The sequence below is a fragment of the Spinacia oleracea genome, chromosome 3, assembly GCF_020520425.1.
Source record: "Spinacia oleracea cultivar Varoflay chromosome 3, BTI_SOV_V1, whole genome shotgun sequence".
Classification (NCBI taxonomy): domain Eukaryota; kingdom Viridiplantae; phylum Streptophyta; class Magnoliopsida; order Caryophyllales; family Amaranthaceae; genus Spinacia; species Spinacia oleracea.
Genome location: NC_079489.1, coordinates 54,627,389 through 54,699,477, shown reverse-complemented (window position 1 = coordinate 54,699,477; position 72,089 = coordinate 54,627,389). Strand labels below are relative to the sequence as shown.

Below are 72,089 nucleotides of genomic sequence, written 5' to 3'. Positions count from 1 at the left end.
TATTGAACTCACAACTTACTCTTGACTGAACCTACAAGGTCACACCAATGACACGTAACAGATCACCGAATTAAATGAATCGGAAATTCATTTAATAGCTTTTCGGATTTAAGTTGGAAACGTATTATACGATACGACCTTGCATCAGAATCGTATATCGTATCGCGAATATTCGTAAGCTAGGCGAAACGAATAAATCGTATCGTACGACGGTGATTCGTCGTATACGAAACGATAAATAATATATATCGGAAATATATTAAACGCGAATACGAAGAGCGGCCCACGAGCCGAGTGCACGAAGCACTCGAGGCCCATGGGCGCGCGCTAGGCGAGCAAGCAAGGGCCAAGGCAACACGGCAGCGCTGGCCCATGGCCGAGCGAAGCTGCGCGTGTGCGCGCGGGCCTATGCAGCGACACAGCCACAACAACAAGGCCCATGGCCAAGCGCGCTGTGCTTGTCTCACGCATGGCTTGCTAGCCGGCCTTGCCTCCGGGCTTGGTCGGTTAGTAAGGTTATGTAAATAACCTTATGACCTATTTTCCAACTTACTGCAATCACAATTCAGATTACTCAAAACCCTAGAGACACAGAGAACCCTAATTCTCTCTGTGCCTCCAAAGTGAGTTCTTCCCAAAAGGCAAAGTATCTTGATTAATTGTCTAAGCTACGATTATCAAGACGGATCTGATCGTGTCGGTGAACCAAGTAGAGGAACGACAATTGGAGTTCTTTGTTCGTGTTCGTTGACGGATTATTGTGGAAAACACGCTTCGAATGTAAGTATGCTTAATCTGTGCTTTATACATGTTTCCTGGCTTTGGGGATTGTTCCGCACATGTTATTATGTTTAACTGTATTCCCCAACAGTGGTATCATGAGCCTTATGTATTCAAAGCATGAATTAGCATGATTATTATTGTTTTTGCATTGTCGAAATTTTTAGAATTTTTGTTGATTTTTCGGAATTTTTTCGAATTATGGGATTAATTGCGAAATTGGCAGTTCCGAAATCAAAAATATTCGCTTTTTCGATTTTTAAAACCCTAATCTGATGGAAAACAATTTTCTAAGATCAACTCATGAGAATAGAATTGCGAAAACATGCCTCGAAGCATCAGTTTTTGGGCGTTTTTGTTAATTTTTTATTAAAAATTAAATGTGTCGGACAGTAATTCAATTAAAAGGTCGACCTAAACTACTCGGAATTGCTTGAAATTTTGACACAATGTTGCTGGGTACATTCTTGATCTATGGTAAAAATTCAGATTTTCCCGATAAGTATAAACCCTAATTTAGCCTTTCCCCAATTCGTAAAATTTACAACCCTAATTGAATTTTAATTAATTTTGGATTAATAATTCGGTTAATTGGGGAAGGGGATATAATTTCATGGGTCAGTGGCTAATTTTAAAAATTATTGGATTAAAATTTTGAATGGTTTCGTTAATTTTAATCGCACTTAAACCAAATTATTAATAATCTGAAATTTAATTGTTTATGAACGATATAAAGTTTCGGATTTTATTAATTAAAAGTTCAAACTTTAAAGTTGATTCGATCGTTCTTAAAAGTTTGAATATTGTTAGCCCTTGATTTATTAATTTTACGAAATTGGATTGTCGTTAAAGTTTATTAAATCGTTAAAAATCGTTGTTTTTCAAAAATCAAATTGTAACCTTTTTGAAAAATAAAATTAATGCAAGTTCGTGAATTAAATTTAATTTTAATTAAGTTGGTCCGTTTTACGAACCAAAAACACGAACATGGGCATGATGGAAGTATGGCTCGTCGAGCCATACGAGGCCATTGTGCTCGCCACGCCATGCGACACGGGCAGCAGCACAAGGCTGCGTGCCTCGTGCGCGCTAGGCAAGGAAGGGGCAGGCATGTTGCTTGTGGGGCTGCGACGAAGCAAGCACAAGGCTTGCGACGTCCAGCACACTCGACGCACAACACACACGCAGCGCAGGGGCAGCTAGGCTGCGGGTACGCGATGCGTGCGCGCGAGCGATGGCGTGCGAGCGATGGGGCGCGAGCGATGGGGCGGGGCACGCGGGCAGTGCTCGTGTGCTCCTGGGCCTCTCGCACGATGGGCGGGGGCGCGCGGGCAGTGCTCGTGTGCTCTTGGGCCTCTCGCACGACGGGCTGGGCGCAAGCCTAGGCCGTTTAATTGAACTTTTTTTTAATCGTTTAATTAGTTGGGCTTCGTATATTTGCATTAATTTGGGCTAACGGGATATTTAATTTAATATTTTATTTGCTTGGGCCGGGCCGCGAGTTTTAATTTAATATTTCATAATTAATTATCCGGAATAATTATTGGTTTGAGTGTGAGCCACTAAATGAATTTAAAATGAAATAATTATTTTAATTGTTTCGTAGGTCGCATTATTTTAATTAAATTCAATTTTAATTAGAATAAAGTCTAGGAAAAATTGATATTGACAGTCCCAACTATGGTCACTTCACTTTTAAAGGTCCCAACTTTTGATTATTCTAGAGTGGTCTCAACTTTAAGGTGTGTTTTCCCAGAATGGTCCTTTAGTTTATTAAATTGTTAATTAAGTTGATTTAAGCATATCATACTATTCTATTTACTTCATTTAATTAAAAAATATGGTTATTGCACGAGAGATATGAGTCTTAATTAAGTTATTTAGCACTTAATTTTAACTAAGGGACCATTTTTGGAAAGGACTCTCTATAGTTGGGACCACTATGAGATAATCAAAAGTTGAGACCTTTTAAAGTAAATCGGCCATAGTTGGGACTGATAATATCAATTTTTCCTAAAGTCTAAGGATTAATAATTTGGAAATTGATTAATCTTTTAGGACGCGTTTATGTGAACGTGAATTTTAATTAATTCACGTAAATACTTGCATATTTATATGGGCCATTCGTTTTAGCATACGAATGGGTGAATGCGTAGAATATATATTTTATGCAATGCAGGTACTCCAAGTGACTAGTATGGCCAAATTTAGGATAGTTAAATACGGTCTGCGCACCGTTCTATCTTTGAATGTAAAGTTTTAAATATGGTCTGCGTACCATGGAAATTTTGATGTAATTTATTATTTTCAAGTATTTCTAGTTTAGAACTTTAAGTTAGCATTTGAACGAAGATTCAAGACGATGCCAAGCTAACAAGGAGATGATGAAGATTGGATGCTTCAAGACAAGAAGTTTTGGGCCATACTAGATCACCAATTATTTATGCAATTTAATATATATATTATGCATGAATGTATGTATGCTTTACATGAACAGGTTGTTTCTTATGAATCGATTAGTTTTAAGTTCACTAAATAATCGAACCAATATAGAAACAACTAGGTCCAAGTAATATTGAGTTTTAAAAATTGCCTTCCAAATCAACACTTACAAAAATCTAGGGATCTAAGATAGTAGGTTTACGCTAAAGCGAGGTGCTATTTTAGTTGACTTAGGTGGTAAGGCGTCCTAAAGGAGCACGTTGATTGTGGTTACAACTCAAACAACAATGGCATTAAGTTGTGGCAATGGGATAAATTATGGCATTAATTTATTAACCAAGAGTAATTTGGAGATTACTAGCAATAGGTTTTGCTTACCTAAAATCTTAAACTACTTAAGACATGCTAAAGCTGCTTAAGGATTTAGGACTTTTGGGGTCTTGGAATCGTTTCATTCATTTCGGACCATGTTTTTGCTTTTTGCATGAATGAAATGTTTTAATAGCTTTAATGATTGCATGTTTTGCTTTTATTTCAAAGTTATTGAATTGTATGAATGGTTATTTATTGCAAATTCTTTTCGATTGTAGTAATCAAAATGGCCGCAATCAAAACACAACTCAAAGTAACTGAAATTCTGGAAGTAAAATTGAACCTATCAAACTTTCTTGATTGGGAGAGGAAGCTTCGGCAAGTCCTCAGGTGGAACAACATTGAATATGTAGTTGACCATCCCATCCCCAGCTATTACTCAAAGGATATGACTCCGGAAAAGCACTATACGTGGGCAAGCCACGTATCGCTAGTGATGGATCTTATTCTTGGCTCTATCCCCAATGATTGGAGTGCAAGGTTCGTTGCATACGAGCCATGGGCACTCCTAAGGAATCTTAGGGATATATGTCGTGGAAGATTCCAACATAGTGGTCAACATGTCGACCAAAATGTTTTTGAATTGGTAAATTCATTTGAGGATCTAAAGCTTAACGCTCCACTGGGTTGTTGCTTTGACGTCGAAAGACAAAAAGCAAGGGAAAGGGTCATTGATCTTGAAATGACAGAACGGACACCAATCATAACTCATACAAAGAAAATGGTTGGGCTTCTCAACCGACTTGAGTTACTTGGTGATCCATTCCCAGATTCTGCAGCTGCGGGAATACTTTTGAATTCTCTTCACCCTGGTTATAAGAAATTCAAACTACTCTATTTTTCCAAGAAAAGGGAGAATACTCTTAGTGAACTAATTTACTTGCTTCATCAGTACGAATTGGACTTTGTAAGTGATAAGCAAGCATCACTAAAAGTAAAGAGTAAGAAAATCAAGAAAAAGGTTCCGGGGAAGATCCAAAGCAAGGGTGCATCTCCATCTACTTCAGGAAGGCAAGTGGCGCCATCCAAGAAGAAGATGAAGAAGGATCGTTCTCCATCTACATCGCAATGCTTCAATTGTAATGAAATTGGTCATTACAAGCGAGATTGCCCCAAACTAAAGGAAGAGAAGAAGGACAAAAACGTTGCTTCTCCTTCAGGTATGTATGTTATACATTGTAATCTAGCTAATTCTACTTCTTGGGTATTAGATACTGGTTGTGGCTCACACTTATGTTCCAATCCACAGGGACTAAGGAGAAGTAGAAAGCTTGATAAAGGCGAGATGGATCTACGCGTGGGAAATGGAGCACGGATTGCTGCATTAGCCGTAGGATCTTATTTTATTTCTTTGCCTAGTGGGTTTGTTGTGGAACTAGAAAACTATTACTATGTTCCTAGTATCACCAGAAACATCATTTCCGTTTCAAGTTTGGATTCTAAAGGTTTTAGTTTTCAATTTAAAGACAATAGTTGTTCTTTTTCTTTGAATGGAATGTTTTATGGTTCAGCACAACAAGAAAACGGTCTTTACGTGCTAGATACGAGCAAACACATTTATAACATAAATACCAAAAAGGCTAAAACTGGTGATTCGAATCTCACATTTCTGTGGTATTGTCGATTAGGCCATATAAACATAAAGCGCATGGAATTACTTCAACGGAAAGGAATTCTAGAATCATTCGACTTAGAGAAGATTGATCAATGCGAATCTTGTTTACTTGGCAAAATGACAAAGCAACCTTTCTCAAAGGTGGGAGAAAGAGCAAGCGAACTACTAGGGCTAATACATACGGACGTATGTGGGCCTATGAGTACGAAAGCTAGAGGTGAGTTCAGCTATTTCATAACGTTTACGGACGACTTCAGTAGATATGGCTATATTTACTTAATGAAGCACAAGTCTGAATCGTTTGAGAAATTCCGAGAATTTCAAAATGAAGTAGAGAATCAACATGGCAAGAAAATCAAAGCTCTAAGATCGGATCGAGGAGGTGAATATCTTAGCCACGAGTTTGATGACCATCTAAAAGAATGCGGTATTCTTTCTGAATTGACTGCTTCGGGGACACCTCAATGGAATGGAGTGTCGGAACGGAGAAACAGGACCTTACTCGATATGGTCAGGTCAATGATGGGTCAGGCCGAACTTCCTTTACAGTTCTGGGGACATGCGTTGCAAACTACAACACTCACACTGAATCGTGCTCCGTCAAAAGCTGTTGAAAAGACTCCATACGAATTATGGACTGGGAAACTTCCAAAGTTGTCTTTTCTGAAGATTTGGGGTTGCGAAGCATATGTCAAGCGATTAATTTCGGACAAGCTACAACCTAAATCTGACAAATGTTTCTTCGTTGGGTATCCAAAGGAAACTATGGGGTATTACTTCTACAACAAGTCAGACAACAAGGTATTCGTTGCTCGTGACGGTGTCTTTTTGGAAAGAAATCATATTTCCAAATTGACAAGTGGGAGAATAATAGACCTCGAAGAGATTCGAGACGAACAACGAACTCAGAACTCTTTAGAAGCAGTTCAAGTTGATGAACCTCCAAGGTCTTTAGAAGAGCCAGTGGGAGTAGTTCCTCAAAACGTTGTTGCCCCTCGTAGGTCAAATAGAACTATTTTTCAGCCGGACAGATGGACAGGCGTCCTCTTGACTGAAAACATAGACGTTCTCATATTGGATAGTGATGAACCTTTGACTTACAAGCAAGCTATGACGAGCCCAAGCTCCACAAAATGGTTAGAGGCCATGCAATCTGAAATAGACTCCATATCTGAAAATCAAGTCTGGGATTTGGTTAATTTGCCGGATGGGTTCACACCTATCGGATGCAAATGGGTCTTCAAATTGAAGAAAGACAAAGATGGAATTTTATACATATACAAGGCTAGATTGGTAGCAAAAGGTTACAGGCAAGTTCACGGCGTTGACTACGATGAAACCTTTTCTCCAGTCGCGATGCTTAAGTCTATTCGGATAATCCTTGCGATTGCCGCTTTTCATGACTATGAAATATGGCAAATGGATGTCAAAACTGCCTTCTTGAACGGTGTTCTTGAAGAGACTGTGTTCATGACACAGCCGGAGGGTTTTGTCGATCAAAAGAACCAAGGAAAGGTATGCAAGCTTAAGAAGTCCATCTACGGACTAAAGCAGGCATCAAGGAGTTGGAATAAACGATTTGATGAAGCAGTCAATAAGTTTGGCTTCATCAAGAATCAGGACGAATCTTGTGTATACAAGAAGGTCAGTGGGAGTAAAATTACATTCCTAGTCTTGTATGTTGATGACATACTGCTTATTGGAAACGACATTCCTATGTTGGAGTCTGTAAAGACTTGGCTCGGGAAGTGTTTTTCAATGAAGGACTTAGGAGAGGCACAATAAATATTGGGCATCAAGATCTATAGGGATAGATCTAAAAGGATGATTGGACTAAGCCAAAGCACTTACATTGACAAAGTGCTAGCTAGGTTCAATATGATGGAAGCCAAGAGAGGCCATCTACCCATGTCACATGGCATATATCTAAGCAAGAATCAGTGTCCCAAAACATCTGATGAGCGTAGAAAGATGAGTGGAATTCCATACGCTTCGGCTATTGGATCCATCATGTATGCTATGATTTGTACAAGGCCGGATGTTTCGTTCGCACTCAGTGCAACGAGCAGGTACCAATCAGAACCAGGTGAGGCGCATTGGACTGCTGCCAAGAACATCCTAAAGTACCTGAAAAGGACTAAGGATCAGTTTCTGGTTTATGGTGGTACAGATGAGTTGATTGTTAAGAGCTATACGGACGCAAGCTTTCAAACCGACAGAGATGATTTCATATCACAGTCTGGGTTTGTTTTCTGCCTCAACGGCGGAGCAGTAAGCTGGAAAAGTGCTAAGCAAAGCACTATTGCGGATTCTACAACTGAAGTCGAGTACATTGCTGCCTCAGAAGCAGCAAAGGAAGCTGTTTGGATTCGGAAGTTCATCCAAGAACTTGGTGTTGTCCCCTCCATTAAAAGACCAGTGGCTTTGTATTGTGACAATAGCGGAGCCATTGCCCAGGCAAAGGAGCCTAGGAGCCACCAGAAGTCCAAGCACGTACTGCGGCGATTTCATATACTTCGAGAGGTCGTTGAAAGAAAGGAAATCGAGATTTGCAAGGTTGGAACTGACGACAATGTCGCGGATCCATTGACTAAACCTTGCCACAAGTGAAACACAACGCACATGTAGCAACCATGGGAATCAAGCATGTTGGAGAATGGCTTTGATTTTCTAAGTATTGTTTTAGAACATCTGTTAGATCTATGTTTAAAACAATTGGTTTAACCATTTCATATTTATGAAATTTATTATTTCATATTCATTTAATTATGGTTTAGAATTAAATGATAAGTCCATGTGATTCAAATCATTCAAATGGGATGTCAAGATGGATTCTTTGGCAAAGAAACACCCATAAGTGAACTTGAATATTGAAGTCACAAAGGATCCCTAATCCAGGTCATTGAAAGGTGGACGACCAATGACTAATGAAGATTAGATTGCAAGTAGATTACTTAGTTCTGTTTCTTGAACTAGAGTGACTGGATGTCAGAATCTTTTGCATAGATACTTATTGGATCTTGTATCGGATTGACCATGAGAACGCTTTAAGAGATTAAAGTCATGTCATAGGTAGTTCTCATTAATGGTGATTAGAAACCGTTCCTCAGAACATGAGCGATTATGTCTGCTCGTTTGAGAATTAGTTCGCTTTGATACTAGCTATACGTCGCACCGTAAAAGGAGGCTATAAAAGCAGTTATTGGGCGTACTATTAATCAAAGTGAGTGTTCATAGATTGCAAGAATGGATTGTCCTCCTATCTTTGATAGGATATGGTGTTGTTGTGTAACAAGGCCTCTCGGAGAGTTAGATACTGTAAAATGCATGGCCGTGCTCAGAATGGTTAGGCTTAACCATCTGCAAAAGTTTGACAGTTGAACTCTGTAATCCGAGAAACACTTCTGGACCTAATAAGGATGGCTTGGATCTTACCTTATGTTCAGTAAGTAACACTAAGCGACAAAGGAATGTGGATGCACACTTGTCTGAATGACAAGTGGGAGATTGAAGGAAATATGTCCTTCACCCAAGGTGCATTAAGTCTAATACCAAGGTTCAGATTAATTGCGAACAATTAATTCAGTAAGATCAAGTGATCGGAACAGCTAGTTGGAGCAATGCTTCTGATCAGTGAGTTCTAATGGATATTGAACTCACAACTTACTCTTAACTGAACCTACAAGGTCACACCAATGACACGTAACAGATCACCGGATTAAATGAATCGGAAATTCATTTAATAGCTTTTCGGGATTTAAGTTGGAAACATATTATACGATACGACCTTGCATCGGAATCGTATATCGTATCGCGAATATTCGTAAGCTAGGCGAAACGAATAAATCGTATCGTACGACGGTGATTCGTCGTATACGAAACGATAAATAATATTATATCAGAAATATATTAAACGCGAATACGAAGAGCGGCCCACGAGCCGAGTGCACGAAGCACTCGAGGCCCATGGGCGCGCGCTAGGCGAGCAAGCAAGGGCCAAGGAAACACGGCAGCGCTGGCCCATGGCCGAGCGAAGCTGCGCGTGTGCGCGCGGGCCTATGCAGCGACACAACCACAGCAGCGAGGCCCATGGCCCAGCGCGTTGTGCTTGTCTCACGCATGGCTTGCTAGCCGGCCTTGCCTCCGGGCTTGGTCGGTTAGTAAGGTTATGTAAATAACCTTATGACCTAATTTCCAACTTACTGCAATCACAATTCAGATTACTCAAAACCCTAGAGACACAGAGAACCCTAATTCTCTATGTGCCTCCAAAGTGAGTTCTTCCCAAAAGGCAAAGTATCTTGATTAATTGTCTAAGCTACGATTATCAAGACGGATCTGATCGTGTCGGTGAACCAAGTAGAGGAACGACAATTGGAGTTCTTTGTTCGTGTTCGTTGACGGATTATTGTGGAAAACACGCTTCGAATGTAAGTATGCTTAATCTGTGCTTTATACATGTTTCCTGGCTTTGGGGATTGTTCCCTACATGTTATTATGTTTAACTGTATTTCCCAACAAATAGAACAGCCAAGAAAAAACACGGTGAGGAGTAGCGAACCACAAGAAAGAAAAAGAAAAACTAAAGAGAAGAGGGAGGAGGAGAGAGTACCGGAAGAGGGGGAGCACATCGACGGTGGTCGACGACGGCGTCTAGGTGGCAACAAGGGCGGCAGAGAGCAGAAAGGACGGCAGAGGGTTGAGGGTGTTCACGTGAATAGTGATGGAGAAGAGGGTTTGCTGTGATTTTTTGTTTCACGTGAAATAGAAAAGAGAGGATTGAGTTTTGGGCTTTGCCAAATGGGCTAGGATTAGAATTGAGTTTGTTTGAATCCAAAAATGGTTAGGATTGTTTTCTAAATTCAATTGTGTTTTCATAATCCAAATTCTTTTCGACATAGAATTCTAAAATTATTTTAGATTGCATAAATCGTTAAAATATTTCAAATGTAATAAAATAAATATACGTTAATTATATATTTATTTCTAAAATTCGTGAATTCTATTTAAATGTAATTAACTATTCGTTAAAATATATTAATAAAATTTATAAAATTACGGGGGATTACAAGGAGTCTCTTAAGGAGCTCTTAAGGAGAGAGAAAAATAAGAGTTAACTCTTAGGTGAGAAATGAGAAGCTCTTCATTAGAATTTGTAAGATAAAATTCTAAAATAAGAGTTAGCTCTTACAAATAAGAGCTAGTGCCACATTTTTTTTTTTGCATGAAAATAAAATTAAAAAATAGGGTTAAGAGGTAGTGTTAAGAGTCAATCCATTTCTACATTTTTTTGAAAAGACTCTTATTTTTAGTTTGTGCTTAGGTGGCATAAGAGAGAGATTAAGAGCCCCGTAAGTAAGAGTCTGCCCTTATTGTTGATTTTATTCTCTCCCTCCACAAACATAGGATACCACACTTTCAATTCCAAACCCCTGGTATTCGTGGAGTACAAAATTACAAAGCTTGTTTTTTTCTTCAATGGTGAAACCACTTGAAACACAACTCATGTAAACCACCAATTTTCTGTTGTTGAAAGCCTTATTAGTGGCCCAATTCGACCACCAAAGCTCTAAATCCGAAATTTTGTTAGTCGAATTCGGCCCCCCTTATGCCAATTTTGTGATTTTAAAGCTAATTTTTTTTTTCTTCAATGATGTTATTGCGTTGTTGTTCGATGTTGTTATTGTCGTTTCATTACTTTTGTTTTGTTGGATTTAAGTGGGTAATCATATGATTTAAACAAGTTTAGTTCATTCTGGTTTGAAAAAAAAGTGTTTTTTTTTTTACTTGTTTTCTCAATTTTGAAATAATTAAATTGTATCTTCCCTAATTATGGAAAAAGTAATAATACTAAGAATAAATTTTCTCAAAATTTAAATGATCAAAGTGTACTCGAAAAGTGTAATAAGATACAAAATGCTATCTCTGAATATGAATTAAATTTGTTTGTATTAATTTTGAATAATTTTAGATTTATGTTGATTATGTTTATGGATTTGTTTTAATCTAATACTTGTGATTTCATTTTTTAAGGCTTTGATCGGTACAACATTAGTAAAGGAAGTAAAGGGAAGAGAAGGAAAAGTAGACAAAGAAAAAGTAGACAAAGAAAACTTAATTTATTTTTCGTTGTTTGCTTTGATGGAAGAAAGTGAAGGGAAAAGAAATGAAAATTATTTGACATATTTTAATTTTCTGTTTTCTTCCAAATTCCTCCACTTTTGGAAGGAAAGGAAAATGAAGATTCATTAATTAATGATGTTTTCCTTCCATTTCCCTTCATTTTCCACCAAATCCAATTTAATTTTAGAACCAAACACGCGAATTCATATTTTTCAGTTTCTTTCTCTTTTTTCCTTCTGATTCCTTCCTACCAAACAAAGCCTAAATATTGTTACATCTAATCTTAATCAGTCTCGACTAATTTCTAATTGAATGCGTTAATGATTAAATAAAGAAATGGGAGCAGGTGATTTTTTCGGGTCAGCTTCTGACACCTCAACACCAATATTTCTTAATTAACTTAGCTCGATAATTCTTACTTAACTTAGCTTGATAACGTTAATAATCGACGGCTCATTTACAGAACCATAAGTAAGTCACTAATGGTGTATCCCATTTGGCAATTTGCAGTTAGTTGCCCATCACCTCAACTAAAAACGCCAGCACGTACAAAAAGAACTTTCCATTTTCGTCCCCAAACCCACGTGTCAATCAAAGTCGTTGAGAATTTTGGTGGGCCAGTCACCTACAAAGCCACAATCACTCCCCTTCATAAATCCCACACCCTTTCATTCCCCTTTTCTCTCTCCTCCCTCCCTCGAACTTGTCGATGGCGCCTCTGAAGCTTCGACAGTCATCATCACCGGCGCAAACCCTAACCACATCGTCGCAGGATGCGCGTATTCTCGTGCGGGAAACCATTCGAATCAGTGCCAGTTTAGCCTCCGCCCCTCCGTCGCCGGCCAATTCTCCGCCGGCGATTCCTCCTACTGTTCCTGCGGCGTTGGAGAGCAAGAATTTGAGGTTAGGTCTTGTTGAAGAGGAGTACATTGATTCCAATTTGAGGTTGATTTGTTGCGAGGAGATCGATGGTCGACGTTGGAAGAATGTTGCTGAAAATGATTCGTTTGGAAATTTTAAGAAGGGTTCAATTCGTTCTGTTTCTTTGCAGACCCCTCTTTCTCCCACTGATGTAAGCTTTTCTTTCCTTGTTTTATTTTCATGTTTTTCGTTACCACTCAATCATCTATATTATTGTACGAAATAGCCGACTGGACACTCATATACCAATGTCCAACACGAGTACCAGAGTCCGAGTAACATTGCCCGTCATTTGTTTCTCTTTATTCATTATATTACCGTTGTTTTCTACGTTTTTGAGTGATTAATTGGTGAATGGGAATGAAACATATTTGCTATCGAAATGCTTTTACGTAGTCTGATCCCCTACGCAACGTCTTTTTTGAGTAAAATTAGATTGCTTTTGGGCTTCCACATTGTTTTCTTTTGGTTGATTTGTGTCATTTTTAGCAATACAAAGCAAAAGCTAACAACTTGTTTCTATATGTCTGACTGCTATCTTTTTCCTGTTTCTGTCTCGACTTCCCCTGTCTTTAAATCGATAAGGTATCAACTTTTTTCTTCCTCATTCAATTCAATTTTTCGAGGAACCGAACTGCTGAAATTTACTTTTACCAAGTCTTTGAACTATGCGTGTCCTTTAAGAAAAAAAAATTGAAGCTCAACCAAGTAGAAGTTAACTATGGGGTTCTACACTTCAAATTTTCTGCTAATAGTTCATGTAAAATAAGATGGGCTGATTATCATCTGAGTAAACAAACAAGCTGGAAAATTGGGAGTTTTATATAAGAATGAAAAAGATGGACTGTAAAACTGTTGAGTGATAGCATAAAATATACTTCAATTGTACTATTATTGTAGGCCACCAATTTTATGGTCTCCCATGTCCCAAGCAGCTGTTCGCTAATGACTATCGTAACAGATTTTCTTTAACTTTCTCGGTTGTTTATATATATCTTTTCTATTATTGCTTGATTGATCTTCACATACAAGCCAATGAGGGCAACACATTGTGCATAAATTTGTGTGTAATGTCTTGCATGACGTATTTGTTTTTCCTTGTCAAGTGTCCTAGACCTAGATAATGGATTTTTAAGTTGTCATCCTTCACAGTTTGATACATTATGGACATATTTATTCAGCATTCCCTGAACGAATAAGTGATCATGTCTCCTTGCTCTCAGTTACACTTATGTGTTACTTGGTTGTGGGATGTGGAGCTTAGTTTTAAAAAGCACGCCTTGGGCGCTCAAGCGCAGGTACTGGTTCCTAGCCATTTCCCAGGCTCAAGGCACAACGCCTTATGGTATAAGGCTCCAAGTGTTGAAAAGCTTTTTTTTTTTTTTTTTTTTTTTTTTTTTAATTTTAAAAAAGGCTAAAACAACGTGAGACTAGCGAGTAGAATTTACTATATTGAAAAGAGAAGAGAGACAACCACAATTTTTCCAATTTTCCCTTGTCTCTTTCCGCAACGGGTCATGTAAACTCCTTTTTTCTATTTTAACGTAACCTTTTATGTAAGGTATGAGTGTATGACACACTTCTTTCGAGGATCTAAATGTATAGCTTGTGACTAAAAAGTTACTTGAACCTTCCCTAGTCCCCTTTTTGTTTGGTTTTTTTCCTCAGTATGGTGTTTAATGTTACTATTATTACTATTTTACCCTTTTGACAACAAGTAATCATTTTGATATTTTTTTTCAGAAAATAAATACCAAAAAAACTTGTGCTCCTTTCGTATGAAAGGTGTGCGCCTTCGCCTTGCGCCTAGGCTCTAGGGACTTTTGTGCCTTGGTGCGCCTTGCGCCTTTTAAAATTAAGATGTGGAGTCTCTTGCTTAAGGCTGCAAGGGAAAATTTTCCTTATTGCCTTAAACAATTTTGTATTATTATTGACTCATTTAGCATGCTGATGTATCCATCACATAACTCATTTCATTTTGTGTGTGTGTGTGTGTGTGTGTGTGCAGGAGTTAGTATCATTTATACGTTCCTATGTTGTTCCTGAAGGCTTTCCTGATAGTGTCTCACCTTCGTATGTACCATACATGACATGGAGGGCACTAAAGGTACTTAAAATTCACAAAGTTAATAAATTTACTTTGGTGTAGAACAGAGTTGGAGGGTTTTGTTGAGAATTAGAGAGTTTGCATTTCTAGGACTCAGTTTGCATCCTGTGTTATCATGATATTGTGGTTTTTTTTCCTGCCACATCAACTCCTATTTCAGATTCTCCTCTAGGATTTCTACATCTTCTGGCACAATGTTAAATTCATTTCACGTACCTCATACGGGTTTAGAAAGTAAAAGACCGACAAGGCAGCCTCCTTGTTTTTATTTTAGCCGTAAGTTCCTCCCCTTATACAAGGGAAATTCTTCAATTCAGATGGGTTCTTAATTTCTCTTTTAGTGATCAATTAGTATAGTCCCTATACGATGCATGGTACATTATACCGAAAAATGTTCAACTTTTTTTATTATTTAAATGTGTAATAATAATATGAATTCTTTTATAATTACAAATTAATAATCACGCTTAATTCGCTCTCATTAATGGGTGATATAGGAATTAAGGAACCGCCTTCTGTATAATATTTTCCACCCTTCGCATTTCTCATATTTTATATATTTACTTGACTGTAGGGTTAAGCTAGGTTGCACGGAAACGGGTACGGGGACAGAAAACGGCAAAATTAAAATTGCAAAAAACGGGTACGGCATGGATTCGGCAAAAAAAATAAAAAAATAAAAAATAAAAATAAGAATTTAACTAAATTAAACATCCGCATAAAATAGTTCAAAGTTAAAAATACCAAAAAAATAACTAAAAATGTCTAAATAACCTTTATGGGACTTTAAATTTTAGAATCAGTAAAAATTAAAACCAAAAAACAAAATAAATAACCTCTTAATAAATAAATATTTATATCACGTGTTCCTTACTTGTATAAAAAATCAAATGAATAAAGAAAAATAAATAAAGAAAAAAATACTCTTTTTGATAAGACAAAACAGCTGGCAAAGACTTGGTAAGTGTGACAAAACAATACAGTACTAAGAGCATCTCTAATGGTAAGCAAATTGGTAAGTTGCTTTCATATGCCACATCAGATTTTCAAGCTACTATTTTTTCATGTATATTTTGCTCCAATGGTAAGCAAGTTGCTTAAATTTTTTTAACATTTTTTAAAAATTTATTTTTATTATTCAATTCACATGTTTATCAAATAAAAAAAAATTTCCGTTCTTTTTTTTCCCAAGCTAATTAGCTTTGTAGAGCTAATTTGCTTAACTTGGCTAATTGTTCATATGTACTCCAATGGTTGGCTAGTAGCTACAAATTTTATGAAAATTGCAAGCTAGTCCTTATATGTAAGTATGTAACCATTGGAGATGCTCTAACAGGCGTAATGAGTAACAGCTGTACATCCTCATCCTCATAATATTAAATAAAGAATCTAACTGCCTTGCTGTACAGCTGTACACCTTTAAACACTTAATAATGAATAAAAGAAAACTAAAATACTACTCCCGTAATAAATTAATAGAAGGAAAAGGTTCGTCTTCCTTTTCGTCTTCTTCATCCTTTTTCTCCATCGCCATTATTAACAAACAAAAAAACAGCCGTCTTCTTCTTCCTTCGCCATCTTTTTCAATGGACACTGTATCATTGGGCGAGACGACAGGTGACCGGCGGGCCTCTCAGATTTCATAAAACCTATAGGGTACGTGTCTTCCTCCTTAGAAAACTTACCCACCCCGTCCCCGACTTCACCTTACCTTAGCCGTCCCCAAACATAGCCCGCGTACCCGACCCTTTGAATTCGTTTTGGGTACGAATCCCAGGCGAATCCGTCCCGTACCCGTACCGTACCCGGTACGGGAAACGGCGCCTGGGAGGCGTACCCATGCTTCATAGGGGTTAAGTTTGTGATTTGAGTAGAAAAAAAGGAGGTAATCATAGTAATTTAGACCTACTTTTTTGCTTCTCTCTCACATAATTTTCTCATGTGACCACCCACATATTTTTCCTAAAAGGGAGGGTGCAAGTAAATAGGAACAAAGTGAGTATAAGAGAAGTAAATTAATTCTTTACCATCACCTGTGGTGGGTCGGAGAAAAAAAAAACTATCATTCTTCCATGCCACCCACTTAGGCACCCATCACCATAACTCCATAAAACCCGTCTTATTTCCCTCACCACTTTACCCACTCGCATAACCATTTTCGTACCTTATCTAGTACTCCCTCCGTCCCGGAATACTCGACCCGGTTTGACCGGCACAGAGTTTAAGGGATTTGAATTGACTTATTTAATTTAATAGGTAGTAGTTGATAGTGGGGTATTATTTTAATGTAGTTAGTGGGAAATGTGTAAAGGGGTGGGGTTAGGGGAGAGTAGGGGTTGAATTTTTAATTATTTTTGTATGGAGTAGGGGGTAGGTGGGTTAATAGGGGTGAAGTGAGAAATCATATAATATTGTTAGAATATTTCCATTTTTAGAAACAGGTCAAGTATTAAGGGACGGCCCGATAAGGAAAACAGGTCAAGTATTCCGGGACGGAGGGAGTATTTTTAAATTTAAATTTTAGCATATGTAACTAAATATATTTACCAAATATAACCATCCATTTTGATCATATATATTGACATAAATTTGATATTGCTAGACAAGTCATAAAATTAAGAAAATAGTTAATGTAAGTAGATATTTATAAGCTAGAATTTGGATAGATTATGGGTGTGAGCGAGGCACGACGTGAATAGTCACATCTCACACCCGCACTATCACCAAGCCACTGTAGGTAAATACTTTTTTTTATCTTCACTCTACTCATCATCCACCAAATTAATATATTCTTTATCCTCTTGTAGTTAATGCAAATCTAGTAAAATCTCTTTTGTCAAAGTCATAGAATTTGTTTCCACAACAATAATGATAAATACAATTAATATTGCGAGGGATATTATTTTATGATTCCATATTTTATATTCCGCAATAAAATTTTAGTCACTGACGAAAGTGGCATATCTTTTCAAAATAATACACACTTCATTATATCTTCATCTTTCTTTTAATAATTTAAAGTTATATTTACACAAACTAAAAAATAATGTATACAAAGTATGTTCCCAGTGTGAAATAATTAGATAAAGGAGATACTTTTTACATCAAAATAATTAGATCATGAAAACATTTTTGTATGAGTTGTACATCTAGAGTCATAAGTAGTTGATTGTACAATTTCTGCAAAATTATAATTACGTAAGTTCAACCAAAAATTACTCCCTCCGTCCCTTAATAGTCGCCCCGCTTTCCTTATAAAACCGTCCTTTAATATTCATTCCGTTTGACATACTTTTACTAATATTATATCATTTTTCTCACTTAACCATGGACCCGCATATATTCCTACTTCCTAAAAAAAACATTAAAAAAATCAACCCCCCACCCCCGCCCCTTTATTTGACACATTTTCCCACTAACTATATTAACAAAATATACCACTATCAACCACCACCTAATAAATTAATAAGTCAATTAAATTGCCTAAAACTCATTGATGGTCAAAACGTGGGGAGTATTAAGGGACGGAGGAAGTGGTACATTGTTATTAGAGAATTCGTGTAATGTTTGTCACAATAGTAGATATCTTGTGTATGGTAAAACTAAATCTATTTTTTCCCCACGTGCTTGTATTTTGTGAGCAAGTGAGCATAAAAATGACCTCGGATTTACCTTACAAGGTACAAACGCATGTATGATAAAGATCTTGTGACATATACTTTGACGATTGGATGTATTTTATAAGCTAAGAAATATCAACTAAGATATTTGCAATTTTATTTCCTCTTTCTATTTACAAATGCAGTGAGTCGGGTAATAGTTATACTTCCTACGTTTTGGTCATCTTTTGTGATTCATACATAAGAAAACATGTAGTCATCTGACATCTTGTTAGATTCGTATCGATATATATTTTATAAATATCAACTTTTTATAATTTTTACTTGTACATAATTCGAGATATTAAGAGTTGAAGTATGCCTTGAAAAACGAAAAGTCAACAATTGTGCAATATTTAAGGAACGGAGGAAATATATATTTGATATCATAGTTCTAGGTTAATAGTCTCTCTATATTTGGTATCACAGTTCTACGTATATGATATGTAAATTCTTAGTCATATTCAATTATTCTCTCGTAAAATAAAAGTTGATTCTCTAGTTATTTATAATCCTAATTACGTTAGTTCACAAAATAGTAGACTATAATATCTATAATATTAAGCGTAATCAGTGCTTTCATATAGGTTTTAGAGGCCTCATTCTTTTGTTAAAAATTGGGCCCCCTAATATGAACTAATGTTTTAATACTTAGAAACTATTTCAAAGTATTACAGAACATGATATTATGATTATATTCTTACTCGGTACAAATTGAAGCACACAAAAAGAGAAAGCTATTTTTTAGAAGTTGTAAATGAAATCTCAATAGTGCAATCCTCCCATTTGTTGGCTCACTAAGAAATATACAAGTTGAAATTTACTAGCCGCACTAATATTTTTTTTACCGTTTAGAAGATTAATAGATCAACTTTTTTAGTGGGAAAGGAAGATCAATTTAATGACTACTACCTCCATTCCAATATTATTATACCATTTTCCTTTTAAGGAAGTTTCGCAAATATTGCATCATTTTTATTCTAGGAAATAAAAGCTTTCACACTACCAATATCCAATATACCCTTACATGTTGACCCTTGTTGATTTAATTAACAGCTTTTTCATGAAATGCTCTCGAGTTTTGAAGTAGTTCACCAACTACACCTCGGGTTTCCATAATACATAAAATACCCCTAAAACAAAACTTAATACACCAAATACCCTTAATGATGTCATCAACCCATAATCAACCAATTAACGTCTAATTAACCCCCTAATCAACCCATCTATGAACAATCCTAATTAAACCATTAACCCACTAACCCACCCATTTCTTTTTCTTTTCTCTCTCCCCTTCCTTCTTCCACTAACCCACCACCCACCTCAACTATCATGGCATCCATGTTTCTGTCATCGTCCTCTTTCACCTCCACCTGCACCCTTGTTGACGCCCACTAAAACAACACACCTCCACCCTTGTCGAAGCCCACCAACGCTACCCCACCTCAAATTTTAGCCTCACTGCGGCAGTTTCCGGCAACATATTCACCACAGGAGACTTGTTAGCAACAACCATGACAACAACAACATATGGAAAGTCACGCTTAGCGAAGGATGGTGATCTGTGTTACTCGGACTCGGTACGGGTGTCGGACACGGGTATAGTGTCGGACCCGGTAAAGTTAAAATTTCAAGACACGAGGACCCTGTCCTAATTTTAGACACGGGTATGGGAACATGGAAAGAAATCACTAGAAAAATTAATAAATTAAAGAAAAAGAAAATAAGAATTAATTTCTTTTGAAAAAAAGAATTGACTAAGTTTTCTGAAAGCAGCTCCATGCTTTAAACAAAAAACAAAGTGAATTTTATTCCTAATTAACAGATCTAGGGTTAATTAAAACTAGATTGGAAATTTTCTTAAAGCACGGGCTGACCAGCCAGTGTGACTGATCGGCCAAGGATCCGGTACGGATTCCATACCCGGATCAGTGTCGTGTCGGGTTGACATGGGTATGAGCCCAAAAGAGGAGTGTCGAAGTAACGCAGATGGTGATGATACAAGCAGGCGGCTGAAGTTGTTTGATGGAGCTGTGATGCACTAGATCAAATCTCATAGATAAGGCGCAGCGAATTGAACTGGGAATAGGGTCTGATTATTTTCGCGGAGGGTTTGTTTTTCTTCTCTCAACTTCGAGCAAATCCACTAAAGGTATCATTTTGGGAATCCAGCAAGAAATTTCGGGGATAAAAGGAAGAAATTTGAGGATTTTTCTGGGAAAAACAGCAAAAAGTTGTTCGATTCGAATCGGGCTGATTGCGGACAGAGAAAATTGGGGACAGAAAAGGGGTTTACCATGAAATTGGGCACCATCAACATTTCAAATCAACATCAATCTAACACTTTCAGCTAATTAATTCACTAATTCGTCAAATTAGCTTTAAAGTCATCCGTTTCTGGGTTTATTAGCACGCTGGAATCATGTGACCAACTCAAAGAGAGAGATTTCTCTAGAAGGGTAGAACCCTAAACCCCAACCTGGTACAGTACTTTGTTGGAACCTAAGACTCAGATTTTCAGCATTTTTGCGAAGAGTGAACCACAATAATCATCAAGAGAAACCCATAGTGGGTATTTCTAGAAAGAAATGGCAACAACAATGGGGGTGGGTTGGATAAACAAGAAAAGGTCAGAGAAGAAGGAAGGGGGAGAGGGGAAAGAAAATGAAAAAGGAAAAAAATGGGTTAATGGATGGGTTCCGGTTAATATGGTTGGGATAATTAGGGGGTTAGTGGGTAATTTAGATGTTAAATGGGTTGAGAGACCGACTCATATTGCATTCACTATTTGAGGCTTGACTTTTGCTGTATTGTTGTCACTTGTCAATGACAGTTTTATTGTTCATTTTCTCTGTGACTTGAGATTCATTATTTGAATTATTTCTGTCACTATCTTACTATTAGTATTTTCCTATAGCACTTTTTTGGTGGAGCCATGGGTGTCTTTACAACACAAACACTGTTGACTTCCGTTGGAGTATCTAGAAGCAGAGCTACACCTGGTGCTGTTGCTATTAACTGGATCCTTAAGGTAAAATAATCAAATAAACTGAGTCTGAATTTATGAATGCTTTTCATTTTGTTATTTATCGTATTTCTACCTTTATTGCACGCTGAAAGCTTTGTTCTTACTCTACTTTATGCTGTGTTTGTTCAACTTTTCTATTAATATTAATTCAATACGCCATTTGCCTTTTCGTGAAAATATCATTCTATTGCTGAATTGAACATGTTCTGGCTTCTGCTCAATATATCCAGGGAGGTCCATCTCAATTACTCATAGGAAAAGATCATGTGTGAATATTTTTTCTGGATGTTTCAGCATTCCAAAGATCTAATTGGTAAAGGTTTTTTTTTAAAATAAACGGAAGTATTAAATTAAACATTTCTAGCAGAATCAGGTACAGGACGGGAAGAGCGTACTGCTTCTTCTGTCTGGTGTCCTTTAAATTCAATGGATTTGTCCTAGTATGACACCTGGCTAGAAAAGATTTGGTGAATTATATGTTATATGTTAATATTGTAATACATGAATAACTATTTGAAACATTGAATGTGATTGAAAAAGGTCTAGGCGGAAACATATACAACCTGAGAGGCAAGTGCCGTTTGTGTGAGTACCATCATCATTGTATATGTTGTTGATGTGTGATAACAAATGAGGTTTTCTTTAATTCCATTTTGCTATTCCTTTTTCACTATACTTGCGTCTTTGAATTTTATTTTTCTGTTGTGTCTTGTGACTTTTTGAGTTTGAACCCCATTGCTCTTGGTTTTTACTGTTTAAAAATCATGGAAGCCTTTCTGATATACGTGTCGTACATAGGATGGTGCTGGCCGTGTTGGAAAAATGCTCTTTGCAAGACAAGGAAAGAAGTTTGACTACGATTTGAAACAAGTAGGTAACTCTCCCTCCTCTGTCTGTTTATGTGAAGTATTGGACTCTAATATTATTCACTTTCACATGTAAATATGTAATCCTCTCAGCTTAGATTTTCTGGTGATCTATTGATGGAGTTGGGTGCTGGGATAGAGCTGGCAACAGCAGCAATGCCAAATTTGTTTCTGCCTCTGGCTTGTGCTGCCAATGTCGCTAAGGTTAGATTACTACTCAAGGCTAAACGGGATTGCAGTTCAAACATGTGGAAAAGAAGAAACTTTTAATCCCTTTGTCCAATAAATCCTTTCCCATTTCCTTTGGATAGATTAGGATAGTTGTGTATGGCAGGGTTTTGTTGAGAAAATTAAGAACGTAAATTAAAGTAGTTTGTAGTTTTAATATTTTTTTTTTTTGAAGTGAGCGTGTGGGGTTAACTGTTTAAAGTGGTAACGAAAACAATACTCTAATACTTGTGGACCCAATCTTAATAAGGAAATGAGAAAGGTATTTGGGACAAACTAAAATAAAAACATGGGAAACGCTTTGTGGGACGTAGTATTTCATAGTTGTACTTTCTTTTTATACTGTCTATGCTGTTAATGAAAAGCATCTTATATTTGATATGTATTCAAGAAACTTATGCATAGATGTCTTTAAGCATACAATTGTACTGTGGTACATGCAGATTGATTGTTCTTGCTCCTTAGTCTAACTGTGTTTGTTAATCTTTAACCATTGGGTAGTGCAGTTTATAATATGTGTGAAATAATGTTAGGGATAATTTTTTAGATTGGTAGAACTACATCGAATTTTCCACTGTTTCATCCTCATAGTTACAACCATGCAATATTTGCTGATAGAGCAAGGAGGCTAGGTTGTCCAGTTTGCACATCGAAGGGCTATTGAAAGATTAGAAATGATAACTTGTGCTTTCTTGGTCATCTTTGTGGCCGTGATGGCTGTAGTTTGTATGCCTATATGTGTTTTTGTGTCTTTATGAATGCTGTCTATGCTCTGGCTGATCTGTTTCATCTGCTTGGCGCCTGACAGAATGTTGGTGCTGTTACATCAACATCTACTCGTACTCCAATTTACAAAGCATTTGCTAAGGGTGAGAATATTGGCGATGTTACTGCTAAAGGTGAATGTGTTGGCAACATTGCAGATCTGGTATGCTTTTGTGCTGTGGTTCATTTTTAAATGTCTTTTGCTTTTCAGTAATCAAAGGTATAGGTATTAAGATATTAATTTGAATTATTCTTTAACACAATAATTTGTTTGATGAAATTTATCTTACAATAGCTCATGATGTGCATGTTGATCTATTATATACTTCTTTTATCAAGCGTTGATAAACCCCTTTGAATAATTCTTTGAGGATTATCGTATCTTACCGGTAGATTACTTTTAATTACAAGGAGCAACTACCTTCTATAAAATTCCATGCCTATCAATCATGCTTTCAAACTACTCCCTCCATCCCATTGTATTCTTTACATATATTCCGTTTTGGGTGTCCCATTTTAATCTTTACATTTGGAATATTCCTTTTAGATTATAACATAAATGCCCCTAATATTCTGTCGAAAATCGTGTCAAGTGATTGTTTTAACCAATTATATTTGTTGCGGCATTAAATCTCATACACTTTTCATTGGGGCATTAAATTTTTCTCACTTTTCCAATGCCAGATTATGGATAAAGGTGAAAGCATTATTAATAAACGTAATTTGCATTGTTTAAGTAAAAACAAAAACGAATCTTTGCCCACATTAATTATTTGTTAAATCGCGTGAATGATACCAACATAAAAAATAAAAGGGACGGGGGGAGTAGGAGCTAGGAAAAGTCTGGCTGTGTTGCCTGCATGAGCCGAAAAGTGAAGCCAAGACTTAGCTTTGGTTTCATGCAGACAAGGTGAATGGATGATATTTTTTTTAACATCTTACATAAGAAGAGCCTTCCTTTCTGGAATAAGCACTGAGCTATAGAGCTGAATTAATAGCCTTCAGAATCACATAGCAGTTACTTTAACTGACAGAGTCATGTGCCCATGTGGTATTTTGTCAGATTTGTCATGACATATAAATTCAAAATATCAATTTTTATAAATTTCTTCTTAGATAATTAAAATATTAATCGTTAAAATTGTGCACTGGGAAGTGTGAAACGCTTCATATTGCAATTAATATGGAAATGAGGAATTAATTTAATTAATGAATCAAGAAAAATGTGGCCACATGATTTGTTTTTAATTGTGTGTGTAGATTAGCCTTTCATTGTAGTGTCTGCTGAGTTAGTTTTGATCACCTTTTCTTGTAGATTTTTTGGTTACCACTTCAAAGATAGAACAGAATGAGGAGAAATAGGGAGGGGAAATCTGAAGCTTGGTTGCATGGAAAAGTATCTAAGTTTGCGGAGACAGGGTTTAAAGGAAGAATTGGGCATACTGGGGTACGTGGGTGTTTTGGAAAAGTGAAGTCCAAACTAGTTGACTGTGAACAATTAATTGCGAATATTGCCTAGAAATATGTTGTTAATAGAGTATTATGAAAGGTACAACAACAACAACAACAACAAAGCCTTAGTCCCAAAACGATTTGGGGTCAGCTAACATGAATCGTCGTAGGAGATCGTCAGTGTCACTAATCAAACCAGAAAGGAGCAGGAAGTAAAAAAGAAAAAATAAGGAAGAGATAGTGGAATTAATGAAAGTAAGATAAGAGAAAAATGTGTATATATATTATAGAAGAAATATTGTAAGATATGATAAAAATAACTAAAGTTTAAAATAAATGAATAAGTAAAATAAGTAAATTTCAAAATAGCATGTAAAATAAAATAAAAAAAAAATAAAAAAATAAAAATTTAAAGAATTTTACAAAAAAAAAAAAGAATAAGAATAAAAATAAAAAATAAAACAAAAGTAGAAAGAAACATAAACATGGAAGCTGTATAAGTCAAATGAAGTCATCAATGTATATTCTCTCCCTCCACTCTGTCCTATCCAACGCCATATTTTCCTCAATCTCAATAAAGCTCATATCGTGCTCAATCACCTTCCTCCAAGTTTTCTTAGGTCTTCCCCTACCCCTTGCAACTCTATCACTTTGCCACCCTTCTAGCCCCGCTGCATGTCCACTCATGTAATGTACTATGATTTATCAAGTAGCGCACTTCTTGATTAATATTTTATTGGTGACAGTTATGTATATTGTGGCAGTCACGATTCAAGATCTGCATACTTGTTTGGTTGGATATAATGCAATACGTGGTGGGTGGTTTAGGTGGGATGGATTTAAGTGGGTATGGAGAGACCATTCACCACGCCCACCCTGCCCCATTAACTTCCCTAGTTATTCCCCATATAAAAAGTGTGTTATTAATATAGAGCGTGCGGTAGTTGCACCTCATATTGTGGCTTAAGACAGAACGAGGGATGTGTTTGGAATTCGAAGCCTAGTGCAAATAAGGTGCATCATGTTGAAGGCTTTTGAAGCTTGTGAACTTTTAAGAAGGCAGAGTTATTCTTCTAAGTCTAGTCTGTTAGGGCCATGCTCGACCTCTATGTTTTGGTGTTGTTACAAAGAAGAGTGAAAGGTTGTTTGGAATATTATGCACACCAACAATAGCACTAATTTACTACCTTGTTTCAAAAAAGGCTCGTGCTGGTAGGGTAATAAAGGAGGGGTGGCTTATGGCTGTGATAATGGAAATGGTGTATCCAGTTATGCTTTGTTTAGCTATTTTGACTAAACCCATCAGTATCTAAAGCTAAAGTAATGAATGTTTAGGCTCGACTGGACAGTCATCATTTCTCTATAGAAGTCTGGAATTGCACTAGGAAAATAAGTAAATATGGCTGCAAGGCTTTTCAATATTGTGGTTTTTGTTTGTCAAAAATGCTAAATCTTTTATTACATATCACGGATATTCTGTTGTTATCACAAGTATCTTGGTTAATAATTTGATGTCTTAAGCTTTGATAGCTGTCATGGAATCATATTTTGTAAGTGTTCAAAATTTCAAATGCACTTTTGTATCAGTTATCGTCCTTTTACTGCTGCTGTGCTTCTCTTTTTTCCCTGAGCCGTGGTGGCTGGAAATCATTGTATATCGCTCCCATCCATACTATCAAATTATTTCTTTTGGTAGGTGTCAGTGTTCATTTTTCCTATCTACCCAGAGAGTTAAACTACAAAATTGGCGCTAATATAGTTGTTTTATTTCTCATCATGTGCTTTGGGAGTCTTATTCTCAAATATTCCCCACCCTCCCCAAGGGTTTTCTATTGTATATCCTGTACAACAATTGTACGGTACAATCAAGGACTCAAGGCTATATTTTGCTTATTTGCCAATCTGGAGGAGCTCCAAATAAGCAAAAAAATAAGTGTGATTGCACTGTGTGCGTCGTACAACTGGTTGTACCATGGATGGTTCACCTCCTTCCACAGCTTTTTTGTACATGTTACTCAGACGCAGATATGGCTGTACTGGCACATAGCGGGGACAGGCATTAATGAAACACTTTCCTGATTTTAAAGGCTTATTGCATGTAATTCTCATGTTTCAATTTTCAGGTTGACTTGTTTGCTCATTCTTGTTCAAATATTGATTTTAATTTTTAAGTGCATAATTAGTAGTATGTAGTGTTATTTCATGTCTACTTGACCCCCTCCTCTCTATGTTACAAGTAGACATGAAATAATTTATCCAACTTTCATGTATATCTTCTGATGCAGTCTGCTTTCGAGAACAATGATTTTGATTTAACTCTTAATGTATTTTTACCCTCTGAAGTTTCCACTCTATGGACTCAGACATGGCTGTTGTTGCATGCATTGTGTTATTGCAATTCTGTATGTGTATGCTATATCATTTTTGTTATGCCATTGCACAAAACACTCACCTGCTGCTGATGTCAACCAACTGTGTCCTGTGCAGTTAGGTACTGGACTAAGCATCATGCTTTCAAAAAATAATCCATCCTTGGTTACAACATTTGCCTTCCTTTCTTGTGGTTATGTATTGAGTTCTTATCAAGAGGTCAGGTTTCTTTCTTAGTTCAATTTTGTACTTTTGTCCCGTAACTGAGAGAATTAAAATCTGCTCACCGTATAATATTGGCTATCTCACAGGTTAAGTCTGTTGTACTGCATACTCTGAACAGGGAAAGATTTACTGTGGCGGTGGACTCTTTCCTTAATACTGGTATGAGTTTGCCGTGTTCTTTTTCTGATAAGTAAGAAAAAAAATGTGTTGCTTAAAAGTTCTTGTTTACTGGCACGAAAGAGAGAGAGAAAACAGCACAATGATTAACAGCCATGACAATACATTATTGCACCAGGCTATACAACCTGCATTTATACTAATAATATTCTTATAGCCGTGAGTATGCAGCCACCTAGGGAGAATGTTCTTTATTTAATCAAAGTGTCCTTTACTTTCTGTAAAGTATGCTTTACAGTGGGATCTTTCTTATTCCAAGGGCTTCATTTCTTGCAATCCGTATACTATTAGCAGCAGCAGCAGCTAAAATGGCTTATCCCATAATTTTCTACCCCTGCTTCTATTTTGAATCTACCTCACAACCAACAGAAAATGCATTGCTTTACTTGCTATTCCAGCCCAGGTCTTCAGCTCCAGCAACACTGAAAATTAAATTGATATTCAAGATGCTGATGTGTCTCATCACTCCTGCCAGGCTGCCACTAACCAGACTCACCATGTCAGCACAGACTCCTTTCTTGAACCATCTAGTGTCTGCAGCCTTGTTTGACAACCATCCAACTAATTATTCTGTGCTTTGGAATTGGAAACGGTCATCTTGTTCCATATATCTCTATACAAGTGCACCATTTGCTTCTGTTTCTCTATGCCAATCAACTTCCTGGATATATTCAACTACAGATAAAGGCCTGAGCTGTCTGAAGGCATTTTATCTTGAAACTCTCTCAACTGCTCTTTAATAAATCAAAATTTCCTCTAGTGCCACCGACTACCTGGTTTAGTATGGTACTGCGACCAGTCACAGTCTCTAAGGGCATGACCCATCTAGGCCACGTTGAATTTTTCTTTGCTGCAATGGCCCATACGTATTTTCAAGGACTTCAATATTCCTGGTGTGAACATTTATAACACTTCATAACACTTACCTGCCTTTTCTTGAAGTGCAAGCCAGGTTGAATTTTGCTTTGCTGCAATGGCCCATACATATTTTCCAAGGACTTCAATATTCCTGGTGTGAATATACATAGCACATTATAACACCTACACCTGCCTTTTCTTGAAGTGCAAACCTTATACCAGCATCATTTCCCTGGCTTTGAACAAAAGTAAGCACTTGCCATAAAATTTCTCTAAAGATGGAATAACTGGTTTCTAACACATATTTTGGCTAAACAAGAATTAGGTAAACCCTTGCAGCAAATGACAGATGTCTAGAATTCCACCTTTAAGCCTAGCCATCATTTTATCCATCAAACACTTTGTTGTGCACTTGTGCTTGTGCTCTTGGAAGCATACAATTGGTTGTATTTGCTAGGTTGTTGATTTTAAATTATTAGTATTTTTGTTTGAGCACTAGATTTTGGAAGCATCAACACGGATGATATGCTTCAAAAGCTATACCAGTCCTTTGGTGTATTTGGCTAGAAAGAACTGGTCGGATTTTTAAACTTGTTACTGTCGCCATGATCGGCTAAGGCAGCTTGGGCTTTCCTTAATTGTTCTCTATGAGAAATAAAGAGGACTTACGCTAATCTGTAATTTTGATAGAGTTTTTTTTGGCGAGAACACCTTGTCCTCTCTGTATTTCTAAGTTATACTACCTCCGTTCCACAGTACATGCAACATTTCTTTTTGCACATACTCCAACACGCTTCTTTGGACGTTAATATCTCTAAATACGTATAAGTAAAAATTATAAAGAGTTGATATTTGAATCCTCGCATTGATACGAATTTTACAAGATATCAATTGACTATGTTTTTTCTTATAATGGTGAAAGAAAGATCGTCAAAGTTGATGGATGAATAGTGCCCAAGTGAGAAATGCTACATGTATTGTGAAGCGGAGGTAGTAATAAATTTGGCTAGAAAGAACTAGTTGGATTTTAAAACTTGTTACTATCCCCATGATGGTCTAAGGCAGCTTGGGCTTTCCCAAATTATTTTCTAGGAGAGATAAGAGGACTTGGGCTATCTGTAATTTTGATAGAATTTTCTTGGCGAGAACACCCTCTCTCTGGATTTCTCTTTCTAAGTTATATCAATATTTTTTCTTGTCTAACTACACGTTTTTGATGATAAATATATAAATTGTGTTATGAACTGATGCAATACTGCTTCTTATTATGTCTGATGGTCCCTGTAGGGCGAGTTCCTTCTCTAAAAGAAGGAAATTTAAAGGAAAGCATATTTTCATTTCCATGGGTACATGATACCTCTGTTCAACTTGGTATGGTGATTTTAATCAGTTTTTCTTGATTTATGTTCCTGTATTTTTCCAACTAGTTGTGAAACTTGAATTCTTGTACTTTACAGGTTGTAGATTCAAGGATGCATTTCAAGACCCAGGTTTATATATTGCATTAGAGCCACTCTTTGAGGTACATATTGCAAGCAAATTGATTTCTCTGGAATAAAATATCAGTATCATGGAGCATGCATATGTATAATTGTTTGAACGTTTTAGATTTTCAAACTTCTTTTGAATTATCACCAACTACTCAAATGTTTTTTTAAGTAGAGAGAGAGATACGTAGTGACATTCAATCCTGTAAAGAACAAAGTGTATGCATTGCTCAAGGATCAGGCAAAGCCTGAAGACATCTTAAAAGCGGCATTTCATGTAAGTGACTCTTTGGGTTGTTTCGTTCTTGTTACATTGCTTCAGCCCTTTAGTATACTCAAACTTATCTCTGCCGGGAATTCACCTTTGCAGGGATATGTACTTAATCATTCTATTCGATCATCGGTCAAAAAGAAAAGTGCTTCTGAGAAGCATCATGAGCATGATAGCTTAGGCTCTATAGCCATGCCTGTAAATATTGAAAGTCTTGTGGCTGAGTCCTGCAAGATGGTTTCATCTACATATGGCCTGTTCAAATATAAAGCTGCTGAACAGGTAACTTGAAGGCAGTTTTTTTTAATGTCTTTCCCTAGATGTCATTGTGTGATCTTTTATTATTAGCTGGATTGGATTAGGGGCAACCCATTTTTATGACATTTAAATGTCATTGAGCACTTAATTTTCTTTTACTTTTACATTTGACTTATGTCAAATCTCTATTCTTGTTTTGGATATTCTTTAGCTATACTGTCCTTTTGGGGTACATTTTGTGAATCTAGTGTATGGGAGTAGAACTTTGTTTTGTGTGATGTTTTCTGTTATCTCGTGTGAGGTTTCTGGTCTAAGAGATAATTTTAGGGCGTTAGAGCTTTAGGCAAGCCTGTAAGTAAAGAGAGGGAGGAGTTTGGATTTTGCTTGGTTCTTATGTCACAGGTGATAACTAGACTTGGTTATCGGGCGGGTTAGGTCAGGGTCGGCGCAGGTCATTATCTGGTCGGGTCATTTTCGGGTCGGGTTATTAGAAGGTCACTTTCTAAAGGGCCAAAGTGGGTTGGGTCGGTGCTGGTCAAAGGTAATTATTGGGTCGATAATGGGCAAGAAAAACAAGCAAAGGGATGGAAAAGAGAGGCAATAGACCTCCATATAAATACTAATCTATTCCTATGTTTATTTTTACATTATCTATTGTCTTTTATTTAATTATTGGGTTGATATTCTGGCCCTGTATCGACCTTGTCCAACAAAGGTCCTGGACTCTAATGACCTTGTCCATTAAAAGCCCTTTTACATTGATGACCATAATCCTTCATCCAATGGGCTACCCTGTCCAATAACTGGGTCTTGTTATAACTTTTGGAGCCAGAATTCCTCTAGCATGTGTCGTAAGAAAGTGAATATTGCTTCAAATATAACATATGTGCTACAAATTTCATGAATGACACAAGTCTTATAATGCTAATTTCCACTGTACAACTGTTATTCTTTCTTTTGGTGAAATTTATACAATGAACTATTCTTTGTTTGGGGAACAGTCCTTTTTTCATTCTTATATGTCATCCTCGCATAATGGTAATATTCATTGTCAGCATGGAAGACTCTGAAGGAGTTAGAAGGGTTTTTACAAATTTAATTTTGTGAAATCCTCACGATAGGGGCAACAGGTCTAGGCCTAGATGGAGTTGGTTACAAGTATCCAGTGATCTTTATCTGCAGGTGTCTATTGCCTTCCTTTTGGAGGAAGGGGGATGGGGGGGGGGGGGGGGGGGTCTCATTACAGATCCTGTATGGCTGTATATTGTTTGGGGTTCAGTCAAACATCTATTGGCAAAGAAGACTTTTTGGACCTAGTTCTGCTATCAAAATATTTTAGTACCTCCAAAAGGGCCTCCTAGAAGTCCTCGTCATTGCGTTTGTAATCTTCTGTTTCATTTTGATTTCTGGATGACATAGAAGTTCTATTAATATATTTGTGTTTCCCTAAAAATCATAGTTTGATTTTGTCATGCCTCAAATGGGCTATAAATTTTTTGTAAGGTAAAGGAATTTAAGTGAAGGTAAAATGTATTTGTTGATTCATTTGTTTCCATCCACAGAAGCTATTCATTTGGTCATGAGGAGTGTTAGAAGTGATTTGTTAGTTCTGACTTGTTACCCGCTTTTGATTGTATCTGAAATTGATTGGTAACTTTAAACTGTCACAGGGATGGGTAATGTCTGAATCACTTCTTAATCCTGGACGTGCGCGATTGTGTCAACAATAAGGTTGGACCACATGTTTTCATTTGACAGAAAACAAGATCTTGGATCAGAAAAAAAAGAACTGAAGTCATGATATATGGATGCTTGCATGACACACCAAGTCCTCATGACTGAGGTTCGGGGAGAATATGTATCTTGCTGCTAATTGCGATACATATTGGAGTCTATGTAATGGGTGTCATCTTTGCGGATAAGGATGTGATCTGTTGAAATATTGATCTAATGGAAGATTGCAGACTTCTACAATTCAATATTTAGAACGTAATGAGGTATTTGAAGCAGCAATAAGTTTACAAAAGTTGTAGAATGTATATGTATTAAAGTTTGTCTTCCTGTTTGTATCTATTACAGAGTTTGGTGGTGATATGTTTATGTTTGCATGTAATACACAAAGATGTTACGGTAGGGTGGGAGGGCGCAAGATTTTGATAGTTTTCGAGGTTGACTCTTAAAATGGATGATTGTCAATTGGATTGACTTTTCCTTCGTGAGGAAATCGGCAAGCCATTTTTGTCCATTTCCAAAGTAAAGCAATTGTAAAGTAGGATGGTCTACAAAATGTGAAGAATGCAGGTTGATATTGTTATATTTGTATAATCAATTTTGTTACCTGTATGGTTTGATATCAGTTCGGTTTTCTCTACTTTGGATCGGATTTTGGTGTTTTTTACAATCTGCTTATGCCCCTAATTGCATGTTGGGAGATTCCTTATAGAGAACTGTATTTTTGAGACATTATAAATGATGATGAGTTTAGGATGGAAAATAATCTATTGGAAAAATTAACTCTAATAATCCAACATTTGGCCGGTGTTCTAATAACAGTCCCACTAATATGATATGTCATGTTAATATAAACATTGGTATCTATTATCTTTAAACGGACCTTTTGACCAGTTTTCTGAAATAAAAGTCAAACGACGCCATTAACCCACACACACAAAAACTTGCTTTTCTTCTCCAAATCATAAAATCGCAAAAAAAGAAAAAGAAAACTTTAGCTGGTTTACTAGTTTCATGATTTACATTCATTAGAGCACACACAATCTTGACATGTAGCTTGGATCAAGTGATAATTGACAAGATAAAATAACTACAATGTTGACAGTGTACAAGGGTTAAAATTTTATTAACTTGACTCGGGTCGTATATGTGACCCAAGGTCAAGTTCATTAAAATGGGATGTGGGGCCTAACTGAAGTGTAACTTGCATTTGCTATCTGTTTGCATACGGAGTATTAGGCTAATATTTACTAAAATAATTTTGTACTGCATGCTGCATGCATACATATTTATTTTTTTTGGTTTCATGTGGTGATGCCAGCCTGCCACGCATGCAATGCATCTTAAGTTTTTTTTTTAGTTTTTTTTAGTTTTGCATGATATAATGTTAATTATGTTTGTTAAAATTAATAATTGTGTTTGAAAGTGAACTCAAAGTGGAGTGTATGTAAAAGTAAAAAAAGTAGGTAAGAGAAATTAATGATCTTGAATCAAGATTGTAGAAAAAAATGAGAGATTTAAGTAAGTGATATGTCAAGTTAGTGGAAAATGAGGTGGAAGGAGGAGAAGGATGAGAGATAAATTATTTTTCAGCACATGGTCTTACGATTTTTATCATCAACATTCTCCTGCTTCCTTCCTCAATTACAGGATTACAATTCCTTGGACTCATACTATCAACCATTGTATATTTGTATCTGCTAGCAAAACCTCTCTACTCCCATCCTTGATTTCAGCATCAAACAACTCAGATTCCGAGCTTTCAATGTTATCTTGATCAGTTGGACCACAAGTTCTTGAACTCCATTCATCCAACATTCGATCAACAACAGTTTCATTCTTCGTTTCTTCGGCAGCAGGAACGAAAGCAATTGGATTTGAATAGTCTAACAGTATACCATTTACAAGAACCCCAATAGCCCCATCTTTAAATTCAGCATCATACATCAATTTAGACCAATCCCAACATTAGAAACAGGTCCATGTTCAAAATTTCCAGGCTTACTCTTTGACAATGAACAAGATGAAGAGGTGAGAGAGAATGATACGAGGTGGCCAAAGAAAATGAGGAGAGTCAAGTTGAAGGACAATAGGAAGGAGTAGATCAACAAATTGACTAAAAAAGACGTAAAAAATAAACCAATTCAGATAAATAGAGTCAAGTTGAAAGTTGCTGACTTTTATTAGTAATGGAGGGTTGAAATTGACTGTTAAATTTAGAAAGGCGAATGATCTTGCCACTACTTGTTCTTGTCACTACCATCTTTGTACCTCTAATAATAAAAAATTCTAAGATGGTCATAGCAAATATGACCACTATAGTGCAATTAATTTGTGGCACATAAATTATTTTATTTTATCTTTATTTTTTTATCCTAAAATTAATTAAATCATTTTAGAAAATATGAAAAATCATTTTTTATATTTTTGTGAAAATCAAGTACTAATTTCCCAAAATGTTAATACATAATAAGGCTAATTTAAGATTTGAATTTTGGCTAATTTTCTCTCTCCTCTGCCCAAACCACTCAATGGACCACCACGCCAACCATCTTCTGATGGGATTTACTGTTAATTTCATTAACATATAAGCGATATTAATCCCGAAACCAGGATCCATGTGAAAGTATAGTTTAAGCAATTTTGTATTCGTTTTATTTGATTTTATAGGATTTGCGAACAATAAGATTGATTCCTGTGTACCTTTTTCCAGATATGGCTTGCAGAGAGTTTGAGATTTTTGGAGGTTCATGCTAATCCCCAAGTTTACTTTCCTAAGGCTCTTGGCGGTAGGAAATACTTGCACCAAGGGGAAAATGAGGCCGAGTGGACTTCTTATTTTACCCATGGCATTTTCTCCATTAAGTTGGTGATACCGTGGTGGAATCTGCGATCTATGGTAGGTGGTTCAAAGACCATTGTTTTCAACATACTTCTAGGGTTGACACATCCTACTTACATCTTTCCGTATCGAGTTCAGAAACTGTACAGTATGAGGCAGATTATGCCTTTTTCGGACGCTACACCACCAAATACAACGGTTTTCCCACAGAAACGAATCCTTGCATGGGCAAAGTATTTTAACGACTTACCCCGATAGACTGTTACATCATATGGGAATTCCTCTCTTTTTAAGACCTACAAGATCTGGATGAGTTCTGGTGATGTTGCTGAGAGGACTAAATCTCAAAATGCTGAACTGGGTGAGTTACTTATCTTAAGGGGCAAACCCAAATATGAGTGTCCTAGTACTTCTAGGCCTCGAGAGGCTAACTCTAGGCCTCCCACGTGTTATTCTGATCGTAAGCGAAAGGGTGACCATCAGCGTTCTGAATCTAGGCCCCGAAGGGCACCCCGTGAGTGTGTCATAGCTGCGCCCAAGAAGGCTGTGAAAGATTCTGCTAGAAGTCGCTGTCGTGAGAAAAGTGAGAAACGGTAGAGGGCGAAGAAGGCTCAAACTCCGATTGTGGTTGCACCTGTTTCAGTTACTGCCCCTATTCCCGAGACTAAGTTTGATATTGGTCTTCAAGATGCTAGTGTGACTGAGACCTTGGCGGCCATGGAAGTAAGTACAAAAGAGTCTATCATTTCCATGGACATTGATGTAGGAGCGGTAGAGAAGACATCTGAGGTGACTTCAGCAAGGGCCAATTTCTACAAGACCTTGTTTTATGACGCCGAAGAATTAGAGTAATGTAATTCTAGGTGCTTGTGGGTGTATATGCCCTTTTAAATTTTCAAAGTTGGCTATTATATTTTTTCTGTATTTTTGTACTTAGGTTTTTTTGTATGGTTTGCAAACTTATTTAAATTCAATGAAGGCGTTATTTTTGTTTTCGTCATTGCTTGCAGACTTAAATAAAAACTTTATTTTTTTATTTTGGAAAAATTGATTCTAAAAATACAACCTTTAAGCATTCTACTTAAAAAGGGCCGACTTTATGTTTATCTAAGAATAACACAACCTTTTGGACCTATCTTCTTTTAAAAGGCTCCCCTCTACAACAACTTGCTAAAATAGGTAATATGCTACAACATTTTTTAATCTTCTTGTTAATTCTACAAAGAAAAAATGTTTAATTTGTGAGGTTGGCTTTCATATTACCTATTGTAGCAAGTCATATATGAGGGGAGCCCTTTAAAAGAAGACATGTCTAAAAGGTTGTGTTATTCTTAGTTAAACGAAACGTCATCCCTTTTTATGCAGATAGCTTAAAGGTTGTATTTTTAGAATCAATTTTTCCTTTTATTTTTGCTAGAAGACTTGTAAAAAATTGCAAATTATTTGAACCGAATATGGGTTGGGTTGCTTACGTATCCGTCTTAAGTAAACTTAATTTGGAATCTGGTCGCGCGTGGTTCTAGCTAGAAAATGGATTTCTAGGTGCCGAATTTAAACAAATAAGTTTGGATGAAACATTATCGTTAAAATTAATTAAGTTAAAATTGCACAGAAAAATTTGGAATTGCGTATATACGTACCCCCCAAATGTTCAAAAAATTTCCGCAAATGTGCGGAAAATTTTTGAACACTTTAAGCATGGTCGCTAAAGATTTCTCAAGCCAGAGAATAGGCGAGAAAAATGTCTCGCGCACGAAGTTAGGCGCGATATTATTCTCGTGCACATTGTTTGGCGCAAGATTTTTCTCGCGCACATTGTTTGGCGTAAATTTTTTTGCGCACTGGTTGGTATTGCACGTTGTTCCTTTATGTTTTTCATATTACTTCGTATGGTTTAAACTGCAAACATGGTCGTGCACTATGACTTTTGGACGGTCTTTTTAGACGCTTTGCGAAGATTTGGACTTTAAGTGTAATGCTTAATTATCCGTATTGATTTTTCTATTCGTGACTTTAAGCCAGGAACCATGCATAAAGTACAGTTTAAGAAATACAAACGTTTGTAGCGCGTATTCCCATTTAGTCTACGAACACGAACAAGAACAACAATTGTAGTTCCTCTACTTGGTTCACCGACACGTTCATATCCGCCTTGAAGTTGATAGCTTAGATCGTATTCAAGGTTTTGTGACTTTTGGGAAGAACACTCTAATGGAGGCAGAAAGAGAATTAGGGTTCTCACAATGCCTAGGGTTAGAGAATAAAGTATGTGTTGTGGAAAACATATTAGGTTTTAATTAAATAAAACATTGCACAAGAAGCACAAGCCAACCGACCAACCAAGTGGTCGGCTAGCTTGCACCCACAGCCCACCCACACGCACAAGCGCTGGGCCGTGGGCCTCAGTGTGCTGTGTGTGGCGTTGCTGCTAATTAATTGACCCTGTGTACACGCAGCAGGCCAAGCGATGAGCTTGCCTTGCTGATGTGATGCTCGCTACTACGCTTGTGTGCCCATGGTCCTCGAATGCTTCGTGCATTCGGCTCATGGGTTGCACTTCGTCTTGCACCTAAATTATCTTTCGACAATTTATTTATCGTGTCGTACGATAAGATCCAACGTCGTCCGATATGATTATTCGTTTCTCCTAGCTTACATATATACGCAATACGATATACGATTCACGATACAATGTTTAATCGTATAATTATGTTTCCCGAACTAATTTCCCGAAAAGCCATTAAATGAATTTCAGATTCATTTAATCTGGCGATCTGTTACATTCCATTGGTGTGACCTTGTAGGTTCAGTCAACAGTAAGCTGTGAGTCTAATAAGGATTGGAACTCATTGATCGGGAACTTTACTCGAGTTAGCCGTCCCAATCACTTGGTATCACTGAAATTAATTATTCATGATTAATCTGAACCTTTGTATAGGACCAATTCACCATGGGTGAAGGACACATTTCCTTCACTTAAGACAGTTTCAGAGACGGAATTAGTATGGGCAGGATAGGGTTTTCTTTCTGTAGGCGTTGGACAGGTACATTGGTTGTGTTTAAACCTTCTGATAATGAGGGTTTTTTGTTTTGTTGTTGACCATTTGCATTGCTTATGTATCTTTGGTTAGGTTATGAATAATATAAACAATATAATTCATGCGGAAAAACCATAAAGCCAGGAATCCAAATTAATTGCCACATAGTCAATTAGCATAATTAGGATACATACACTGTGATGCGTGTCTTCCCTAGCTGCTCCCGAACCGAACAAGAACAAGTTTAGGACTCCAAATGTCGCCCCTCCGTAGATAGTCCACAGCACGTTCGGATCCGCCTTAGATTCAACCAACTAGAATATTCTCTAAGGTATTATGTGCACTCGGGAAACTCACAATAAAGTTAGGCAAATATTAAGTTATCTCTTGAACTTAATGTATTAGAATATTTATGAATTGCATTATAAATTGTGATCCTGAACCACATATTTATAGGGTGGAAATAACGGAGTTAGAATTCTACTAGGAATCCAATAACTAAATCCATTAGGATTCTAGTTAAATAATATCATTAGAATTTTACGTTTAATCAAATACCTAAGTATTTCATATTTAACTAAAATATCCAATTTGAGTAGAATTAGGAAAACGCGATTACTTGCTAACGAAGTAATCCTAACCGGCCAAGGTAATGGTCGTGTAGCACGCACAGCCCGCAGTACGCAAGCCCACGAGTGGCGCTGCTGCTTGCTCGCTGGCCCAAGGGCGCTGACATCATGCACGCGACCCACTTGGGCGCTGCTGCTGCTCGGCCTGCTTGCCTCGCGGCTTTGGCGCGCGGGCTTGCTGGGCGCTGGGCCTGGCGCTTGCGCTGGGCCTTGCGTCTTGCAAGCTCGTTAGTCGACCGTTCGCACGACGCGCTTCCGTTTCGTTTTCCGATTCCGGAATTCATTTCTGATTCGAACAAATATTTTAATATTTCCGATTCGAACAAATATTTAATATTTCCATTTCCGGAATTTATTCCGATTCCGAAAATATTTCCGATTCCGGTAATATTTCCGTTTCCGGCAATATTTCCAATTCCGGCAATATTTCTATTTCCGATAATATTTTCCGATACGTACCATGTTTCCGTTTCCGGCAACATCTACGACTTGGATAATATTTATATTAACGTCATGATCCATATTTCCGTTTCCTGCAATATCATCATTTCCGGAGCATTCTATATTTTGCCTTTTGACGATTTCAGCTCCCACTGGAACAGAGATCCGTCGTTTTCGAATGTTCATAAATAGAGTTTTTAATGAATAATATATTCACTTAAATACTTGATCCGTGCACGTACTATTTGTGTGACCCTACGGGTTCAGTCAAGAGTAAGCTGTGGATTAATATTATTAATTCCACTTGAACTGAAGCGGCCTCTAGCTAGGCATTCAGCTCACTTGATCTCACTGAATTATTAACTTGTTTAATCAATTAATACTGAACCGCATTTATTAGATTTTATAGTCTCCTTTTATGGTGTGACGCTTGACAACGTCAACGTAACCAGTTCTCAAACAAGTAATCTCAAATCACTCAGGTATGGAGGATTAATGTCTAATAATGTAATGAAATTTACTTATGAAAAATTTTCATCTCTTACAGTAAAGTTTTATAGGTCTGTCCGATATTAATCTTCTCAAGTAACTATCTATGCAAATGATTACGACATTGCCATGTCCACATAGTTCAAGAAACAAAACGACTAGTCATCTTGCATTCTAGTCGTCTAGCGTTTTCTATGCGTCCACCTTTATAGAAAACTTCTGACCAGGGACCATTTTCAACTTTTGACATTCAAGCTAACTTGATAAACATTTCTTAGTCACAGGACTGGTCCTGGCAGTCTATCTTGAATATATCGTCAAATTGAAAGGACTCATCATTTAATAAACCACAAATTAAATGGAAAAATGAATTTCTATTCATTTATATGAATGGTTAACCAAAACATTTTACAAAGTATTAAACTCTAAAACATTAAAACATTTAAAAAGGACATCAAAGCCATTCTCCAACATGTTTGATTCCCATAGCTGCAGTGTGCGAGTTGTGCTTCGCTTGCGGCAGAGGTTTAGTTAATGGATCTGAGATTTTGTCGTCAGTTCCAATCTTGCTTATCTCGACTTCTTTTCTTTCAATGAACTCTCGTAGAAGGTGCAATCTAGTACATGCTTGACTCTTTGGTGGTGTCTAGGCTCCTTTGCCTGTGCAATAGCTCCGTTATTGTCACAATATAGAGCTATTGGTCCTTTAATGGAGGGGACTACACAAAGTTCACCTATGAACTTCCTTAGCCAAATAGCTTCCTTTTCTGCTTCATGTGCAGAAATGTACTCCGCTTCAGTTGTAGAATCCGAAATGGTGCTCTGCTTAGCACTTTTCCAGCTTACTGCACCTCCGTTGAGGCATAAGACAAACCCAGACTTTGATCTGAAATCATCTTTGTCGGTTTGAAAACTTGCCTCCGTATAGCCTTTAACAATTAATTCATCATATCCACCATAGACCAGGAAATCATCTTTGTGCCTTTTCAGGTACTTCAGAATATTCTTGGTGGCAGTCCAATGTGAAGGAAATAATGCCCTTGGTCCAAGTATGCATTCAATGTTAAGTCTAATAAATGCGGTTCAGTATTAATTAACAAGTTAATAATTCAGTAAGATCAAGTGAGCTGAATGCCTAGCTAGAGGCCGCTTAAGTTCAAGTGGAATTAATGATAGTAATCCACAGCTTACTCTTGACTGAACCCGTAGGGTCACACAAATAGTACGTAAACGGATCAAGTATTTAATGGCATTAAATACTCCATCTATGGATATTCGGAATCGACGGATCTTGGTTTCAGTGGGAGCTGAGATCGTCACAGGCAAGAAATGAATACTCCGGAAACGATGATATTGCCGGAAACGGAAATATGGATCGTATCGGAAATATAAATATTATCCAAGTCGTTAGATGTTGCCAGAAACGGAAACATGGTACATATCGGAAAATATTATCGGAAATGGAAATATTGCCGGAATCGGAAATATTGCCGGAAACGGAAATATTGTCAGAATCGGAAATATTATCGGAATCGGAAAATAATTCCGGAAACGGAAATATTAAATATTTGTTCGAAACGGAAATTGATTCCGGAATCGGAAATATTGAATATTGTTCGTATCGGAAATGAATTCCGGAATCGGGAAATTAATCGGAAGCGTATCGTACGAATTAGCATCGGACGAGGCCTGCCAGACGAAGGCCCAGCACGAAGCCGGGCCATCGCCCAGCAAGCCAGCGCGCCACAAACGCACCAGCCAAGGCTGCGCCAGGCCCACCGCAAGGCAGGCCCAGCGCGCGCCAAGGCTACGGCAGCGTGTGGGCTTGCGGCAGTGGGCTGCGAGCTCGCGGGCTGCGCGCGCGCGCATGGCGCCCCTCGTGGGCTGCTGTGCGTGCGTGTGTGTTTGTGTGCTACTCGAATCCTAAAGCTACCGGGATTTGTCATATGATTAAATCTAATCCTAAAAGATTTAGTTTATTTAATTAGAGTCCTAGTAGGATTATAATTAAATAAATTAGTATCCTAATAGGATTCCAAATCCTTTTTCATAACTCTATAAATAGGTGCCTAGGGTCACATATTTACATCGAGCATTCAAGTATTCAAAGTGAGTTTTTGAGAGCAAAATTCAGTCATACAATTGCCTATAAAGTGCCGAAAATTCTAAGTACCTTAAGGGCGATTCTAGTTGGTCAATCTTAAGGCGGATCCGGACGTGCTGTGGACTATCTACGGAGGGACGACACTTGGAGTCCTAAAGACTTGTTCTTGTTCGGTTCGGGCGCAGCTAGGGAGGGCACGCAACAAAGAGTATGCATCTAAACTATGCTAAATGATTATGTGTAAATAATATGTTTTCCTGGCTTTATGGTTTTTCCGCATGATTTATGAATTGTCATATGTATCATAACCTAACAGTGGTATCACGAGCCTCTTATTATTTTCATAATCTAAAATTGCATGAACATGGTTAAATATTACAAATTTGCAAGAATTAAAAGGGGTGATTAATTTTCGTAATTGTTAATTAATTGCAAATTGCGTTTATTAAATTATACGTACGCAATTTTTCGGCAGTTTCTTCGTTACTCATCCAAATCGAGTGATTTTTGTGTCAATTCCGCATGTAAAAGGCATTATAAAATTTTGAAAAAAATAATATTTTTCTGCCGAACCCAGAATTCTCAAATTCGAAGCCTAACTATGACTTTTCGGAGGTTTTAGTTTTTCGAATGCAAAATTTCGTAAATTTAAGATGTTAAATTAAATATTTGCGATTCTTGTTGATAAATCTTGAATTTTTGATTGACCTACTGTATATGTTTAACAAGTTTGAATGCCTAGCCTTGTTAATTATGCAATCTAATTTGTAATTATGATTAATTTGTTGAAAATTAGAATAATTTAGAATTAATTTAATTTTCATAATTAATTATAATTTAATTAGATACCTATGATTAAAAACTACCATAAAAATGTTAAATTTTAAATTTTTATGACCTAGACTTGAATCCATGTTAATCGGAAATCAATTGAATAATAAATTTTCGATTTTTCGCCCTAAAATTATGAAATTAATATTATTTATTAATTTGTCATTAATTTTAAATATAAATTTTTAAATTTTATGCGATTCGCTCATATAACTTGCACGCACAAAGCAATGGACGCTACGTGTTACCCTTAAGGGGTGTTGTATAGTGCGGGCATGTGACGACGAGCAAGGGAGCTCGTCGCCCAGCGGCACGAATGCAATGAGCAAGGCCATGGTGCACGAGCACAAGGCAGCAGCCCTGCCTTGTGTCGTGGGCTGTGAGAAATGGACTAATGGGCGAGGGCGAAAGCAAGGCACAGCAGTCGCGTGTGGGCAGCAAGCGAGCTGCGCCACAGCGCGCACTGCCTCGCGCAAGCGTGCGGAGCCTCGCGCGCAGCGAGCGCAAGCTCGCGTGCCACGAATGCTACGCCCAGCGTCGATTCCTCGCGCAGCGAGCGATGGCTCGCAGGATCGAGCGCTGGCAAGCGCGCGCAGCGAGCAATGACCCACATAAAGCGAGCGCTGGCGAGCGCTGGCTCGCATGAAGCGAGCGCTGGCGAGTGAGCGCAGCGAGCGATGGCTCGCGTGCATCGAGTGCTGGCGCGCGCAGCGAGCACCAGCTCGCGTGATGCCTTGCGAAGGAGAGCAGCAGCAGCGATGCGACGCAGCGCATGGGCTGCGCGCACATGGCCAGCGATGGCTGTGTGCGTGTGGCCCATGGGCGTGCGTTGCGTGGGGTTGTTGCGTTGCGATTGGATCGTTTTGAAATTTTAATTTGAAATTTTCAGTTTACGTAATTTTAATTAATTTTAAATTAATAATTTAAATTATTTTCTTGGATTTTAATTTTGAATATTGTAATTATAATAAATTTTATTTATTCTAATTATTTTACTAAAATTAAAATTATGAATTAATTTAAATACAACTGAAATTAAATTAAACTTTTTGGATTCAATTATAAATTTATATGAGCTTTAACTTTTAATTAAATTTGTATGTTTCCGGTTAGACTAGAAATACATTTTTATGTTTAAAATTAGTAAAGCATATGAATTTATTGGTTTAAGTGGGAGCCCTTTTAGTCATAAACTCTTGATTAGGTCTACAAATCCTTAAGGTTAAAACAACTTGATTAGAATTAATAAGGACTGAATAATTGGTAGATTATTGGTGCCCTTGATTAATTGCTGCAAATGTTTACGTGATGCATAATGTGTTTTACTAACCAGCTATGTGGGCCATTCATGATAATGAATGGGTGAATGGTATATATTGTATATGTACTGTTTTGCAGGTTATGAAGTGACTAGTATGGCCCAAATAGAATAGAAAATATGGTCTGCGTACCATTAATTTGAATGTAATTGGTCTAAAGTACCAAAGTTGTTTTTCAATTCAAATATGGTCTGCGTACTATCAAATAGTTGTAATTAGTTTTAATTATAGCTTATCCTATTTGAAGAAAATGGTGCCTCTCACGGAGATTTTCAAGACGGACTTTGAAGTTAAAGCTTCAAGATGAAGTCGGGCCATACTAGATCACATTTATCTTATGCATGTTTTAAGTTATTTATTGCTTTTAAATATGTCTTAAAATGCATGAGATCAAAAGCTTGATTATGTTGCATGATTAAGGATTTTAGTTCACTTAAAATCTAACCAACATAGTAAGAGCCTTAAGTTCCAAACTTAAAAATTGAGTTAAAAGGTGCCATGCCAAAATATACACTTGCTTGGATATCCTTTACATCAATCTAGTAATAGTTTTCGCTCAGCGAGGTGTTACTTATTGGTCCTAAAGGGGCAAGGTACACAAATAATTGTGAGTACATGTTAGTTTTGGTGAAACTCAACGATATAAGTAAGGAGTCCTTTTATGTCGTGGCAAAATCGATAGGTTTACCTAATAAGTTCTTAGACGTACCTATCAACCAAGAATAGTTTCTAGACTATTAGCAAAAGGCTTTTGCTTACCTAAGATGTTTTAGGATTAAGTCGACAAACTGTGCTTAGTTCTTCAATGATTTTAGGATCTTGGAATCATTTTATTCACACCTGCCGGAACACATAACTTGAATAAAATGCTTAATAAACATTGAATTATGCATGTATGCTAGAATTTAAGTTTATTAAGAGAAACTGTGAATGGTTATTTATTTGTTTATTCTTTTCAATTGTAGTTTTAAATATGGCAAACAACAATTCATTCAACATTCGATCAATTCTCGAAAAGGAGAAGTTGAACTGGAAGAACTTCCTTGGCTGGAAAAGGAACTTGCAAATAGTTCTTATGCAGGAAGAAAAGGAGTATGTCCTAGAAGAGGAGATGCCCGAAGCCGCAGGCGACGGGGTCACTCAGGCAGCCCTCAATCGTTGGATTGATGCCAACAAGGATGTGAAATGTCTAATGCTCGCCACCATGAGTGCGGATCTGCAGAAAACGTTCATCAACTCAGATGCTTTCACAATCATCAGTGAGTTGAAGAACATGTTCCAAGATCTGGCTCGAGTCGAAAGATTCGAAACTCATAGGTAAATTTTTGAGACCAAGCTTAAGAAAGGCGAGCCCGTAAGTCCACATGTTCTCAAAATGATTGGACTCATTGAGAATATGAGTCGGCTGGATCAGCAATTTTCTCAGGAAATGGCTATAGACACCATCCTCCATTCTCTTCATAGCGGGTATGATCAGTTCAAACTGAACTACAGTATGAATAGTCTGGACAAAACGCTCACTGAGCTTCACGGTATGCTGAAGACCGCTGAAAAGACGCTCAAAAGTGATAAGCAGGATGTGCTTATGGTGCGTGGGGGCAAGTTAAAGAAATCTGGAAAGAAGAGGAATGCTAAGAAAGGTGGCAACAAGGCCAGCCCAACTAAGCAAACTGGCGCCAAATCTGTAAAGAGGAAGGTCAGTCAACCCACTTCTGAATCCGAATGCTTCTACTGCAAGAAGAAGGGGCATTGGAAGAGAGATTGCTTGAAGCTAAAGGAAGATCAGAAGAACGGAACAGTCGTTCCATCTTCAGGTATTTTCGTTATAGACTGTATACTTGCTAATTCAACTTCTTGGGTATTAGATACAGGTTGTGGCTCACACTTATGTTCCAATCCACAGGGACTAAGAAGAAGTAGAAAGTTAAGCAAGGGTGAAGTCGACCTACGAGTGGGAAATGGAGCACGGATTGCTGCATTAGCTGTAGGAACTTACTATTTGTCGTTGCCCTCCGGGCTAGTTTTGGAACTGGAAGAATGTTTCCATGTTCCAAGTCTTACTAAAAACATCATTTTAGTTTCTTGCTTAGATGCTAAGGGATTTTCCTTTTTAATAAAAGACAATAGTTGTTCGTTTTATTTTAAAGAGATGTTTTATGGATCTGCTAGATTAGTCAATGGACTTTATTTATTAGATCACGACAAACAAGTATATAACATAAATACCAAAAGGGCCAAAAAGGATGATTCAGATCTCACCTATCTGTGGCATTGTCGATTAGGCCATATAAACTTGAAACGCTTAGAAAGACTTCAAAAGGAAGGAATTCTAGAACCATTTGACTTAGAAGATTATGGTAAATGCGAATCATGTTTACTTGGCAAAATGACAAAGCAACCTTTCTCTAAAGTTGGAGAAAGAGCAAATGAACTATTGGGTTTAATCCATACAGATGTATGTGGACCAATGAGTACAAATGCTAGAGGTGGTTTCAGCTACTTTATCACTTTCACTGATGACTTCAGTAGATATGGTTATGTCTACCTAATGAAGCATAAGTCTGAATCCTTTGAAAAATTCAAGGAATTTCAGAGTGAAGTAGAGAATCAATTAGGCAAGAAGATTAAGGCACTGCGGTCTGATAGAGGCGGTGAATATCTGAGCTATGAATTTGATGACCATCTGAAAGAATGTGGAATTCTATCAGAATTGACTCCTCCTGGAACACCACAATGGAACGGTGTGTCGGAACGGAGGAACAGAACCTTGCTAGACATGGTCAGGTCAATGATGGGTCAGGCCAAACTTCCATTAGAATTTTGGGGACATGCACTAAATACAGCTGCACTCACTATAAATAGAGCTCCGTCTAAAGCTGTCGAAAAAACTCCATATGAATTATGGTTTGGAAAGCCTCCAAATGTGTCTTTTCTGAAGATTTGGGGATGTGAAGTATACGTCAAACGATTGATTTCAGACAAACTTCATCCATAATCTGACAAATGTATCCTTGTGGGCTATCCAAAGGAAACAAAGGGGTATTACTTCTACAATACATATGAGAACAAGGTGTTTGTTGCTCGAGATGGTGTCTTTTTGGAGAAAGATCACATTTCCAAAATGACAAGTGGGAGAAAAGTAGACCTCGAAGAAATTCGAGTCGAACAACAAACTCTAGAGAATGCTCAAGATGACATTCAGGATGAAACTCAGAGATCTTTAGAAGAATCTGGTGAGAATCATGGTCAAACTAGAAATGTTACCCCGCGTAGATCGCAAAGATATAGATCTCAACCGGAAAGGTACTTAGGTATTTTGACGAACGAGAGCTATGACGTTCTATTACTTGAAAGTGATGAACCTGCGACTTACAAACAAGCTATGACGAGCCCTAGCTCCAAGCAATGGAAAGAAGCCATGCAATCTGAATTAGACTCCATGTCTGAAAACCAAGTATGGGATTTGGTCGATTTGCCAGATGGCTACCAAGCCATTGGAAGCAAATGGGTTTTCAAACTGAAAAAGGACAAAGATGGGAAACTTGAAGTTTTCAAAGCTAGATTGGTTGCAAAAGGTTACAGGCAAGTCCACGGTGTGGATTACGATGAAACCTTTTCACCAGTTGCAATGCTAAAGTCTATTCGGATAATGTTAGCAATCGCTGCATATTACGATTACGAAATATGGCAGATGGATGTCAAAACTGCTTTCTTAAACGGCGTTTTAACAGAAACTGTGTTTATGACACAGCCTGAAGGTTTTGAGGATCCAAAGAATGCTAAAAAGGTATGCAAGCTAAAGAAGTCAATCTACGGATTGAAGCAGGCATCCAGGAGCTGGAATATACGTTTTGATGAAGCAGTCAGTGACTTTGGTTTCATCAAGAACGCAGACGAATCTTGTGTATACAAGAAGGTCAGTGGGAGCAAAATTGCTTTCCTAGTATTATATGTCGACGACATATTACTTATCGGAAATGACATTCCTATGTTGAACTCTGTCAAGATTTGGCTTGGGAAATGTTTTTCGATGAAAGATCTAGGAGAAGCACAGTACATATTGGGCATCAAGATTTACAGAGATAGATCTAAAAGGATGATTGGACTTAGTCAAAGCACTTATATCAATAAGGTGCTTGATAGGTTCAAGATGGCGGACTCCAAGCGAGGCTACCTACCCATGTCTCATGGAATGACTCTAAGCAAGAATCAGTGCCCAAAAACACTTGATGAGCGTAGACGAATGAATGGGATTCCATATGCATCATTGATTGGTTCAATAATGTATGCTATGATATGTACACGCCCGGATGTTGCGTACGCACTCAGTGCTACGAGCAGATACCAGTCAGACCCAGGAGAGGCGCATTGGACTGCTGCCAAGAATATTCTGAAGTACCTGAAAAGGCACAAAGATGACTTCCTGGTCTATGGTGGAGATGATGAATTAATTGTTAAAGGCTATACGGACGCAAGTTTCCAAACCGACAAAGATGATTTCAGATCACAGTCTGGGAGTAGTAAGCTGGAAAAGTGCTAAGCAAAGCACCATTGCGGATTCTACAACTGAAGCGGAGTACATTGCTGCACATGAAGCAGCAAAGGAAGCTATATGGCTAAGGAAGTTCATAGGTGAACTTGGTGTACTCCCCTCCATTAAAGGACCAATAGCCCTGTATTGTGATAATAACGGAGCTATTGCACAGGCAAAGGAGCCTAGACACCACCAGAGAGTCAAGCATGTACTTCGTAGATTTCACCTTCTACGAGAGTTCGTTGAAAGAAAAGAAGTCGAGATAAACAAGATTGGAACTGATGACAACATATCAGATCCATTGACTAAACCTCTGCTGTAGGCGAAGCACAACTCGCACACTGCAGCTATGGGATTCAAGCATATTGGAGAATGGCTTTGATGACCCTGTTTAATGTTTTAAAGTTTTAGAGTTTAAATCTTTGTAAAACATTATTGGTTAATCATTCACAATAAATGAAAAGAATTCATTTTTCCATTTAATTTGTGGTTTATTAAATGATGAGTCCCTTCAATTTGACGATATATTCAAGATAGACTGTCAGGACCAGTCCTGTGACTAAGAAATGTCTATCAAGTGAACTTGAATGTCAAAGGTTGAAAATGGTCCCTAGTCGGAGTTTTCTATAAAATTAGACGCATAGAAAACGTTAGACGACTAGAATGCAAGATGACTAGTAGTTCTGTTTCTTGAACTATGTGGACATGGCAATGTCATAATCATTTGCATAGATACTTACTTTGGGAAGACTAGTATCGGACAAGACCTATGAAACTTTACTGTAAGAGATGAAAATCTGTCATAAGTAAATTTCATTAAAATTATTAGACACTAAATCCTCAATACCTGAGTGATTTGAGATTACTTGTTTGAGAACTGGTTGCTTTGACGTTGACCAACCGTCGCACCGTAAAAGGAGGCTATAAAGGCAACGCTCAGGTAATCACCTATCAAACGAAGTATAATCTCAAGATCGCAAGATTGGGATTGTCCTCCCATAAATCGGGATGAGATGCTTAAAAGTTGTACAAGGCCACTCGGAGAGCTAGAAACTGTGAAATGCATGGCCGTGCTCGGATGAATCATAGGCTATGATTATCTGTTTATTTGATCAGTTGAACTCTGAAACCGAGAAACACCTCTGGACATAATAAGGATGACAACTCTTACCTTATGTTCAAGAGCAAGCATCGAGCGACAAAGGAATTAGGAAATGCACACTTGTCCCTAAGGACAAGTGGGAGACTGAAGGAAATAATGCCCTTGGTCCAAGTATGCATTCAATGTTAAGTCTAATAAATTCGGTTCAGTATTAATTAACAAGTTAATAATTCAGTGAGATCAAGTGAGCTGAATGCCTAGCTAGAGGCTGCTTCAGTTCAAGTGGAATTAATGATATTAATCCACAGCTTACTCTTGACTGAACCCGTAGGGTCACACAAATAGTACGTAAACGGATCAAGTTTTTAATGGAATTAAATACTCCATCTATGGATATTCGGAATCGACGGATCTTGGTTTCAGTGGGAGCTGAGATCGTCACAGGCAAGAAATGAATACTCCGGAAACGATGATATTGCCGGAAACGGAAATATGGATCGTATCGGAAATATAAATATTATCCAAGTCGTAGATGTTGCCAGAAACGGAAACATGGTACATATCGGAAAATATTATCGGAAATGGAAATATTGCCGGAATCGGAAATATTGCCGGAAACGGAAATATTGTCAGAATCGGAAATATTATCGGAATCGGAAAATAATTCCGGAAACGGAAATACTAAATATTTGTTCGAAACGGAAATTGATTCCGGAATCGGAAATATTGAATATTGTTCGTATCGGAAATGAATTCCGGAATCGGGAAATTAATCGGAAGCGTATCGTACGAATTAGCATCGGACGAGGCCTGCCAGACGAAGGCCCAGCACGAAGCCGGGCCATCGCCCAGCAAGCCAGCGCGCCACAAACGCACCAGCAAAGGCTGCGCCAGGCACACCGCAAGGCAGGCCCAGCGCGCGCCAAGGCTACGGCAGCGTGTGGGCTTGCGGCAGTGGGCTGCGAGCTCGCGGGCTGCGCGCGCGCGCATGGCGCCCCTCATGGGCTGCTGTGCGTGCGTGTGTGTTTGTGTGCTACTCGAATCCTAAAGCTACCGGGATTTGTCATATGATTAAATCTAATCCTAAAAGATTTAGTTTATTTAATTAGAGTCCTAGTAGGATTATAATTAAATAAATTAGTATCCTAATAGGATTCCAAATCCTTTTCCATAACTCTATAAATAGGTGCCTAGGGTCACATATTTACATCGAGCATTCAAGTATTCAAAGTGAGTTTTTGAGAGCAAAATTCAGTCATACAATTGCCTATAAAGTGCCGAAAATTCTAAGTACCTTAAGGGCGATTCTAGTTGGTCAATCTTAAGGCGGATCCGGACGTGCTGTGGACTATCTACGGAGGGACGACACTTGGAGTCCTAAAGACTTGTTCTTGTTCGGTTCAGGCGCAGCTAGGGAGGGCACGCAACAAAGAGTATGCATCTAAACTATGCTAAATGATTATGTGTAAATAATATGTTTTCCTGGCTTTATGGTTTTTCCGCATGATTTATGAATTGTCATATGTATCATAACCTAACACAATGCGCCTCTCCTGGGTCTGACTGGTATCTGCTCGAAGCACTGAGTGCATACGCAACATCCGGGCGTGTACATATCATAGCATACATTATTGAACCAATCAACGATGCATATGGAATCCCACTCATTCGTCTACGCTCATCTAGTGTTTTTGGGCACTGAGTCTTGCTTAGAGTCATTCCATGAGACATGGGTAGGTAGCCTCGCTTGGAGTCTGCCATCTTGAACCTTTCAAGCACCTTATTGATATAAGTGCTTTGACTAAGTCCAATCATCCTTTTAAATCTATCTTTGTAGATCTTGATGCCTAGTATGTACTGTGCTTCTCCTAGATCCTTCATCGAAAAATATTTCCCAAGCCAAATCTTGACAGAGTTCAACATAGGAATGTCATTTCCGATAAGTAATATTTCGTCGACATATAATACTAGAAAAGAAGTTTTGCTCCCATTGACCTTCTTGTATACACAAGATTCGTCTGCGTTCTTGACGAAGCCAAAGTCACTGACTGCTTCATCAAAACGTATATTCCAGCTCCTTGATGCTTGCTTTAATCCATAAATGGATCTCTTAAGCTTGCATACCTTTTTAGCATTCTTTGGATCCTCAAAACCCTCAGGTTGTGTCATAAACACAGTTTCTGTTAAAACGCCATTTAAGAAAGCGGTTTTGACATCCATCTGCCATATTTCATAATCCTAATATGCAGCAATTGCTAACATTATCCGAATAGACTTCAAAATTGCAACTGGTGAAAAGGTTTCATCGTAATCCACACCGTGGACTTGTAACCTTTTGCAACCAATCTAGCTTTGAAAACTTCTAGTTTCCCATCCTTGTCCTTTTTCAGTTTGAAAACCCATTTGCTTCTTATGGCTTGGTAGCCATCTGGCAAATCGACCAAATCCAAAACTTGGTTTTCAGACATGGAGTCTAATTTAGATTGCATGGCTTCTTGCCATTGCTTGGAGCTAGGGCTCGTCATAGCTTGTTTGTAAGTCGTAGGTTCATCGCTTTCCAGCAATAGAACTTCATGGCTCTCGTTCGTCAAAATGCCTAAGTATCTTTCCGGTTGAGACCTATATCTCTGCGATCTACGCGTGGTTACATTTCTAGTTGTTTCTTGATTCTCACCAGATACTTCTAAAGATCTCTGAGTTTCAACCTGAATGTCATCTTGAGCATTCGCTAGAGTTTATTGTTCGACTCGAATTTCTTCGAGGTCTACTTTTCTCCCACTTGTCATTTTGGAAATGTGATTTCTTTCCAAAAAGATACCATCTCGAGCAACAAACACCTTGTTCTCAGATGTATTGTAGAAGTAATACCCCTTTGTTTCCTTTGGGTAGCCCACATGGATACATTTGTCAGATTTTGGTTGAAGTTTGTCTGAAATTAATCGTTTGACGTATACTTCACAACCCCAAATCTTAAGAAAAGACACATTTGGAGGCTTTCCAAACCATAACTCATATGGAGTCTTTTTGACAGCTTTAGACGGAGCTCTATTTAGTGTGAGTACAGCTGTGTTTAGTGCATGTCCCCAAAATTCTATTGGAAGTTCGGCCTGACCCATCATTGATCGAACCATGTCTAGCAAGGTCCTATTCCTCCGTTCTGACACACCGTTCCATTGAGGTGTTCCGGGAGGAGTCAATTCTAACAGAATTCCACATTCTTTCAGATGGTCATCAAATTCATAGCTCAGATATTCACCGCCTCTATCAGACCGCAGTGCCTTAATCTTCTTGCCTAACTGATTCTCTACTTCAATCTGAATTCCTTGAATTTGTCAAAGGATTCAGACTTATACTTCATTAGGTAGACATAACCATATCTACTGAAGTCATCAGTGAAAGTGATAAAGTAGCTGAAACCACCTCTAGCATTTGAAATCATTGGTCCACATATATCTGTATGGATTAAACCCAATAGATCAGTTGCTCTTTCTCCAGCTTTAGAGAAAGGTTGCTTTGTCATTTTGCCAAGTAAGCATGATTCGCATTTACCATAATCCTCTAAGTCAAATGGTTCTAGAATTCCTTCCTTTTGAAGTCTTTCTATGCGCTTCATGTTAATATGGCCTAATCGACAATGCCACGGATAGGTGAGATCTGAATCATTCTTTTTGGCCTTTTTGGTATTTATGTTATAAACTTGTTTGTCGTCATCTAGTAAATAAAGTCCATTGACTAATCTACCAGATCCATAAAACATCTCTTTAAAATAAAACGAGCAACTATTGTCTTTTATTAAAAAGGTAATTCCCTTAGCATCTAAGCAAGAAACAGAAATGATGTTTTTAGTAAGACTTGGAACATGGAAACATTCTTCCCATTCCAAAACTAGCCCAGAGGGCAACGACAAATAATAAGTTCCTACAGCTAATGCAGCAATCCTTGCTCCATTTCCCACTCGTAGGTCGACTTCACCCTTGCTTAACCTTCTACTTCTTCTTAGTCCCTGTGAATTGGAACATAAGTGTGAGCCACAACCTGTATCTAATACATAATAAGTTGAATTAGCAAGTATACAGTCTATAACAAAAATACCTGAAGATGGAACGCCTGTTCCGTTCTTCTGATCTTCCTTAAGCTTCAAGCAATCTCTCTTCCAATGCCCCTTCTTTTTTACAGTAGAAGCATTCAGATTCAGAAGTGGGTTGGCTCACCTTCTTCTTTTCAGACTGGGTGCCGCCAGTTTGCTTAGTTGGGATGGCCTTCTTGCCACCTTTCTTAGCATTCCTCTTCTTGCCAGATTTCTTGAACTTGCCCCCACGCACCATAAGCACATTTTGCTTATCACTTTTGAGCGTCTTTTCAGCGGTCTTCAACATACCGTGAAGCTAGTGAGCGTTTTTTTCCAGACTATTCATACTGTAGTTTAGCTTGAACTAATCATACCCGCTATGAAGAGAATGGAGGATGGTGTGTACATCCATTTCTTGAGAGAACTGCTGATCCAGCCGACTCATATTCTCAATTAATCCAATCATCTTGAGAACACGTGGACTTACGGGCTCTCCCTTCTTGAGCTTGGTGTCAAGAATTTTCCTATGAGTCTCCAATCTTTCGACTCGAGCAAGATCTTGGAACTTTTTCTTTAACTCACTGATGATCTTGAAAGCATCTGAGTTGATGAACATTTTCAGTAGATCTGCCCTCATGGTTGCAAGCATTAGACATTTTACATCCTTGTTGGCATCAAGCCAATGATTGAGGGCTGCCTGAGTGACCCATTCGCCTGCGGCTTCGCGCATCGCCTCTTCCAGGACATACTCCTTTTCTTCCTGCATAATAACTATGTAACACCCCGACAATTCCCATTTTCTAAAATAACCTCTTTTTAAATATAACTGTAGGGAATTATCAAAGTATTATCGCCCGTGTAAAAACGTACGGCTTATTCAGAATTTTGCAGCGGAAAACATAAAACTAACTTTTGGGTTCATAATTAATCTATTACATATTAGGTCCAAAACAATTAACTGAAATAAGGAAATACGAATAGTACGACAAGTTTCAAATTCAAGTTAACAAATTGAATCACTTAATTAAACAAATAGAACTACAAGCTCTCTAATCCCGATCCCAATGATGCATCATCTTCAAACCTGTAGATGGGCAATGCTTATTGATCCTTAGAGACTGCTCACCAGAAATGGGTCATCACAGGATCAATAAGGCATAGCCATGATCAACACACACAAACAAGCACGTAATCAGCAAAGCTGAGTACTACATACTAAAGCAATAAAAATCCTAACATGATACTATTAAACATAATTAAGGGCAAACAAAGCATGATAATCTAACGACCATACCTAACTAGACTAAGCTAGACTGGACTAGACTTTTTATAACAATAACATTATTTTAATTTAAATAGGCAATGGACCGAGTTTTCTAGCTAGGCGAGGTACGGGCGCGACTCCGTAACCTCAGTGACCTGCGATATCGAGGAACGTTTGACTGAAAATAGGACGCGGTGATCAATCCGGTCCGAATGAAAGGCCATGGGCTACCACCATGAACCCCAACTCCTGTTTGTCCGTCACTTTAGACGTGCACAGTCTAAAGCTATTGCTACTCAGTTTCACTTTACATGATTTACAAATTGACACCCTGTTATGACTCAACAATCACATAAGGCATGCAACTCACATTTATTTATAACTGTTTTTATCTTGGAATTGAGTAAGTGATCACAAAGGCATCTAACAAGACTCATTCCAATTAACTCCAATCTTTTCTTTAATACTAATTAACCCCTGAATATGGGTATAAGGTTTCAACTTACTAAATGAGGTCCTCCGCCCTCATAAAGTAGTGAAAAGCTAAAAAGGGAACAACAATTAACTGATCTGAATTATATACTAAACAATCTAGCGTTCCCAATCAAACATGTTTGCATCAATCTTCCATACTAACATGTTAAAATCCTCAAAATGCAATAAAGGTTTAATATGTTCATCCAACAGTATCAAACATGCAGTTTCAACCCGACTAAGTTCATCAACAACATTAACATAACCAGGTTCATCAATAATACACATGGTTTCAACAATTAGCACACATTCCAAGCACACAGGTATGTACGTACCTTGTGTAAACAAACTGATAGGCCACTTTAACACTTTCAAAAGTCGCCTAAAGAGAATTCTCCGCCTAAAACAACCAATAAATAATCTCAATCAATTTCTGATCATTGACAACCATAATAAAGCATTCTAATTGCATCCTAAGCATATTTAGAACTTTCCCCAATATCAAAACTTAAACATTTGATTTCCTAGAATCATAATTGTTGAATTAGTTATTGAAATTCGTTGAAAACTTTTGCAAACATCGTACTTTAAATTTTCCGCACTATAGATTCATTTAAAAGCTTCACCATGGTCAATCTACGTCCCTAGTACATTGAAACAACAAATTTAATAATCCATACTCGACCTACCATGATTTACAATCATAAAAACCTTGAATTTCATACTTTAATCAATCAAAAAACTAATATTTCAATGCATTTATATAATCTGAAAATAAAATAATATTGTTTAAATTATAATATACGAATCTGAAAATTAATAATTCAATTACGCACGTGTAAAAATCTGAAATTTGCAAATTAAACCATGAGACTTATAATCTAAATTCAAGAATCATAATTTAAGCTAAAAATATATATAATTAAGACATTCAATTAGTCTAGGGTTTAAGGGTTTAACCGAATAAGGGAAGGGGGAGAACTGCCGGCGACGAGGAAGGCTGGGCGGCACGCGGCGGTGCGGCGAGGAAGGCTGGGCGGCACGCGGCGGTGCGGCGAGGTGGTGTTGCTGGCAAAACAATCAAGGCATGGTTTGAGAGCCATGAAAAGGAAACGAAAGAAAGGAAAACACGACGGGAGAACGGAAATAAGGAGGAGGAATCTACCGTGCAAGGGTGGACGACGAGGACGGCGGTTATTGCCGAACCACGAGCGCTCAGCGTGGTGGTGGTGCTGTGCGAGAACAAGAACCGGTTGAGGAGGAGATCAAGAAAACGAACAAGAGAAAGAGAACGACAAGAGAGAAGGTGGGCGTTACCAGTGGCGACGGGATGCCGGTGACGTGCTGGTGGGTCCGGCGGCGTGAGCAGCGGCAGCAAGGAGGAGGGTGTTGAGGGTTTGGTGCTTGTTACGTGAACAGTGAAGGAGCAAGAGGAGGTTTTTTTTTTTTTGTGTTTCTTTGGGTTCACGTGCATTAGGAAAGGGGAGGGAGTATTTTTATTGGTTTGGGCTTTTACCCAATTGGGCTAGGAGTAGGGTTTAGGTTATTGAATCCGAAATGGTTAGGGTTGCTTGCTAATTTCAATCGAACGTGATTTCGAAATTCGAATTCGTTTTAACGTAAAATTCAAAAATACATTTTGATTTCATAAATCATTAAAATTATTCAAAATGAAATAAAATAATTATATTTTAATTACACATTCATTTCTGAAATCCGTAAATTATATTTAAATGTATTAATATACGTTAAAATATATAAACAAAATATATAAAATTACGGGGGATTACAATCTACCCCTCTTAAAAGAAGTTTCGTCCCGAAACTTGACACGAAAATTCACATATCTTTCCAAACTTTTCAACTTATTCTTATTGTAGAAGCACTTTGTGCCACTCTTGTTCACTCTTTTGCCAACACAGAGTTACTTGCAATATTCAAGAACACATTTTCTTATGCGGAGAATCTATTTACTTGCATCAACATGTAGAAGTGGCTAAAAATAAGCATAAAATGCATAAAAATACCATAAAAATAGGTAAAAAGCGCGAATTTCTATCGCATTCTACCCCCCTTAAAGAAAACGAGTTACGCCCTCGTAACTCACCTCAGGAAATAACTCTGGATACTTGATCTTCATTTCAGCTTCGGCTTCCCACGTTGCCTCTTCGTACTCGTGGTTTGACCAAAGCACTTTCACTATGCTGACGTCCTTATTGCGTGTACTACGCACTTTTCTATCAAGGATTTTCACAGGCCTTTCTTCGTATGTGAGGCTACTATCGATCTGGATTCTCTCAGGCTCTAAGATATGACGCTCATCAGGGATATAGCGCTTTAGTTGGGAAATGTGAAACACGTCGTGCATCTTTTCGAACTCCATTGGCAAGGCTAACTTGTAAGCTACTTTCCCTATTCGTTGCAGAATCTCATATGGGCCTACATACTTGGCACTTAGCTTCCCCTTTTTCCCGAATCTCATCACACCCTTGGTTGGTGATACTTTCAAGAACACTTTATCACCTACTGCAAATTCATCATCTCTTCTTTTCAGATCAGCATAACTCTTTTGCCTATCCTGGGCAGCTTGAATTCTAGCCTGAATCATTTTTACATTCTTGACAGTCTCCTCAATGAATTCCGTTCCCAAGATTATATTTTCACTGAAATCATTCCAGCAGGTGGGACTTCTACATTTTCTCCCATATAGTGCCTCAAAAGGTGCCATCTTAATGCTTGCATGGTAGCTATTGTTGTATGAGAATTCGATCAAGTCTAGATGGTCTTCCCAACTACCCTTAAAGTCAATCGCACAAGCCCTCAACATATCTTCCATAGTCTGGTTTGTTCTCTCAGTCTGACCATCGGTTGCAGGGTGGAAAGCAGTGCTCATTTTCAAAGTTGTCCCAAGGTTCAACTGGACCTTTTGCCAAAATTTCGAGAGGAATCTTGAATCACGGTCTGAGATAATATCGGTTGGGACCCCATGCAACCTCACTACATGCTTAATGTATGTCCTTGCAAGCTGTTTCTTTTTCCAAGTCTCTTTAATCGGAATAAACACGGCTGATTTTGTTAGACGATCCACAATCACCCAAATGGTATCATTTCCGTTCTTTGATCTAGGCAAGGCAGTAACAAAATCCATAGAAATGGAATCCCACTTCCATCCAGGCACTTCTAAAGGTTGAACTTTCCCCATGGGTCTTTTGTGGTCTATTTTGACTTTCTGACAGGTTAGGCATCTAGACACAAACTCAGCAACTTCCCGTTTCATATTAGGCCACCAATAGATTTGTTTCAGGTCTTTGTACAATTTGTCACCCCCAGGGTGCACAGAATATGGAGTATTATGCCCCTCATCCATAAGACGTCTCTTGAGTTCTTCACACTTCTGTGGTACACACCATCTCCCTTTGAACCTCAAACTACCATCCTCATGAATCTTGAAATCTACTTCTTTCCCTTGACCCATCTTTTCTTTGATTCTCTCTAGGCACTCATCCCCGGCTTGACTTTCTCTAATCTCCTCGAATATAGACAACCCCAATGATAATGCGCTCAGTTTTGCTTTGGTTTCCCCAGGGTTTACTATTTCCAGGCTAAGTCTCTGCATGTCTCGACACAACTCTTCAGGCACTACCAAGACATTCATACTATGGCTAGATTTTCTACTCAATGCATCGGCAACTACGTTTGCTTTCCCCTCATGGTACTGGATGTTCAAATCATAGTCTTTGATCAACTCTAACCATCTTCTTTGTCTCATGTTGAGATCTTTCTGGGTGAAAATGTATCTTAGGCTTTTGTGGTCTGTGAAGATCTTACATGTTGCCCCATAGAGGTAATGTCTCCAAATTTTCAAAGCGAAAACAATCGCAGCTAGCTCTAGATCGTGGGTAGGGTAATTAGCCTCATATGGTTTTAATTGACGCGACGCATACGCAATCACCTTCCCATTTTGCTGTAATACACACCCCAACCCATTCTTCGACGCATCACTATACACCTCAAACCCTTCATTCCCATCAGGCAAGGTTAAAACAGGTGCTGAGGTTAAACGCTCTTTGAGAATTTGGAAGGCTTCCTCACATTTTTCGCTCCACTCAAATTTTGATTCTTTCTTCATCAAGTTGGTTATGGGTCTTGCTATCTTTGAGAAATCTCTCACAAATCTCCTATAATACCCAGCTAGACCTAAGAAACTCCGAATATCAGACACATTCTTCGGGGTAGGCCACTCACTCACAGCTTGAATCTTGGCAGGATCCACAGAGACTCCTTCCTTTGACACATAATGCCCCAAAAATGCTACCTTTTCCAGACGGAACTCGCACTTAGAGAACTTTGCATACAACTGGTTCTTCCTAAGCGTCTCCAAGATAACCCTCAAATGTTCGTCATGTTCCTTTTCATTCCTCGAATAGATCAGAATATCATCAATGAATACCACCACAAACTTATCTAGGAACTCATGGAAAATCCTATTCATCAGGTCCATAAAGATGGCGGGTGCATTGGTTAACCCAAAAGGCATTACTGTAAACTCATAATGGCCATAACGAGTCCTAAATGCAGTCTTAGGAATGTCTTTTTCAGCTACCCTCAATTGGTGATATCCCGAACGCAAATCAATCTTTGGGAATACACTTGCCCCGTTCAACTGGTCAAACAGGTCATCTATCCTAGGCAAAGGATATTTGTTTTTGATTGTTACGTTGTTCAACTCCCTATAATCAATACATAGCCGCATACTCCCATCTTTCTTTTTGACAAACAATACTGGAGCTCCCCACGGTGATGCACTAGGCCTAATGTACCCCTTGTCGAACAAGTCCTGCAATTGTATTTTTAACTCACTCATTTCTGGGGGTGCCATCCTATAAGGTGCTTTGGATATAGGTGCAGTTCCGGGATTTAATTCTATGGTAAATTCAAGGGTTCTAGCCGGTGGCATACCCGGAATCTCATCCGGAAATACATCTACAAATTCTCTTACGATTGGGACATCCCCTATCTCTACCCCAACTTTCTTACTCACATCTTGGACACTACAGAAAAATAGTTCACACCCTTTATTGACCAGTTTCCTCACTTGTAATGCGGAGATCACCCCAAAGTTCCCAGACTTCCCAAAACGTCTATATGATATTGATTTCCCAGTAGGGTTCTTTAGGCTTACTTTCTGAATCTCGCAGTCTATCCTGGCCTTGTATAAGCTTAGCCAATCCATCCCCAGAATCACATCTAGGTCCCCCAAACTAAATTCTATCAAATTAGATGGAAAAGTGCAATCTTTTATTTTCAAAGGCAAGTTCTTAAATAATTTCGTACACCTTATTGTTGCACCATTAGGCATACTAACAGGTGAATCAATTGCCTCAAAATCTACTAACTTCAAATTTTTAACAATAGAGGTCGAAATAAAAGAATATGTTGCCCCTGAATCAAACAATGTTTTAACAGGTAAGGAGTTGATAGAGAAAGTACCCGAAACTACGTCTGCAGAACGTTCAGCTTCATTTCTACTCATTACGAACAGCTTTCCGGGAGCCTTGATGTTATTGTTGTTTCCATTGGCAGGTTTGTTTTGGTTTCCCTGGTTGTTTGGTGCCCCAGCAGGCTTCGAACCTTGGTTCCCCGAATGGTTAAACCCTGGTTTCCCTTGGTTACTACTCCCACTACCATTCTGCTCTCTCTTCTGCTTTGTAAAGCACTCATACTCTCTATGCCCCTTCTTACGACAGTAGTTGCAAGTCACCAATTCCCCCTTACAGTCCTTCCCAGGGTGATTGTTGTTGCACATCTTACAGTGATGCACTCTGTTAGGCTGGTTTTTGTTGGTGTAGTTATTCCCCTGGTTATTCCTTCCCTGAAAGTTGCCATTACCATTACCATCCCCATTTCCATTTCTATTCCTTTTGAAGTTCCCCTGACTTCCCCCAGCATTAAACTCTTTCCTTTTATCCCCAACAACAATGTTCTTTTTGTCCCTCCTGGTCTGCAGGCCATAAATATGGGCAGCTCTCCCATACACAATGTCTAAGGACGTAAAGGTTTCCCCGCCTAATCCCAGTTGGATTTCATCGGTTAACCCCTGTTCAAACCTCTGAGCCTTTAGTTCCTCAGTAGCTACCACCTCAGGTGCAAACCTCGACAAAGCTATAAACTTACTGTAGTATTCAGCGATGGTCATATTCCCCATCCTAAGGTTGATAAATTCCTGGGCTTTCTGCTTCCTCATAAAAGGAGGATAGAACTTCCCCCTCAAGGCAACAATAAAAGAATCCCAATTGAATCCCTCAGCAGCGCTTAGTCTAGTGCCATTTTCCCTCCACCAAAGGTCGGCCTCATCTTTCAGGTAGAGGACAGCTTGGCCTACTTTCATATGCTCAGGACAGTTTACCGCCCCAAATAGTTTCTCAAATTCCCTGATCCAGTTTTCAAGGAAGGTGGGGTCTGCCTGCCCCTTAAAGTATGGTGGCTTAACTTTCGCAAGCCTTTCAAACATGTCCCCTGCAGAATCGGGACGCTCAGTTCTTTCCTGGGTTAGTTTTTCCGCCAAGAGGCGAATAGCAGCAGCTAGGTCACTATTATTGGCCATCCTAGAGCGCGACCTGAAATTAATATGCTCTAGTTCAAGTTCGAAACTTTACTTACATTATCCTCTAGCAATGCAATATCACATTAACATTCAAAATGCACACGAAATGAACAATCATGCAAAACATTCAACTGAGAGACAAGGAATAACTTCAATCATCACGAATAATAAGTTAGAATAAAAGAAGAAAACATTCCATTTGCGTGCCCGTAAAACTCTGATCTTTTAGATAGTCAATAATCTAGCTTTTATTCCTCAGAAGAATGTCAATAACAATCCTAAATATTAACACACACCTGTTCTCAAAATGACGTAAAAAGGTTCTACGATATAACATAAACTATGGTTGGGCGGATTGTCCAACATTTTTCTCACACACAACTAAATATGTAAGCAAAGCTAAAGGGAAACGTCATCAGACTTGTCCTTTGATTCGCTATAACCTTCTAGGGTGAATAACTCATATTTAAGTTCATCATCGTCATCCATATCAAAATAATAAGCTTCTTTTCTTGGCCTAGAGGATCTTCGTAGACCTTGAAGTTGATGATTAGCTTCCTCAGGCTCAGGCTCAGGTTCAGGTTCATGTTCGGGCTCAAACTCAAACTCAGGTTCAACCTCCAATTCATGTTCGAATTCAAACTCAAATTCTTGTTCGAACTCAAACCCAAATTCATGCTCAAACTCAGGCTCCGAATCGCTTTCAGGTCTCAAAACAGCTTGATAAATATCGACTCTAGTTTGCCCTCTAGCACGATCAAATTCACGAAGGGCTTCATCATCACTATCAGGTTCTCCTGCTCTTAAAACTCGACGCAAAACAAGTTCATGGCTGGTGTAACTGTTAATGTCAGACTCGTAATCCATTTCATTTTCATCATCGCTTAGAACAATAGGGTTAGAATTGCTCCCTATTCTATTTCCTTGTATGCCAGACATGATTAGTGATCTATAACAATTAAACATAGTTTCTATGTTAGTAATTAGTACTCTCACTTACCGTATGATCCCACAATACACAATAAGTAAGAATATATATATCAATCGCAATGCATAGGGAAGACACGACAGTTAGCAGGTAGAGAAATTACAATCATGTTGACATAATGCATGCACAATGCTTCTATTCTATATGCCTTTTCCTATACTACCCAACTCTCAAAATAATCATAGTATATGCAACATTGAAGCATAAAAGGATAAACAAGAATGATTTATAAGAATTAGATTGATTAAAAGAATAATTATTAAACGATAAATAACTAAATAATTTTTTTTTTTTTTTTTTTTTTTTTTTTTTTTTTTTTTTTTTACGGTACTGTAGCAGCAGCAGCAGTAAAATTTTTTTTTTTTTTTTTTTTTTTTTTTTTTTTTTTTTTTTTTTTTTTTTTTTTTTTTTTTTTTTTTTTTTTTTTTTTTTTTTTGAAATATTAATTTAAATTTCAAAAGAATCGAAATACATTTATTCGCATAAAAACGTATTTCAAAGCACGATTCAAGAGTCAATATTAAAATAAATTCAAACATTTCTAGCTAATAACTTTAAATTTATTCACTAGTGTGAAATTACTTTTACATAACTAATTAGTTGGTTAGGCGCCTAAGATATAAAAGGTAGACACGAAATGTCAGTAAAACCTTTAGCTCAAAAATACCACTTTGTAACACCCCGACAATTCCCATTTTCTAAAATAACCTCTTTTTAAATATAACTGTAGGGAATTATCAAAGTATTATCGCCCGTGTAAAAACGTACGGCTTATTCAGAATTTTGCAGCGGAAAACATAAAACTAACTTTTGGGTTCATAATTAATCTATTACATATTAGGTCCAAAACAATTAACTGAAATAAGGAAATACGAATAGTACGACAAGTTTCAAATTCAAGTTAACAAATTGAATCACTTAATTAAACAAATAGAACTACAAGCTCTCTAATCCCGATCCCAATGATGCATCATCTTCAAACCTGTAGATGGGCAATGCTTATTGATCCTTAGAGACTGCTCACCAGAAATGGGTCATCACAGGATCAATAAGGCATAGCCATGATCAACACACACAAACAAGCACGTAATCAGCAAAGCTGAGTACTACATACTAAAGCAATAAAAATCCTAACATGATACTATTAAACATAATTAAGGGCAAACAAAGCATGATAATCTAACGACCATACCTAACTAGACTAAGCTAGACTGGACTAGACTTTTTATAACAATAACATTATTTTAATTTAAATAGGCAATGGACCGAGTTTTCTAGCTAGGCGAGGTACGGGCGCGACTCCGTAACCTCAGTGACCTGCGATATCGAGGAACGTTTGACTGAAAATAGGACGCGGTGATCAATCCGGTCCGAATGAAAGGCCATGGGCTACCACCATGAACCCCAACTCCTGTTTGTCCGTCACTTTAGACGTGCACAGTCTAAAGCTATTGCTACTCAGTTTCACTTTACATGATTTACAAATTGACACCCTGTTATGACTCAACAATCACATAAGGCATGCAACTCACATTTATTTATAACTGTTTTTATCTTGGAATTGAGTAAGTGATCACAAAGGCATCTAACAAGACTCATTCCAATTAACTCCAATCTTTTCTTTAATACTAATTAACCCCTGAATATGGGTATAAGGTTTCAACTTACTAAATGAGGTCCTCCGCCCTCATAAAGTAGTGAAAAGCTAAAAAGGGAACAACAATTAACTGATCTGAATTATATACTAAACAATCTAGCGTTCCCAATCAAACATGTTTGCATCAATCTTCCATACTAACATGTTAAAATCCTCAAAATGCAATAAAGGTTTAATATGTTCATCCAACAGTATCAAACATGCAGTTTCAACCCGACTAAGTTCATCAACAACATTAACATAACCAGGTTCATCAATAATACACATGGTTTCAACAATTAGCACACATTCCAAGCACACAGGTATGTACGTACCTTGTGTAAACAAACTGATAGGCCACTTTAACACTTTCAAAAGTCGCCTAAAGAGAATTCTCCGCCTAAAACAACCAATAAATAATCTCAATCAATTTCTGATCATTGACAACCATAATAAAGCATTCTAATTGCATCCTAAGCATATTTAGAACTTTCCCCAATATCAAAACTTAAACATTTGATTTCCTAGAATCATAATTGTTGAATTAGTTATTGAAATTCGTTGAAAACTTTTGCAAACATCGTACTTTAAATTTTCCGCACTATAGATTCATTTAAAAGCTTCACCATGGTCAATCTACGTCCCTAGTACATTGAAACAACAAATTTAATAATCCATACTCGACCTACCATGATTTACAATCATAAAAACCTTGAATTTCATACTTTAATCAATCAAAAAACTAATATTTCAATGCATTTATATAATCTGAAAATAAAATAATATTGTTTAAATTATAATATACGAATCTGAAAATTAATAATTCAATTACGCACGTGTAAAAATCTGAAATTTGCAAATTAAACCATGAGACTTATAATCTAAATTCAAGAATCATAATTTAAGCTAAAAATATATATAATTAAGACATTCAATTAGTCTAGGGTTTAAGGGTTTAACCGAATAAGGGAAGGGGGAGAACTGCCGGCGACGAGGAAGGCTGGGCGGCACGCGGCGGTGCGGCGAGGAAGGCTGGGCGGCACGCGGCGGTGCGGCGAGGTGGTGTTGCTGGCAAAACAATCAAGGCATGGTTTGAGAGCCATGAAAAGGAAACGAAAGAAAGGAAAACACGACGGGAGAACGGAAATAAGGAGGAGGAATCTACCGTGCAAGGGTGGACGACGAGGACGGCGGTTATTGCCGAACCACGAGCGCTCAGCGTGGTGGTGGTGCTGTGCGAGAACAAGAACCGGTTGAGGAGGAGATCAAGAAAACGAACAAGAGAAAGAGAACGACAAGAGAGAAGGTGGGCGTTACCAGTGGCGACGGGATGCCGGTGACGTGCTGGTGGGTCCGGCGGCGTGAGCAGCGGCAGCAAGGAGGAGGGTGTTGAGGGTTTGGTGCTTGTTACGTGAACAGTGAAGGAGCAAGAGGAGGTTTTTTTTTTTTTGTGTTTCTTTGGGTTCACGTGCATTAGGAAAGGGGAGGGAGTATTTTTATTGGTTTGGGCTTTTACCCAATTGGGCTAGGAGTAGGGTTTAGGTTATTGAATCCGAAATGGTTAGGGTTGCTTGCTAATTTCAATCGAACGTGATTTCGAAATTCGAATTCGTTTTAACGTAAAATTCAAAAATACATTTTGATTTCATAAATCATTAAAATTATTCAAAATGAAATAAAATAATTATATTTTAATTACACATTCATTTCTGAAATCCGTAAATTATATTTAAATGTATTAATATACGTTAAAATATATAAACAAAATATATAAAATTACGGGGGATTACAAACTATTTGCAAGTTCCTTTGCCAGTCAAGGAAGTTTTTCCAGCTCAACTTTTCCTTTTTGAGAATTGAACGGATGTTGAATGAATTGTTGTTTGCCATAGTTAAAACTACAATTGAAAAGAATAAACAAATACATAACCATTCATAGTTTCTCTTAATAAACTTAAATTCTAGCATTCATGCATAATTCAATATTTATTAAGCATTTTATTCAAGTTATGTGTTCCGACAGGTGTGAATAAAATGAATCCAAGATCCTAAAATCATCAAAGAAATAAGCACATTATGTATTTAGACTCAATTCTAAAATATTTTAGGTAAGCAAATCCTTTGCTAATAGTCTAGAAACTACTCTTGGTTGATAGGTACGTCTAAGAACTTATTAGGTAAACCTATCTGTTTTGCCACGACATAAAAGGACTCCTTACTTATATCGTTGAGTTTCACCAAAACTAACATGTACTCACAATTATTTGTATACCTTACCCCTTTAGGATCAATAAGTAACACCTCGCTATGGCGGAAAACTATTACTAAGATTGATGTAAACGTTATCCAAGTAAGTGTTATTTTGGCATGGCACCTTTTAACTCAAATTTTAAAGTTTGGAACTTAAGGCTCTTACTATGTTGGTTAGATTTTAAGTGAACTAAAATCCTTAATCATGCAACATAATCAAGCCATAATCTCATGCATAATTAAGACATATTTAAAGCAATAAATAACTTAAAGCATGCATAAGATATAAATGTGATCTAGTATGGCCCGACTTCATCTTGAAGCTTCAACTTCAAACTTCGTCTTTGAAAATGGATTGGAAACTCCGTCTTGAATTTCACCATGGGAGGCGCCATTTTCTTCAAATAGGATATGCTATAATTAAAACTAATTACAACTATTTGATGGTACGCGGACCATATTTAAAATAAAAACTTTGGTGCATTAGACCAATTTTACATTCAAATTAATGGTACGCAGACAATATTTTCTATCCTATTTGGGCCATACTAGTCAGTTTCCATAACCTGCAAAACAGTACATTTACAATATACCGTTCACCCATTCATTTATCAATGAATGACCCACATAGCAAGTTAGTAGAACAAATTATGCATCACATAAACATTTGCAGCAACTAATCAAAGGGTTTCAATAATCTACAAATTATTCAACCTTATTAGTTCTAATCGAGTTGTTTTAAACTTAAAGGAATGTAGACCTAATCAAGAGTTTAATGACTAAAATGCTCCAACTAAAACCAAGAAATTTACATGCTTTACATATTTTAAACAAAAAATTGTATTTCCTAGTCCAACCGGAAACTTACAAATTTAATTAAAATTTAAAGCTCATATAAAATAATATTTAAATCTCTTTATTTTATTTTTAGTTAATTAAAATTAATTAATTTAAATTTATCAAGGTTTTAATTTTAGTAAAATAATTATTACAAATAATTTATAGTAATTAAATTAATCAAAATTAAATTCCGAGAAAAAAAATTAAATTACGAAATTAAATTTAATTAAAATCGTTTTCAACCGAAACATAAACTAAAAGGCCCAACGTGACAAGGCAAGGACATAGGCCGAAGCCCATGCCTCGCCCAAGCAGCAACTACGCAGCGCCATGGGCCGCCTGCACGAAGCAGCGCCCAAGGCCCACGTAGCTGTGGCCGAGTGATGCACCATCGCAGCGCACAGCTTCGTGCTGTGCCTGCTGCCTGCTCGTCGCTGGCTGCGCGCTGGGACGTGGCATGCGCAGTGGCATGCGAGGTCCCTTGCTCGTACGCTGCTGCCTTGCCTCGTGCCTTGCGCTTTGATGCATCGCTGCCCAATTTTGCTCGACCATCCACACCGCACACACGGCAAATGCCATTGCCTTCCGCGCATATGCTTGCTTGCTCATTGCGTCGTACCGCATAGGCGACGAGCTCCCTTGCTCGTCGTCGCATGCCCGCACTATGCTACACCCCTTAAGGGTAACACTTAGCTTCCATTGCTTCGTGCGTGCAAGATTGGTGATCAGTTTTATAAAATTTAATAATTTTTATACTTTAATTTTAATCGACAAATTAATAAATCATATTAATTTCATTAAATTTGGGCAAAAATCGAAATTTATTATTCAAATTAATTTCCGATTACATTTATTTTAGGGATTAAAATCTAGGTCATAAAATTTTAAAACTTTTCAATTATAACAAATTTTATGGTGGTTTTTAATCATAGAATCCTAATTAAATTGCCAATTAATTATGAAAATCAAAACAAATTCTAAATTATTCGAAATTCAACAAATTAATTACAATTACGAATTAGGTTGTATAATTAACAAGATTAGGCTTTAAAATTGTTAAACATATACAGTAGGTCAATCATAGATTCAAGATTTACATACAAGATTAGCAAATATTTAATTTAACATCATAAAAATTACAAATTTTGCATTCGAAAAACTAAAACCTCCGAAAAGTCATAGTTAGGCTTCGAATTTGGGAATTCTTGGTTCGGCATCAAATCTATGATTTTTGTCAAAATTTTAAAACGTCGTTTACATGCAAAATTCACTATAAAATTATAAAATTTCGACCATTATTGACAAAACTACCGAAAAATCCTGCGAACATATAATCAAATAATCGCACGAATTTGCAACTAATTACATACAAGAAATTAATCACCCCTTTAATTCATTGCAAATTTATAAAATTTAATCCATGTTAACTATAATTGATTACGGAATTAATTAGAGGCTCGTGATACCACTGTTAGGTTATGAATAATATAAACACTATAATTCATGCGGAAAAACCATAAACCCAGGAATCCAAATTAATTGCCACATAGTCAATTAGCATAATTAGGATACATACAATGTGATGCGTGCCTTCCCTAGCTGCTCCCGAACCGAACAAGAACAAGTTTAGGACTCCAAATGTCGCCCCTCCGTAGATAGTCCACAACACGTTCGGATCCGCCTTAGATTCAACCAACTAGAATATTCTCTAAGGTATTATGTGCACTCGGGAAACTCACAATAAAGTTAGGCAAATATTAAATTCTCTCTTGAACTTGATGTATTAGAATACTTATGAATTGCATTATAAATTGTGATCATGAACCACATATTTGTAGGGTGGAAATAACGGAGTTAGAATTCTACTAGGAATCCAATAACTAAATCATTAGGATTCTAGTTAAATAATATTATTAGAATTTTACGTCTAATCAAATACCTAAGTATTTCAGACTTAACTAAAATATCCAATTTAAGTAGAATTAGGAAAACGCGATTACTTTCTAACGAAGTAATCTTACCCGGCCAAGGTAATGGCCGTGTAGCACGCACAGCCCGCAGCCACGCGCAGCCCGCAGGACGCAGGCCCACGAGTGGCACTGCTGCTTGCTCGCTGGCCCAAGGGCGCTGGAAGCATGCACGCGGCCCACTTGGGTGCTGCTGTTGCTCGGCCTGCTTGCCTTGCTGCTTTGGCGCGCGGGCTTGCTGGGCGCTGGGCTTGGCGCTTGCGCTGGGCCTTGCATCTTGCAAGCTTGTTCGTCGATCGTTCGCACGACGCGCTTCCGTTTTGTTTTCCGATTCCGGAATTCATTTCCGATTCGAACAAATATTGAATATTTCCGATTCCGGAATTTATTTCCGATTCGAACAAATATGTAATATTTCCGTTTCCGGAATTTATTCCGATTCTGACAATATTTCCGATTCCGGTACTATTTCCGTTTCCGGCAATATTTCCGATTCCGGCAACATTTCTATTTCCGATACGTACCATATATGTTTGCGTTTCCGGCAACATCTACGACTTGGATAATATTTATATTTCCGTCATGATCCATATTTCCGTTTCCGGCAATATCATCATTTCCGGAGCATTCTATATTTTTCTTTGCATTGGCTCAACTCTTTTTTTTTTTTTTTTTTTTTGTCATTTCTAGCTAATCTAGTACTTTGAGGAAGGTACGGGTAACGGTTTATAGCTCTTTTCCTTTTCTTTTTTTTCTTTCTTTTCCTCTTTTTTTTTTTGCTTTTTTTGGCCCCCTTTTTTTGCTAATGACAAGGATAGGGCTCTTTTTTGGCTATTTTGGTATTTTGGCTATTTTCGATTTTTTTGGCTATTTTTGGCTTTTGGCTATTTTTCGCCTTTTTGTTGTCTTAAATTACTACGGATGACTTAATGAGTCTTTGTTTGGTGGGCCTAGAGTGGACCCTTGTCTATTTTTCTTACTTCGCAAGCGTTCAAATTGTCGTTAGTTTATGCATATAGTGTAGACTAGAATTGCTGCTTTTATCGAATTTTAAAATATAAAAAAAACATCAAAACAATAAAACCAAAACTCTCCGGATGATGACATCTAGGATATATTGGAAAACATAAAGAAAATGGGCCTAGTATGCTAACTACTTTTATACTTTGACTCGGACTTTGGGTAGGTTTTCGAAGAATTTTGGTCCTTCTCCAATGACCATCTTAAACTTAATCCCTCTTGCATTGATTCATAGGAGCGATTTGTACTATCCGTGCTTGACTTCTTCCGCCGTAGTGAGTGACGGGACAATTAGCTGGGTTGGATCGAATCCTTCGTCTTGTAGGGCCAGGGTGGCGACCACAGCTTCATCTCCTTCGTATGCCTTCCTGAATGAGCGGTTCGGGGAAGCTATAGCAAGGGTGGTTTTCTCCTTCGCTCACAAACATACCGTTTAGAGTATGTTTGTAAGGTGGCAAGAGAGTTTCATGTCCGTTCTTAGCTTTGGCCTTTTCGAGGCATAATTGAGATAAGCTTCGAAATTATATCATCTTCCGTTGGCTTATCACCCAAACCAAAGGAAGTCGATACGCTAGGTAGAGGGAGGTAAGAGAAATCCTTCTTCCTTAGCCTTAGTGGCATCCCCGCGAAGTAGCCCTGAGATAGTAGTATGTTCGGAATGATCCAAGATTCATGTGGGTCCAAGGATGCTGGATCACATTCCTAGATGACTTGTACTGTTTTGTCCATTTGGAATCCGTACAAGTCTTCTTCAGCACCGGTTGTTTCGACCATAGAGCAACTGACATTGTAGGGTGGAGCGTGGATAGCCATGGTCACTCCGCTATGGTGCAGAGTTGACGCTACTCCTCCTAGGTCACGGAGCCATGGGCGTCCAAGTAGGAGGTTAGAAGTGAGTTTGATGTCCACTATTTGAAATTCTGTCACAGCTACAGTTTGAATGGTAAGATCAATTTTACCAAGTACTGGTCTTCTAGAGTTATCGTAAACTCGTATGCCTTGGGTTAAAGGTCGAAAGTCACTATTATTCAATCCTAGGTATTGAGTGGTTCGTAGTGGGCATACATTGACGGCCGAACCATTATCTACGAGTCCTAGTGGGATGTTCAGACCTTTGCATCCAACCACTAGGTAGAGCGCCTTGTTTTGGGAACTTCCTTCTTTTGGTATGTCTTTTGTAGTAAAGACTATTGCCCGTTCTTCTATGTTAGTGGTCACGTGGTTCACCAATGAATCTGGTGAGATGTCTGTGGGAACCGAAATGTGATCCAGGGAGCGAATTAGCTTTCATGATGCTCTTTCGAAGTACATATCAAGTCCCAAATGGTGATTTCCGCTTTGGTCCTTTTGAGTTGCTTCAAGGGTGGGTTTTCTATAACTTTGGCCACAGTTGTCGTGCATTTTCAGAAGTTTTTCGGACAGAGACATCATTCGTAGGTGGCGGATGGATGTCCGGTTGGTATACTCTGAAGGGAATAATGCCCTTGGTCCAAGTATGCATTTAATGGTAAGTCTAATAAATGCGGTTCAGTATTAATTATACAAGTTAATAATTCAGTGAGATCAAGTGAACTGTATGCCTAGCTAGAGGCCGCTTCAGTTCAAGTGGATTAATGGTATTAATCCACAGCTTACTCTTGACTGAACCCGTAGGGTCACACAAATAGTACGTAAACGGATCAAGTATTTAATGGCATTAAATACTCCATCTATGGATATTCGGAATCGACGGATCTTGGTTTCAGTGGGAGCTGAGATCGTCAAAGGCAAATAAATGAATACTCCGGAAACGATGATATTGCCGGAAACGGAAATATGGATCGTATCGGAAATATAAATATTATCCAAGTCGTAGTTGTTACCGGAAACGGAAACATGGTACGTATCGGAAAATATTATCGGAAATGGAAATA

The 72,089-nt window shown here is 37.8% G+C and overlaps 1 protein-coding gene and 2 long non-coding RNA genes across 3 annotated transcripts; 1 reads left to right on the top strand and 2 right to left on the bottom strand.

The window, feature by feature from the left end:
- Positions 1-11,984: 11,984 nt before the first annotated feature.
- On the top strand, positions 11,985-32,375 carry LOC110802401 (protein root UVB sensitive 6). Its single transcript, XM_022007845.2, has 13 exons — positions 11,985-12,404; positions 14,262-14,360; positions 20,937-21,050; positions 21,846-21,917; positions 22,007-22,117; positions 22,950-23,069; positions 26,846-26,947; positions 27,040-27,112; positions 29,276-29,359; positions 29,446-29,510; positions 29,651-29,752; positions 29,846-30,028; positions 31,675-32,375. The coding sequence occupies exons 1-13, from the start codon at positions 12,042-12,044 to the stop codon at positions 31,732-31,734; spliced, it is 1,548 nt and encodes a 515-aa protein (XP_021863537.1). The 5' UTR covers positions 11,985-12,041; the 3' UTR covers positions 31,735-32,375.
- A 21,537-nt stretch (positions 32,376-53,912) lies between these two features.
- Positions 53,913-56,491, bottom strand: LOC130470340 (uncharacterized). Its single transcript, XR_008930515.1, has 5 exons — positions 56,189-56,491; positions 56,037-56,103; positions 55,832-55,939; positions 55,207-55,271; positions 53,913-54,251 (listed from the first exon to the last, which is right to left on the bottom strand). It is a non-coding gene; the product is annotated as an uncharacterized lncRNA (long non-coding RNA).
- A 6,627-nt stretch (positions 56,492-63,118) lies between these two features.
- Positions 63,119-65,719, bottom strand: LOC130469016 (uncharacterized). The gene is made up of 5 exons (XR_008929382.1): positions 65,417-65,719; positions 65,265-65,331; positions 65,060-65,167; positions 64,435-64,499; positions 63,119-63,479 (listed from the first exon to the last, which is right to left on the bottom strand). It is a non-coding gene; the product is annotated as an uncharacterized lncRNA (long non-coding RNA).
- Between the last annotated feature and the right edge of the window lie 6,370 nt (positions 65,720-72,089).

What these genes read in the sequence shown, in the direction of transcription:
- LOC110802401 (XM_022007845.2), top strand. Translation starts at nt 12,042, where the DNA reads ATGGCGCCTCTGAAGCTTCGACAGTCATCATCACCGGCGCAAACCCTA. An exon ending in CCCCTCTTTCTCCCACTGAT is followed by an intron (nt 12,405 to 14,261) that starts GTAAGCTTTTCT and finishes GTGTGTGTGCAG; the next exon opens with GAGTTAGTATCATTTATACG. An exon ending in TATTGAGTTCTTATCAAGAG is followed by an intron (nt 26,948 to 27,039) that starts GTCAGGTTTCTT and finishes GCTATCTCACAG; the next exon opens with GTTAAGTCTGTTGTACTGCA.